At 35.5% G+C, this 71,631-nt stretch overlaps 6 protein-coding genes across 6 annotated transcripts; 1 reads left to right on the forward strand and 5 right to left on the reverse strand.

The window, feature by feature from the left end:
• Nucleotides 1–15,326: 15,326 nt before the first annotated feature.
• Nucleotides 15,327–18,611, reverse strand: LOC137726598 (receptor-like protein EIX2). Its single transcript, XM_068465535.1, has one exon. The coding sequence runs from the start codon at nucleotides 18,550–18,552 to the stop codon at nucleotides 15,640–15,642; it is 2,913 nt and encodes a 970-aa protein (XP_068321636.1). The 5' UTR covers nucleotides 18,553–18,611; the 3' UTR covers nucleotides 15,327–15,639.
• A 1,424-nt stretch (nucleotides 18,612–20,035) lies between these two features.
• On the reverse strand, nucleotides 20,036–24,729 carry LOC137725263 (proteasome subunit alpha type-2-A-like). Its single transcript, XM_068463891.1, has 12 exons — nucleotides 24,598–24,729; nucleotides 24,375–24,442; nucleotides 24,196–24,272; nucleotides 23,123–23,187; nucleotides 22,790–22,836; nucleotides 22,289–22,364; nucleotides 21,799–21,866; nucleotides 21,406–21,475; nucleotides 21,102–21,187; nucleotides 20,675–20,737; nucleotides 20,442–20,507; nucleotides 20,036–20,336 (listed from the first exon to the last, which is right to left on the reverse strand). Exons 2-12 carry the CDS (start codon nucleotides 24,413–24,415, stop codon nucleotides 20,288–20,290), a joined length of 708 nt encoding a protein of 235 aa, XP_068319992.1. The 5' UTR covers nucleotides 24,416–24,442; nucleotides 24,598–24,729; the 3' UTR covers nucleotides 20,036–20,287.
• Nucleotides 24,730–25,915: 1,186 nt separating this feature from the next.
• Nucleotides 25,916–28,297, reverse strand: LOC137726230 (style cell-cycle inhibitor 1-A-like). The gene is made up of 4 exons (XM_068465123.1): nucleotides 28,176–28,297; nucleotides 27,806–27,934; nucleotides 27,276–27,331; nucleotides 25,916–26,301 (listed from the first exon to the last, which is right to left on the reverse strand). The coding sequence occupies exons 1-4, from the start codon at nucleotides 28,240–28,242 to the stop codon at nucleotides 26,068–26,070; spliced, it is 486 nt and encodes a 161-aa protein (XP_068321224.1). The 5' UTR covers nucleotides 28,243–28,297; the 3' UTR covers nucleotides 25,916–26,067.
• A 1,241-nt stretch (nucleotides 28,298–29,538) lies between these two features.
• Nucleotides 29,539–32,082, forward strand: LOC137724473 (putative Peroxidase 48). The gene is made up of 4 exons (XM_068463213.1): nucleotides 29,539–29,892; nucleotides 30,589–30,786; nucleotides 31,316–31,481; nucleotides 31,583–32,082. Exons 1-4 carry the CDS (start codon nucleotides 29,539–29,541, stop codon nucleotides 32,080–32,082), a joined length of 1,218 nt encoding a protein of 405 aa, XP_068319314.1.
• Nucleotides 32,083–32,963: 881 nt separating this feature from the next.
• On the reverse strand, nucleotides 32,964–42,259 carry LOC137726517 (uncharacterized). Its single transcript, XM_068465450.1, has 17 exons — nucleotides 42,011–42,259; nucleotides 41,147–41,345; nucleotides 40,323–40,631; nucleotides 40,143–40,232; nucleotides 38,814–39,281; nucleotides 38,583–38,690; nucleotides 37,818–37,948; nucleotides 37,578–37,710; nucleotides 36,719–37,088; nucleotides 36,095–36,615; nucleotides 35,804–35,986; nucleotides 35,565–35,723; nucleotides 35,277–35,351; nucleotides 34,747–34,894; nucleotides 34,265–34,416; nucleotides 33,881–34,096; nucleotides 32,964–33,679 (listed from the first exon to the last, which is right to left on the reverse strand). The coding sequence occupies exons 1-17, from the start codon at nucleotides 42,196–42,198 to the stop codon at nucleotides 33,029–33,031; spliced, it is 4,101 nt and encodes a 1,366-aa protein (XP_068321551.1). The 5' UTR covers nucleotides 42,199–42,259; the 3' UTR covers nucleotides 32,964–33,028.
• Nucleotides 42,260–49,442: 7,183 nt separating this feature from the next.
• On the reverse strand, nucleotides 49,443–52,995 carry LOC137722277 (transcription factor MYB58-like). Its single transcript, XM_068461246.1, has 3 exons — nucleotides 52,779–52,995; nucleotides 50,625–50,754; nucleotides 49,443–50,388 (listed from the first exon to the last, which is right to left on the reverse strand). The coding sequence occupies exons 1-3, from the start codon at nucleotides 52,918–52,920 to the stop codon at nucleotides 49,566–49,568; spliced, it is 1,095 nt and encodes a 364-aa protein (XP_068317347.1). The 5' UTR covers nucleotides 52,921–52,995; the 3' UTR covers nucleotides 49,443–49,565.
• Nucleotides 52,996–71,631: the final 18,636 nt, after the last annotated feature.

Raw genomic sequence — 71,631 nt, forward strand, 5'->3', positions numbered from 1 at the left:
ATAAAGTAGTCATGTTCAACTTATTGTATCTAGGATTCAAACCGTTCCCTCACACCTCAGTGTATAATAGAGTAATAATATTGATTTTCAAGTTGGTCTTTCTGTGTGGATTTTCCTATGTGCTTGCATTCAATGAACTTGCATTTCTTTCCTCCAACTTTTTCCTCTTATTTCAGCATTTCACTTTCTCTATAGCTTCTTGCTCACTAAAGTCTAACATAATTTCTCACTTCTCAAATATTACCAAATGTCTAGTGTTTTTATATTTGATATATGATTAGTCAATATTATATTATATATTTCATACTATTCTTAGTATAAATTGGTAATTATATTGGTAGAATTTTGATACTTTGTTTTATATTTTCAATATAAGACATTCGACTTCCTCTGGAGCAAAACGATGGATGGATTTTGGAGTGATTCAAATTGGAGGACGTTCGTGTGTCTCTTAGCTTATTTGTGTCAAAATTTGGGATTTGTCTACCGAGCAGTTATTTTCTGGAAATTAAATAAAGGAGCAGTGCGTGTTGTTGGAAGGTGACGTTTCTGGGTTTGAATTGTGTTTTTGGAGCCCAAGATGACCTCAGATGGGTTCGTGACCTTCTAGATAAGTGTTCAGAATAGTCCAAGCTTTGAATCCAACTATTTTGGACCAGTTTTGGAGCTGTTATGGGTCCAAAACGTGGCTGTACAGATTTTTGGACGAATTTACCAAGTTAATTTAGAATTATGTTTCCTATTTTATTTCAATTTATTTAGTTTCTTAGTCTTATTCTAAGACCTTATACTAGGAGGATTTTATTTAGAGTAGTATGAATAAGCCTCTTGGCATACCTAGGATTTGGGGAGAATGTACGCAACATTGGAGAGAAGAATTTGGCTAAAGCTTAGAAATTTTCAGACTTTATTCTACAAGGTGTTTTCATTCTTTTTCTAGTTTAATATAATTCTTTTGATTTTAATTATGAATATGTGTAACTAACTTCCTTTTTGCTAGGGTGAGGTCATGATCCTTAGCAAGAATATGTAGTCTCTTTTTAACTTTCTTATGAATTTATGCAGGCAAGTTTTGGATTGTTAATCAACGTTTTAAACTATCTATATGTCTTAGTGATTCGCGACCATTAGGATTTTAGAAAAGTAATTTGGTGCAATTTTGGTGGAGGGTTGTCCCTAAAATTGACTGAGGCTTCTTGTGGTTAACATGTGTAGCTACTTAGGATGGATGACACGTCTTAAGAGTTGTATGATTTTTCAAAAGGTTTTCACAAAACTTAATGAGTGTTGCATGTTCACATTCTATTTGGACGCGACGGACGGGTTGCTTGTTAGATATACATTCTATGTTGGAGGTTCCAAGTATGATATATTTTAGGAAAACCTAACCTTCAAAATATGCATGTGTAATTCATAAGAAATTAGAAGAACTACGTTGGATTGTTAGGGTGACGGTGGAACCCTAGTACTTTCTCACTTTGAATTCTAAAAATTGTTTCCAATTTAGGTCATTAAATCACCCTTTTCCAATCTTTTGTTTTAAACAATTAACTAAGATTTTGGTTGTGCATAAATTGTTTTAAATAATCCCTGCGAAAAACGACATTGTTTGAGCCGTTTATACTACAACAACCTTATTCTCTTGCAAGTATTTTGTGTGATTTTAACCCCTTTGCGCAGATACCTAAAAATCCTATCAATATATTCCTATTTTACCAAAGTTGGATTCTAGAAAAGTCCTAGCTAGTGAGGCTACTCGTTACACTCAATCAAATGAAAGCTTAGGTACAATCATTAATATTGTCTCTTTGTATGTTGATGACATTGTTTATGTTGGTAGCATTATAACATGACTGATTTGGAATTATTACAGCTTTTTGGGTATTGGAGTTATTCAAACTGAAAAGACCATCTTCATTTACCAAAAGATGTATCCAATAAAGTTACTTAACAAATTTGGGTTGAAAGGCTACAAGTCAGTGGCAACTCCACTTGCAGTAAATGAGAAATACTGCAAGGTGGATGGAAGTGCGGGTGCCGATGAGTATATACAAAACTAGTGGGAAGTCTAGTATATTTGGTAGTTACAAGGTCATACATCATGTTTGCTGCTAGTCTTCTCTCTAGGTTCATGCATAATCCTACTAATAACATACTCAAACAACTCAAAGGGTTGTTAGGCACATTTAGGGTACCTTCGAATATGGCATTGAATACATAAAATGGAAATTTGCTCTTCTCATAGAGTATTGTGATAATGATTGGTTAGAAAGTGAAGCTAATATGAGGAGCACTTCAGAATATGCGTTCAATCCTGGCTCGAGAGTGTTTTCTTGGGCTTATTGACTTTAAGTCTGGGTAAATGGCATATCACTAATAGTTAATCACAACAGAAGCTTTGTAATACAAAATAATTATTCTGTTTGGAAATTAAGGAATTTTAGTCTTACTAATGGTGGATTGCCCTAGTGAATAACGTAATCATTTTTAACTAGCTGTATCTCATATTTAGACATTCCGTGACTCTTTAGTATACATTAAAGTAAAAATATCACTTTTCCAGTTGATCTTTTTGTGTGCATCTCATTCAATGAACTTGCATCTCTTTCCTCATCCTTTTTACTCTTATTTTAGCATTCCACTTTGTCAACAAATTTTTGTTGACTATAGCCTGACGTAATTCTCAATTTCCAAATATGTGAACACTTGTATTCTTGCTGGAAAATTTGAGCAAATTATCTAAAAGAGAAAAAATGTTCAAGTTGGCTTGTAATTCTCACTGCCCATATTTTTATAGAACTCCTAGATTACCCCTGCTTTAAAAAAAAAAAAAAAAAGAAAAAAAAAAGGGAAGTGAAAACGAATGAAAACACCCAAAAAAGTTTCCTTTTAACCATCACCCAAATTGGGCATGGGAAAGAAGACAAGGGAGACAAACCATTTCAGAAAGATCGCATGCATGTTCAAAACAAAAACAAAAAATGGGCTTCAGGAGACAGCCGTGCAGCAAGCTCACATGCATTTATCAAGACAAAGCAACAGAAGACAAGCAAGTTCACATGCATTTATTAAAACAAAGCAAAAGAAGACAACTTCGTTAGACCACGTTTCAGAAACAGTGCTGACAATTTCAACAACAGTAGAAGATGACAAGTACCAAGGAGATGACCATATCATTTTGTAAAGATTTTAATTTTTTTATCGAAGTATCCTCATTCAGTCTATATAAGATAAGTTTCATTCATTGTATACACACAACAGACACACACTATACTTCAATCCTCATACACTCAAGCATCCAAAAACTTCATAGTATCCTTTGTAAACACTTTTTTGTAAACACTTCTCTTTGTAAACATTCTATATATCAATAAAAGTTCAAGTGTACAGATTCTAGTAATCTCCAAATCTTAAGTAAGTTTTCTTTTTTTTCTTTAATGTGTTTGTTTAATTAGACTTCTAGTCCAAAACAGGGAAACACTATTGTAGTTATAATATTAACCTGCTAAACTGACGATCATACTTTGTTCGAGCAATTTGTTATAGTTGAATGTTTGCCATACAAATAACTGGACATTAACCAGAGTACCTCTGAGTTCTTCGTACCTCTGGGTTCAGCCATTAAGGCCTTATACCTGCATTGTGAGTGGCCGTCATGCTGAAATATGTCGAGTTCCATGTGCAAAGTTTTATGTCTATTTAACTGAGCTTGCTTTACAAATTTGGTATCAGAGCCAAGTTTAGCATTTTAATAGTATAATTATAATAGTAAAGTACCTTAAGGACAAAAGTCATTAACACAACTGATATCACACTTGTTTATTTTGTATGAACAACATATATTATTGTCCTTGTAGACTTTGTTAACCACAGCCACCATGTATTTATTGTCCTAGACACCCAACTATAACTAGCATAAAGAGAAGATTAGCATACATATCCAAAAGAATTAGCAGGACTTTGAAGAAGCAGAAGTTTTTTCTTGGTTATCTTGAACATCCTTCATTTATTTGTAAATATAATAACACAGAAGTGCAACATAAAGTTTTAGAAGCAAAAAAGAGTAACAAATCAAACTTTAGAGACCCTGAGAGAAGAAAGAGAGTTTCTAAGAAACCAGTTAGCCGTAACTTTGGAGAAAGGTATACTGTAGTTGATGATAGATTACCATAATTTAGAAATTAGCGAACCTCAAAAAAAAAACCTTAGACCAAAAATAGTTTAGTTTGTTATTTTCCATTGAGAAAACATAATCATATTTTGCATAGTGAAGAAATCCACAAGCCAATAGTATTGTAGATCTTATTATTAGTCAAGCAGAAAATATAAAATTAGAAAATAATAAGTATAATCATTTGTTAAACCAGTTGTTAAAGCATTTTCAAAAAAAATCCATAAAAACAATTAGACAAAATTTAGATTATATTACATCTCTATTAGAAGATAATAATAAAAATATTCAAAGGTTTCCTAGCAAAAGAGAGATAAAAGAGTTTATTGACCTCATAGATAGTAAGCATAAGTAAGTAGAACTCAGATCATTAGAAATAGTTGAGCAGTTAAAATTAGAAGTTCAAAAAATTCAATTAGTACAAAAAGAGTTGAGTGAACAAGTAGATAAATTGCATAATAAAATAGATAGATTATTAGTTTAATGACTGATTCTAGAACAAGCAAAAAATATTTCCAAGTCTTAAAAGAAATTAGTAAGTTAGATAAAGAACCAGTAGGTTTAACAAATTTTTCAACACAAGTAGCTAGTAGTAATATTCTCATGGCAAAATAATTTAATTATTGAATTAGTTTTAAGTTTGACTGAAAATTAGATCAAGTTGAAGAACAAATAGTATAAATAAATCAAGTTTTACATAGCATATCTTCATCACTTCCACCATCTTTACTAGAAAAATTAGAAAATTTAACTTTAAGTGCAAATAATCATATTAGAAGGCCTAAGATGAATCATTTTGATAACAGAAAATGGAACTCTTTAGTAGAAAAGGAAAAGAAGTAGTTAGAGATGAAGATATTTACCCAAATGAAGAGGAAGCACAAGAATTTATCATAAGAGTATTTGAGAAAACACAAAAAAAAGATATATAATTTGTACCAATTAGGTTTATTTGAAAATAAAAGTAGAATTGTAAGTAGCATCAGTAAATATGAAGTTAGCTATATTGATATAAAAGTTACACTTAATTTACTTAGTGAGGAAGCAGTTATGCATTTGAGAAAATTACATTTCAGTCAAATTCACATAGGAACAATATTAATTGGAATATCAGGATTAACCAGAGCACAAGTAGGCACAAAAGTTTTAGTATACATATATGATGATAGATGGGATAATCACCAACAAGCAGCAATATCAACAGCTGAAGTAGACTTAAGTTCAAACTTAGCAATCATAGGATGTATTCCAAATTATGTTATGACAATAAACGAATTTAGTAAATATATTATAGTAAGCATAAGAACAAAAAATTATAATATGAAAGGAGAGTATAAAAATTTGTGTATTAGTTTAATGTATATTGGAAGAGTGTCTAATAAATATAATCATAAGTTTAACTTAGAATTTCAAAATTTAGTTCAAACATTTGGTAGTAAGTATGTAAATATGATAGAAGCAAAACTCGTAGATAATAGCTTTTTAGAAGGAACTCAGTGGACATTACCTAATTTACAAGTAGCAAAAAATAGACAACCATATAGTGTACAAATATATGAAACTAGTACAAGTAAAGCAACAATTAGGTTTAGTAATTACAAGCAACTAGAAAATATAGAAGAAGATGCGAGTGAGATCGAAAATGAGAGTATTCATATGGCTTTTGATAATTTAGATATTAATTTAGTTGAGCAAAATTTTGATCATATTGTAGATAAGCTTATAGAAAATATTGATCATTTAGATGAAGAACAATATTTAGAAAAATATAAGACATATGATTTAGGACTACATAGAATTTCAAATGAAGAGATGAAACAATTAATCTTAGAAATAGAAGTAGAACATATTTTAGGATCAAAATAATATAATAATTTATTAGAATTGAAAGTAGAATGTAATCCAACAAAAGAAAGTAGTACATCAAGAGTAGAAAATCCAGGATACACATATAGAACTGATCAACAATTTTTTAGACCAACAAATGAATAATATAAAGAACAAGCTGGAGTAGATTACATAGAAGAAAGTATGATAAAACCACCTAAAAAAATAGGATTCCATATTTGAGAGGATTAGAACAAATTAATATAGCAGGAAATATATTAAATTTAGATAATATAGATCCACAAGATTGGGAAAGAATGATTGAGAGAAGGGAGAAAGGTTGCGTACATACAGTATTAATGTTAGATTTTAGTAATTTACAAAATATGTTAGATTATTTTGAGCATACTTTAGATGGTTTAGTTTTTTATTATTTCCAGTCATGGAAAGTTCAAAATCGATAACAGCATTAGGTAGCTAAAACACATTTTAATATTGATGGTTTTGTTACTTTGATTAAATAAGAATTTTTAGATCATAATAGGTTAGATGGCAGAAGCGAACAAGAACAAATAAGAGCAATTAGAAATTTAGAACAATTACAAATTTTTGATTTACAGTATATAACTAAGTATACTACAAATTTCTTTAAATATTTAGGAAGAACAAGTAGAATTAGTGATATTAATTTATTAGATTCTTATATGACAAAAATAAAAGGACCAATAAGTGAAAAGATTTGGAATGAATGGCAAAAGCATCCAAAGAAAAGTGATATTGCAATAGAACCTAGAATTCAACATGTATATGATATACTTAGACAAGAGCGTAGTCAAATAAAAGCTAAGAAAAAAATTAGGAAGCAATTTTATATGAGTTGTAAAAATATAGATTTACCACAACAGTATAGTTGTCGTAAGAAAAATAAGCATAATAAAATATACAAAAAGAAATATAGGTCATATAAACCCTACAAACAGCATAAGAATTTTGGTATAAGACCTTCAAGAACATATAGGAAGAGAAAATACATTCCAAAACAATTTAGGAAAAGAAGTGGTAGACCTTGGATTAGAAAATATAAAGCACCAAAAGATATATAAGAGTAGCTGTAAATGTTATTTACGTGGAGAAGTTGGACACGTTAGACCTAAATGTCTAAAATTAGGTAAACAGCCAAGAGAAAAAATACATTTAATGGAGTTGTTTAAGTCAGACGAAGATGAAGATATACAATCAATATATAGTTTAGACGATTTAAGTAATAATGATAGTATTTATAGTATAGAAAGTATAAATATGATAGATTCAGACTCGGAAGATTCAAGTAATTCCAATACTGATTTAGAAGAGTATATGTGTGCATTCATAGAAGAACAACATGAAGAATAGTATAAATATATAAATTTAGGTTGGTTAGAAAAATGTCATAAGTGTAGCAAGTTAGTTGCAAATAAATATTATAATACATATTCAATATTGTGTGAAAAGTGCTATAGTAATAGGTTATTAGATATTAATTTAGCAGAATCACAAGAAAGTACAGAAATATTAGGAAATACTGCTTATAGTATAGAAAAGCCAAAAAAATAGTTCTTTAATTACCATAAATTGTGAAATAGAAATAGCAAAAGAACACAAAATACAAACAACATCTATAATAAATACAGGAAGCACAAAGAGTATCATAAGAGAAGAGTTAGTACTAGAAAAATATAAAAAAAAAAATCAGCAAAACCAGTGAGAATAACACAGTTTGATGAGAGACCAGTTTATTTAACACATTGTTTTAATAATGAGTCTATTAAAGTAGAAAAACAACAATTTAATTTACCATTAACATTGATCTCACTAGTAGGATCATACCCATTCATTTTAGGTTTAAATTTTTTAAAAAGTTTGCAAAGTTTTTTATTTATGAATCATAACATAACATTTTTCAAAAAAGGCGTTACAATAATTGATCAAACTAATATTGTAGAAACATACAAAAACATAAGTATAGAAGAGTCTAGTGGCCAAGATAGTTATTTAGAAAACTCAAAAGAAAATGATGAGCATAATAATATAGAAGAGTTTGATGAAGAAATATTTAAACATGAATATCCGATTTTAGAAGAAGGAAACCGTATATAAATATTATAGTTAGATAGACCAAAGAGTTTAGAAGAATTATTACAATTAGCTGAACAAACTAGGATTATAGGAGAAGACTCACAGTTACATTGGAGTAAAAATAAAATACTAGCAAAATTAGATATAATTAATCCAGATTTAACCATAAAGACAGCTGATATGCCTTATAGTTTAATAGATAAATAAGAGTTTGAGCAACAAATAGTTGTTAAATTTAAAAGTAATTAGACCTTCTAAGTCTAGACATAGATCAGCAGCATTTATTGTGAGAAAACATTCAGAACTAAAGAGAGGTAAGGCTAGAATAGTTTATAATTACAAGAGATTAAATGATAATACATATGAAGATAGTTATAAGTTACCAAATAAGGATAAGCTTATAAATAAAATTCAAGAGAGTAAATATTTTAGCAAATTTGATTGTAAATCAGGATTTTGGCAAATACGATTAGCAGAAGAATCAATTGAGTGGACATCTTTTATTTGTCCAAAATGACATTTTGAGTGGCTTGTTATGCCATTTGGACTTAAAAATGCTCCATCGATCTTTCAAAGAAGATGGACCAAATTTTCTAGAAATATGATAAATTTTGTAGTGTTTATGTAGATAATATTTTAGTACATAGTAAAAATAGAAATGAACATAGAAAGCACTTAGAGATAGTTTTACAAGAATTTATCAATAATGGAATTATGATTAGCAAAAATAAAATAGCATTAGAAAAGCAAGATATCGAATTTTTAGGAATGTATATCAAGTCAGGTACAATACAATTACAATGTGCTTTGTATCAATTCATCTTTGATCCAAAACCAGGGATGGATATTATTACAAAGATGTATCCACCCTATCTTTATGGTAGTACCGAAAGTTGTATTTGTAAATCAGAATTTAGCATGGTTGTGACCAGGATTAACATGAGATATTTTAGACTATGGCATTTTAGATATGAGTATCAGAAAAAGCATAATGTAGTAGAACTTAACCCGGCCTTACTATTAGAGTTTGGCTATCTTGATAAAATCTTTATTAACCATATTTCCCAACTAGAATCATATCCTAAAAAGCTTATAAAAGTAGCAGAAGATTATCTAGAAAAGTGGAAAGAAAAGTACATAAGTTTTATTAGTAGTCCTCCAAATTGGTATGTACATATGAATAAGCAGAAGACTAGGCATATGGCCATTATTAATAAAGAGTCATTTAGACTATCATCTATCTCCCCACACAGGTGGACTTCTTCATACAAAAATATTTTAAGATTTTTTAATTTGGGATTTTTGTTTTTACTATGAGAAATTAGGGTTCTTGACGCAATATTTGGAGGGAATCTTACACGACAGTTTTAGAGCAAATCTTTTAGGGGTGTGGTGAGTATTTTGTCTACATTTTAGGAAATCAAGTTTTGGGAAATGTTAAAGAACTCGATGTTGGTCACGACGGCATCATGGCCATCAAGGTCAAAAATGAAGTTGAGGATGATACGTGCAACGATGTCGGTTTTTTGTGTACGTGCATCGTGCAATTAACGGCGTTGGGAGATATGTGAGGGCCTAGATTCTAGAAATCCCTTAAAAGATAGAACGCAGACTACCCTTGAGAATCAATGACTATAGTTCCAGAATTTCATTAAGCCTCCAACATTGATTCATAATTAAGTGTACAATGCAATTATGAGATGTCAAGCACCTCCAATGGTTATTGCTTTAATTTAGAAATTTAGACAAAAGGAAAATAAACCAGAAAATAGTTTCTATAATTGTTGATCACAACCTGCCTTCTCTCAACAAATGTTTCTGCTTTGATGAAATTGTAGTAATGGTCTTTCAACTTTAACTCAATTGGAGTAGTGGTCCATTAACTAAAAATCCATGATCATTGGTCATTTAGTTCATCAAAACGTGCAGCTATGATTATTTTTATCAACTCTTTTAGAACTTCCGCAAAAACGAGTCATGAGCCACACACACACGTATGGCTGAATCAAGGGGCAAATATAGAAACCAAATGAGAAAAATTATAGCATGGGTCCATCAACTTTAACCCAAATGGAGAAATAGTCCCTTAACTTTAATCAACTGGAGCAATGGTTGAAGACTTTAACCCAATTGGAGAAATAGTTCGTCAACTTTAACCAATTGGAGCAATGGTCCTTTAACTTTCACTCAATTGGAGAAATGATCCTTCCAACATAACTCATTTTGACAGAATTCTACAGAAGTTGATGAAAATGACCATAACTGCACATTTTGATGAGTTAGGGGACAATGATCATGGATTTTTAGTTGAGGGACCATTGGTCCAATTGAGTTAAAATTGAGGAACTACAATTTCTCTTTTGCTTTAGAAACATTTTTCCCCATTGCAAGAGCTTTGCAAGAAAAGTAAGAACTTGAGGGTCCACCTACAGCATAACAAAAATTAGAATCGTGCAGAAATCCAATGAAAAATAGATATTCGAAAAGGATAATGTTAGAGAAATCAAATTTAAAATCAAATGATCTGTCACCAATAGGAAATATACATGTTAATCAATACTTAAGTAATAATTCAATTATCTACATCCACATCATTTGGTTTACAAAATGACACGCCCGACCCTGATATCCACCGAACACCAAGGTAGGCACGTGCTGGTCGACACCCGAAGGTGACGAAGCAATACTAACATGCATGAGAAATAACAACATAAATAAAAGTTATGAATTAAAATACAATGAATGTGCAACTTAGGAACTTGTTCAGAGTATACAACTAATTAAAACACTAAAAAGAAATAATATAAAATTGAATGGCAAAGGAATGGGTCCTACACCAAGAAGACTCGAAGATGCTGATGCGGAAGTGCCTTGATGCTGGAATTGTACGCCTCGATTCTAAGTCCTAATGGGGCGCAAAACAAACATGAGTGGACCAAGTTGATATATATATATAATATTGAAACAGTTATTCAACGTACTAATCCCCAAAGTTTAATGAAAACTAATAGTGTAATATGTGATAGGTTTTCCGGAAACCCTAGCATGCCATAAAACCTTTCATAAAACATATATCATATATAGTGTGCTAACTAGTGGTATCATAATCACCCGTTGGCAGGATTGCCACGCACCCGTATGTAGAACATACGCTCGGAGGCAGGACAAGCACCCGTAGGCAAGACATACGCACGTAGGCAGAACAATCGCCCGTAGGCAGGACAGTGACCACTAATACGCACAAAACATTGAATATAATATTTCCAACATAAGTACATATATCTCAAAACATCTTCATAGCATATAGTCATCCATCATATATACTACAAAGAAGTGTAAAAAACATGTTCATAAATAGTATATAGTCATCCATCATATATACTACAAAGAACATAAGTTTGATAAAGTATGGTATTCTAAAATATTCTTACTAAAGCATGATAATAATAATAAAGTGTAAATCTAATTTACTCATAAAACGTTTCATAAAATGTAACCATGAAATTATGCATTTCTACTATTAAAACATGCATTTTAGAAGGATCCACTCACAAATACTTCTTCGCCGAGAGCCACACAAACTAGCGAAGACAGAAACGCCATAATAAATGCACCTAAGCACATAAAGGGTCCAATTAATAAAACTCTATTAAAACGATTGAATTTGGGAAAACGGACGTCATAAACGGATTCAAGACGTCGAATTACCCTAAGAAGGGTCCCGAGTAAATTTCGAAAAAAGTCAACAAAAAATCAACATAGGAATATTCTAGGAATATTACTTGGAACATTCCAATCGGGTCATGCCAAATGGATCAAGGTTGGGCTCCTGGTTAATGGGCCTGTGGTTTAGAGTTACCGGGCTTAAAGCCCAAGTTCAAACGGCCTAAGGCCTGGGTTCATAAGGGTTTAATGGGTTATTAGGTTTAAAGATTAGGACCGGGTTAGGGCCGAGTTATAAGGCCCATGGGTTTAGGCCAACTTTGAATTGGGTTTGGGTAGCTTAGGACTGGGCTGGGTTACTTAGGCCGGCTTTTGGCCCGTTTGTTATGTGGGTCTCCGAAACCAAAGAGAGAAAAGGCCGATTTTCGGCCAGGAAATTCTCGAGCTCTGACGGAGCTCAAAGCTTAACTAAAACATGCAAACCAAAATACCAAAATGAAGCCTGTGAAGCAAGGAAGAGATTCGTACCATTGGGAGGTCGAGAGGTGGCCGGAGTTGGCCGAAAAATGCCTGCAAAGGCTAGGTTCCTTGCCGGAAAAATTGGAAAACGTCCCTGAGTCATTTTCTTTGTAGTTTGACGTCCAAAACGTGTACGAAAGGTTAGTTAACAACTAGAGATGAGGGAAGGACGATTTTAAGAGTTTAGAACCTTACTCTCGTGTCATAGTAACAATATACTGTGTCGAATAAGACTGCTAAGTCGCGTGATGAAGTTGTAGGTTTAAGAGGTTGATGTGGGAAAGTACGAGAGGGATAAGGGACGTCCCATGGTGAGGGTGGATGTAGGCGGTCGTCTCCAAAGCACCATCTTGGTGCTAGCCATGGAAGAAGGGGAAAGAGCACCGGTGGAGGGAAAGGAAGAGTGATCTGCTAAAGAGAGACCAAGAGAGAGAGAAAGAAAGAATAGGGTCGGGGGACAAACCCAAAAGCAATGGGCCCCTTGGGCACACAAAATAAGGTCCAAAAGTAACCTTTTCAAAAATAAATATCTCAACTTAGTGAAATTACAAAAATACCCCTCTGTTCTATAAAACGTATGATTATTTCGGGACAGGTTGTTACACAAAATTTGGTTTAAAATTTTAATCTCTCTAACATTACACAAAGAAAAATTAAATAATTACAAAAGCTATGTGTGTATATGTTTTGTGTCCAGGGAACAATCTAAATTATGAAAAAGTTAAAAATAAGGAAAACTAATGAAAAAGCTTGAAAACTTTAAGTTTTAATCAAAATGACAAAAAGTTGTTGTAAGTGAATAGTAGTAGGAGTGGCTTTTTAGAGTAAAAATATCATTTTTGTTAAAAGTGAACAGTACCGGAAATGTTTTGTTAAAACTCCCTTAAAAATATGGGTTCCGAAAGGGCTCTTCTAATAGCATTCCCAGTGAAGGGCTTTATATAGCGTTGGAAAAGTGGTGGATATAACCCATTTAAGAGTTCCGATGAATCTTTAGGACCTTATAAAAGAATCTCTCCCAATGAGAGGCTATTTCTTTCGGGCTCTATATGGGGTTATATATATTTATTTATGTAGTAATTTGATTATGCGATACTTTTTTATGTGTTAACTTTCCTCAAGTTAATTTTTGGAGTGCTATCTTGAATTTTTTTATTTTTTATTTTATTTTTTTTATGAACCTTTCAACCTAAATTGTGACAAAGTTAGATTTCATCACTTATGAACCGTTTGTTGAATTAGATTTTCTTGTCTCAATCTCATCCATTGAAAGATACAAACCCCCACTTCGTCCTCTAAAATAATTTGATTTTCACATATAACACAACAATTTACCTAGCACCAATTGCTAAATTAGTATCATACAATTTTGAAAAAAATTATTTAAAAATTTCACCCACTGATGCCCATGAACTTTAAATCAATTTGAAATTTTAATTTTTATGAAATTTAAAATAATCATTAATTAGCCAAAGTGAATTGTTCTACACTCCAAATTTTTTATATTAGGAAAGAAAAATATACTTGTGAGGAGTATAGAATGAGATTTTTGAAGTGTCAATAACATTTCCCTTAGCCAAATTGAAAGAAAAAAAAAAGAATTAAAAAAAGAATAAAAGAGAGTATAAGTGTATTTGCAAATGGAGGTAGAGTGATAGAATTTTGCTCACATAGATGTTACTTTTTTGTGGGACCCACTGTTTTTGGGGGCTAGATGTAGCCCAATTTTATGTTATTCAAGAAAGGAAGTTACTAGCCCAGTGGTGAATCTAGCCACATTTTTCAACTCATTGAGGATGAAATTTCTCGCTAAGCTTGAAATGTACTAGTCTCAATAAAGCCCCCATTCGGATGCTCTAAGACTAACTGAAGTACGAATCTTTTTATTTAGTAAATTCTGTAGAAGTTAACAACAAGGACTTGCAATGAAAATTCCATGGGGTGGGCCTCATCAGTATTCTCAACAAATGATATCAGGTCTCGGTCAATGTCATAGTTACCGAAAACTGGAAGGCACAAACTTGTCTGATTCTGTTAGACCTTCCAATCGAAGATCAGGAGAAGTTCAGTAGAGCATGGTGAGATGCGTAACTTCATTTCTGAGCAGTACTCCCACCTTTTTCAATGGCTGCACCCATGAATCCAAATCCGAGGTTTGACCTGAACATACCCCCGTCAATGGGTTGGAATTTTATGATCAGGAAAGCAATCACTATTCTTACACTGACAAGTCTTTGCTGGAAATGGAGAAGTTTGGAGTTCTACCACATGAAAATATTCCAGGCTTGATTGGAGGCCTTGATGATGAACAATTTCCAGAATATACGGACATTGGGTAAGCTCTGATGGCTGGAACCACAAGTTTTGGTATTGAAAGACGTTAAGGTTGATGGAAAACTGACCACCAAATTTGGGATTATCGATTTCTTTTGCTCTCATCAGACGCGGTGGACTATGAATCAGATGGCATTTGGGGAGATTGGACTTTCACCCTTTTGAGATGCAGAGGGAGAGTTTTGGCGTGTCTTCCTGTTATATGCAGAAATCGATTTTATGCTTGGCAAATCTGTGACTGCAGGACGGTAGAGAAGCCAGGATTAGAGGAAACAAATGGTAACAATTTTTGTAGTTCAAATTTTCGCTGGCAGATGTTTAAATTTGTTTTAGGGCTTTCATTGAGACGTCTGTATGGCGACATTTACTCCATGAGAAGTAGTGAATGAAATTAGTGTTAATTATTACTAGGCATTTCTCAACTCTCTAGTAGGCACTCAGTGAACTCGTACATTTCCTTGTTCAAAGTGTTCAATGCATTGGATTGTAGAGCCTGAAGGAAGCGACCCATTTCAAACTAAACAAAGGGCACGGTAACCCGAAGAAAGAGTGTCGGCACAGGAGTTGCTCGAAGATGCATAAAGAACCGTTGTTTGATCGATCGATGAGTACAAGTGAATTCTTTTGTACGAGTGTTATGTACTTTATGAACAAGTGTTCTTTTGTTCATTGCAACATTGAATGGATGCATGGCTGTCACGTATATATTTTGTATTATACGATTGATAAGTAGAAATTAGAAACACTAGCTTTTATTAATTCCAGGTTTTTACACCTGAGAAAATCAGAATACATAAGTTGCTTGTGGAAACATCTATTGAAAGATAGAATTCCTTTGTTTCTTACATAAGTTGCAAGTACCGAAAACACAAAGTAGATACGAAAAAACATCACATATATAGAGTACTAACAAACTCAAGAAAAATCCTTTTGAAACGAGCCACTATCAATGCAATTGCTAGTGCTACCTTATCATTGATGTTGTCAAAGAACGGAAAATAGGCATACCTTCACGATGTCTTTAGGATCAATGTGCCGCAAACTCCCCAAAAACCTACGATGAATCCAAGTACCACGCTGACATAAAACCACAACTTATCATTGTCTCTATCTTCATTCCTGTCATTTGCACCCTCAATAGTAAAAGTTTTGTCTCCAGGGCACTTAATTGAAAGAGGAACTCCACACAGTGATGGATTGTCCATATAAATTGACGAATCATTGAGCGTTTGAAGCTGGTTTCCAGAAGGAATTCTTCCAGACAAGTTGTTATAAGACAAGTTCAAGTGGGACAAAGAGGTTAAAGATGACAAGCTTTGAGGAATTTGTCCCGTGAGGTGGTTGTGTGAGAGATCAAGAGTTTCAAGCCAACGCAAGTTTCCGATCTTGGAGGGGATCCTTCCAAACAATTGATTCATGGACAAATTCAAGGTGCCCAATAGAATGAGACTGCTTATTTCTTCAGGAATTTCACCTTGTAAATTATTTGATGAAAGATCAATGCTATTTACAAGATCTAGAGTCGTGTTGTACACAAGTTCTTCTCCTTTTAGTGTCAATGTGGCTTGCTCACTATTTGAATATTTGACCCTTTTTGAATCTTTCACCAACGAAGTCAAATTATTCAAACACTTGGGAATAGTACCAGAAAAGTTGTTGCGACTAAGGTCAAGGATGTGAAGGTACTGAAGATTGCACAGTTGTTGGGAGATATGTCCACTAAAATAGTTGGACCGTAATCGTAGCATATACAACATGGATACACTGGATCCTTCTATCCATAGTGGTATTTCCCCATATAACCTGTTGTTTCCAAGATCAATGCTCGCCAAACTAGAACAATTTTGTAAGGAATCAGGAACTTCACCTCCAAACTTGTTGTTGTTGAGCTTTAATACTGCCAGTGAACTTAATACCCCCAATGAAGTGGGAATATTACCAGAGAGATTGTTTTGACCAACATCTAAAAACACCATATTGCTCCCCACGCTCCATGCATGAGGGAATTCTCCAGAAAATTGATTGCTCCTTAGAGACAAGATTCTCAAGTTAAGCATGCTGCAAACAGATTGAGGAATTGTGCCGTTCAAATTATTCTCAGAAAGAAACAATACTTGCAAATTCGGCATCAACTGGTCAATATTGGAGGGAATTGGCCCGGAGAATAGATTGCTTTCAATAATAAGGGAAGTGGCAAAAGTGGACCAAAGCGGGAGTGAGCCCTCCAATTGATTATGACTCAAATCAATAGAATTTAAATTTGGGAATTTCAAATGCAATGGAAGGCTTCCACGAAATTCGTTGTTAGACAAGTCTAGTTGGATGAGTTGGGAAGATATCTTCAACAACCATTCCCTTGGTATGGAATCCGAGATTCCATTGCCACTAAGAGTGATGTCGATTAGTTCAGTTTGAGATTGAAGCCACACCCCAAAACCAGGTCCTACCCAACAATTTAGGATCCTAAGTGTGTGGAGCTTGAAAGGAGGAACCCAATCATAAGCCACGTCAAAAATGAGGGACTTGGATTGGGCTGGGTTTCCTACTTGATAATCTTGTAATCTCGTAAGGTTTCTAAAATGGGCTTCTGTTAGAATACTTTCCCATGAATTGCCAAACAGATTTAGGGAAACTAGTTGAGATAGTTGGCCAAGACTTTCCGGAATGGAGCCGTTCATATTATTATCAAAGAGGTCCAATGTTTTCAAGGAGGACAAGTTTCCGATTGAATCTGGGATTGAGCCCCAAAAATTATTGTACCTAAGGTTGAGATTCTGCAAACTTTTAAACATTCCTAAGGAGGCCGGCAGTTGGCTTTGCGTCCCACAGTAAGACAAATCTAATGACTCTAATGTATTATTTGGACAATTTGAGAAACTCCTCCAAAATTCTTCAATCCCCCCATTAAATTTGTTTCCAGAAAGACTTAAGAACTTCAGCTTGCAAAAATTTCCAATGACCTTGGGAATTTGACCTTTTAAGCCTGTTTCAGATAAATCAAGGTCCTGAAGAGATTTGAGACTTGCAAATTCATTTGGAAAAGAACCACTGAAATTATTCTTGGATAGATGAAGTGTTATGAGGTTGGTAAGATTGAAAAACCAACTGGGAAGTGCAGAACTGAACATATAATTATTTGACAAATCAAGTACGAAAAGTGATGTCAAATTAAAGTGTTGCAAGGAGATGAGTGGAATGCTTTCAATTTGGCACGAAGATAAGTGTAACTCTGACAGTGAAGGAAGCATATTAACAGCATACACCCAATTGACTCTTGTTGTGCTAAGATCGGCCTCTCCAAGATCAAGGTATTTTAGAGAAGAGAGGCGAGACAGCCAATTCAAATTTCTGGAAGACAAGTCAAAATTCAACCCGAGATCAAGAAAACTCAGGCTTGATAGGTTACCAAGAGAAGGGGGAATTTCTCCCCCAAATGATGCAAGGGACAGATTGAGATATTGCAAACTTTTAAGCTCCCCAAAGAACTTTGGAATGGGAATGCCTTGAAAATCATTATAGCTTAGGTCCAGGAATTTTAAATGTTTCAAGCTAAGCAAAGAATGATTTATCTTACCTCCCAAGCAAGACTTTTCATAAGACGAAGAATTTGAATTTGGATATGGATTGCGGAGGTTCATCTTGACAACACGACCAGTGCCGTTGTCGCAAGAAATTCCTTCCCATCGACAGCACTCACGCCCCACCCAAGAAGAAAGCCTACCAGAAGGATCAACAAGATGTTGTTTAAAGTTGACAAGTGCTCGCCTTTCTTCCTCAATGCATAATGATTTCACAGTAGTAGTGCTCCGAACTCCGATATCACCCAAGCAGATCATAGCAGTGGGTAGATACGTAGATGCCAAAAACAAAATGAGAAAACGGTGAGAAAATTTGAGGGGATTGATGAGATGCAAGGTATCCATTGGAGAAATCAGTGTGTATATTCCCCAGTTGGTTGCAGATGAACACAACAAGTGAACTCAACTCATATATAACAAGCAATGAGAGCGTAAAAGCAAATAGTGCTACTCAACTCTCTGTTGAGTTTCACGGGTTTACATTTGTATTCACACCATGAAATTGCAAAGAACGTGGGAGTGGGGAGGGGGACGACTAGTCTCCATAAAGAGAGAGAAGATGACAAGGACACAAATGCTCCTGCGTACATCACCAAAGACCTTGACTTTTAGGCTTGTTTGCCGACATTGAGTTTCACATTGACCAAAGCGTGCTCTCAGTTATTGTATGATGGAAACTACATTTTCTTATGGTTAAATTATATTTTCGACCATATTTAGCTCGATTTCTTCTTCCTAATCAATCAACTAGTGTAGTCGATGAGATGTGATAAATCATAAAATAAGATGTCAACCACAGAGTTGTTGTGGTTGTAGCTCCCAAGCGATATAGGAACCCAAAAATTATTGTTTCAATAACTTTCTTTCATAATATTTAAAAAAGTCACAAGTTCGAATCATTTTATCCATTATCAAAACAAGAACTTAGAACTTCACTATATTGTTTTCAATAATACGTCGTATTCCCCAAACTTCCAAAAAGAGGGTGGTATGGTAAAAATGTTCAACATCTTCCCTCAGTCAAGAACATGTTGACCATGATATATTAAATAAATTACAATTTCATTGCTGATCCTCTCGTTGAATCAACGCATCATAATTACTAAAAAGCAAAAATTCTCTTGACTCTTGAGAACAAAACTTGGCAGAGTGAAATCAATCTCTTGAATTTTTTAACTTCTTCGACTTTCTTCCGGACTTTCCTCCCCCTTTGTGACCGAAGTACTTGTCACTTCCAGAAGCAACCTATGCTTTTGGGCCTGTACCTAAAAGCCCCATCCTTCTTTCTACTTTGGTGATTAAAATCCTAAAGTTCACTCAAATTTAGAAAGGCTACACTGCTAGTTTGTCCCCAGAATTTTATAGGCATTTTCAACTTACCCATGAGCTAAATTTTTGGAAAATTATATTACTTTCTCAAATCAGAAATTTTAAGTTTTTAAATTAATAGGATAGAAGTTTTGAAATTAGAACTCTTTCTACGGTGAGAAGAATAATATCACTAGACGAGTAACTACTAGTTGGTAAAAGATTCACAATTTACTTCATTATAAAATCTATTACTAAAACGACAAATTCATGGATAATTACATGTTGAAGTGTTACAATTCTATGTAAAATATTAGGTAAAAGATTTTGTTCTCATAAATATTTGAATTCTAAATGTCTAATTATTTGGTCTATCAAACATTCAATTTAGTAGAAATTATAGTGAATTCATAACAAGATTAGCGAATGCAATTCTCTCATTTAGTCATTCTCTATTTATGATAAACATGAATCTACCTAATGTTTTCTTTAACATTCTCGTTAGTGAGGCTGCCATGGAAGCATACGGGAAGCTTGCAGTTATTGACGAAAATCAAGAGCCACAAGCAAAGCTATTGTCATTAGAAGTGAGTGACCATTAGGTTTAACGGCATTTTACAAAATAAACACGGTAGTTGAAACTAAGAATATCCGAAAGCATGTTTTGCTAGCACAACGAAGCGGGGGGCTACAAACCACCCGCCCCCCGAGCCGTAGGCATGACAACTCTATAGTTTATGGTTGCTCAACTTTCTAATTTCTTGGTCTCAATCTACTCCACCTCGGCCAAGTAATCTTCAATTTCAGCTGGTGTAAGTACTCTGCAACAACACAATCACAACATAAATTCACAAGCTAATGCATGCCAACCAAAGGGTGAATCGACGGATAAAAATTAAAACAAAGGGTTGTGAGGGGAAACTTGCCTGAATTTTTTGTCAGCGCCAATTATCCCAATCTCAATGTTTTTACCAGAAATTTGTCCTTCAAACCTAGAACCGCATGCAGAAAGAAAGGTCACAAAAGAGCTAACTTATATTTGTATGATAGAACAACGGTGTACAGCTATACTTAATATATGTGTATAAATTCAGAACTGAATTTGTTTCCTTTAGGAAGACTAAAAGTAAAATAAAAAACTGAAGGATAAGGTGCCTACCCTTCTTTCAGGGTCAATATTGCCGTGTGGACAGCATCATCAAGTTCCATGTCCTCGGTGTACCTACAAGAAATAGTCACATGAATCCTCAGCTAAATTCAAAGCAAACATAAAACTGAAGGCCAGGATAAAGAAATAAAATGCAATTCAAGGGTTAAAAGATTGACGAGTCATGCTGCTGATTAGACATGCCAATATAGATGTCAATAATTACTAAGATAAATAAAATAGAACTAAGACTACCCTTGAGAATCAATGACTATTGAGTTCCCGAATTTCATTACGCCTCCAACATTGATTCATAATTAAGTGTACAATGCAATTATGAGATGTTAAGCACCTCCAATGGTTATTGCTTTGGTTAGAAATTTAGACAAAAGGAACATAAACCAGAAAACAGTTTGTATTATTGTTGATCGTAACTTGCCTTTTCTCAAGAAATGTTTTTGCGTTAGAAACATTTTTCCCCATGGCAGAAGCTTTCCAAGAAAAGTAAGAACCTGATGGGTCCACCTACAGCATAACAAAAATCAGTCACACAGAAATCCAATGGAAAATAGATATCAGAAAAATAAATAACTACAAAAGCTTTAAAAGGTTGTGGTATGTGTGTGTATTGCTAACTAGAAAGAAAAAGGATTGCGCTCCCTGGACCTCTATAGTTTGTTCTCAAAGACTTGAGCACAATGTGCACCATAAGTTTACACTAGGTGAGGACAGAATATACATACCTGAAATAGTTGTGGACCTTTGTCATCAAAGCCGGCAACCAGCAGTGAAACTCCAAAAGGCCTTACACCCCTAGAAGGATACCAGTCAAATCAGAGTCTAAAGTGGAAAAGGACCTGAAAGTTAATTGCAGCCTGAAGTTGAATACACAAAACATGCATTTGCCTGTATACGAAGTCTAAGCAAATAATTACAACACTCAAGCTTAAGTTATCAAGATTAAAAATTTTCAAATGATACTAATCTTCCCTTCCCCATATTTTTCTATATAAACAACTTAAGCATTAAAACCTTTTAATTTATTAAAAGTTCGGACCAAGAAGGATAATTTAGGATCAAGATCGTTAAAAATCTTAAGGTAGGTAAACCAGGTTGTGAGAAAAAATGATAATTACCCCGACTGTGTGAACTCCTGCATAACAGCAGCAACTTCCCTCACTAGTTGTGTAACAGGGATAGGTTCCTGTAAATACCCACGAAATCAAATTATAAGTTACGTTACAAAAAACAAAAATTACAGTAACTAACTGGGTGATATAAAGTAATAAATCAACTTGTTTCAAGTTGAGACTCGTTATAACATATTGGGGTAGGAATGCGGATAGCCAAAGGGAGGTATCACTTAAGACTCTATGCCCGATCACAAGACCAAAAAATATTCATTCACTGTATTTAAAAGCTAAAAACCAATATATAAACAATGATATTACCAAAAAAATGCTTAAATGCTGCGGTGCACATCAAGGAGAATAAAGATTCAATAGGATTCTTCTAAGGAACGTAAACTGAAATTCCAATACTTAGCATATGCTCAAAGAACAATATCAATACTACAGCTAAAAATAAAAAGAATAAAAGATGAAAGACACAAAATTTGAGTTATACTTTATACAATTGATGATATTGCTCCGCCTGTTTCCTACTTTTCCGAACCAGAACTCTGAAATCTGGACCCATGCCACTGCATGAGAGAACAGTAAATTTCAGATATTTTTTCTCTGAGGAAAGAAAGCCCGCCAATTAAAACCCCTTAAACATCATGAGGAATTCTTAGATACAACAAAATCAATAATAAAATGGCATGCATTCATTGTTGGTGGAACTCTTATAATTTTTCAATGGAACTACATCATTCATGTGATATGGGTCCTCTAAAGGTGAATTCATATTTTATGGATGATGGATCCCGCCAACAATAAACTACTGTTCATTTCATTATTGGTTTGTTTTACCACGATAATATGATAACATGGTAAAGCCACCGGAGCTAAGACTTTTCGTGGATCAGATATTATTGAAGCATTATAGCAGCAACAACATGATAGGAATATCAAAATAGTATTGTGAAAACCCTCAACTTAACACAAACATGTAGTACAGACACACCTGTAAACAACTCCAATGTTTGGCGTCAATAACTGAATTTTCTGAACCTGCAATCCAAAAACTTAAAGGGTCACAAGAAGTCCCTGGTATACTACTTGATTATTGGAGAGAACATGCCTTAGAGGTGTAAAGAAAACAAATTCAGTTTGTCAAATAAGAATGGATGATGAGATACGCAAGCTATACATCAGTGTACAAATAAATTTAGAAATCCAGCACCGGCATAGAACTTGTACATAACTTATGAATTGCAGTCTATCAAAAAGAGTAGCATAGAACTAGTAAATAACTTATGAATTGCAGTCTATCAAAAAGAGTAGCATATTCACTCACAGATGTTTCATCAACTAAGATAGATGGCAGTTTCTTCTCTGTTGCTATGACAACTCCATTAGCAGCTGCAACAAGAAGACAGATTTTTCTAAATAACAAAACCAATGACACTAACTTTATGATAGATTTCAAATCTTATCTGACGTAAGAGCCAAATAATGAGCTGAATCAAAACGAAGAAAAGTTAAAGATGTAAATATTTCAGCAATAGAAGACATTCATGTTTAGCAATACAAAGTAAGAACAGTGATTTTTATATAACTAATGACTCCAATGGTGTCATAAGATATCTCAGTTTATGTCCATTAAAATTACCCAAGGATGCATGAGGCCCAATCTTGCAAACAATCCAGATAATTTATAATTATAGAAAATCAACTCGAACCAATATAATAAGATATAGCTATGAAATATAAAATTACTGGTGATCAAGCATATGATGGGTCTTACTTCTCCTAAGGAAAGAATGTCTACGATTAGTAGTTATCTCCCTTTTATAGTTAATAGGCACTTTCTTGCCAATAGTTCTGTATAAGATTGTCCGCAATTCATACATCAAATTACAAAACAAAAAATGACCAAAATGCGTTTCATTTTAACTAAACATAAGCACTAAACTCTACCACGTCGGAATTCTTAGCTTCTTTTATTTCTCTATCCTGAGTGCACTGGTTCAACTTCACCCATTTTCTTACCCCTACCGACCATAAATACCACACTCAGCTTCCATCCAATTTCATTTATCGTGGATCACTAAAAACTCAGTTCCAAATGAGGTGTTGGACCCTCGTTCCTTACCGGGAAATAAATACAAAAAAAATTAATTTGCTCATTCTTAACAACAAGGATAACAATTCTAAATATTTGCTGCAACCACAAAACCGATATAGTTAACATGTAATACCCTTTAACTCTTTCACACCAGTTTCTAGCAACAATGAACAGATTGTTCATCTCTTTTTCTGACCAATTTAATCCGTCTCCTTTCTTATTCGAGACGAATACTTAGAAAGTGTCAATTCAAATTCAAATGTATCCGAAACAACTTGAGAATGCATAAGATTTTTGCACACCTTTAATCCCTAAAGACGTCTGGCCAGACCCAACTGCCGTTAGCGCATGTTCAATCTGAACAAGCTTCCCAGAAGGACTGAATTCAAAATAAACATAAAAATTATGATCGAAAAAAAAACCCCAATATTCCAATCAAATTTTCAGTACAAAATTCAAATTAAATTCGCAGGTCAAACACCTGAAAGTGGTAAGAGAAAATGAGTACTGGCTATCACTCATTATGCCTTCCAACCCAAAAAAGAAAAACTGCGGAAACAGAAATCAGAACGAACTCATCAATTTTCAATTGAAAAAAAAAAAAAAAAAAAACAATTAATTGTTAATTGAGTAGTGAAAATTAGGAAATTGGGTTTCTTTGGAACCCTAACGGCGAGCTAAAGTTGGGGTCTTTTGAGACGTACCTGACTCAGAGGATCAAACTCGGAAGTTCAGAAGAGCCCGCGAGAGAGAAGGTTTCTTGAAGTGAGCGTTCTTCTGTGTTTCAAAGAAGAAGATGGATGCAACGACGCCGTACTGACTGGCATAGCTTGTTTATTTATGACTTAAGTTTCACTAATAAACCTTGAAGTTTACTCGGCTTTTTGCTTTCAACCTTGTAGTGTTTTACTTTACATTTGATCCTCGTAGTTTCGTTCCATTAGCACCGTTAGTCCAAACTTTCAAACGAGGGGAAATTCATTCCAACGTGGGTTTTTTTTTTTTTTTTTTTTTTTGAGTACATCAATATTTTTAGAGAGAAAGAGTTCGGTTAAGCTATACAATGGGCAGTCTAGTTTGGTATCGAATTCGCCACTAATATTGTGATCCTCGTAGTTTCATTTCGTTAGCACCGTTAGTCCAAACTTTCAAACGAGGGGAAATTCATTCCAACGTGGGTTTTTTTTTTTTTTAAGTACATCGATATTTTTAGAGAGAATGAGTTCGGTTAAGCTATACAATAGGCAGTCTAGTTTGGTATCGAATTCGCCATTAACGAGATTCGAACTTAAACCTCTCACACCCAAGTGAAGAGGAATACTACCAAACCGTAGTTCTTAAATGAGAAGATGTGCACACAAATGGATGGAAAATTCAACTTAATTTGACAAATTTTTTTGTTCAAAATGAAAGTAGGACATAAATGTAACAAAATAAACTATATGGACGCAAGTGAAAATCAGAGTAAACTATAAGGACTGTAAGGCCATCTCCAACCAACTCGGCCAAAGGGCCGTAGGGCTAAAAATGGCTCAGAATGACATGAAAACCGTCTCCAACTGAGGGCTAGGTCAAAGGGTTTATGCGCCTTACAGGGCCAAAACCCCCAAATCAGGCCAACGGATGGGCCATTTCCAACCAACTAGCCCAACCCTCCAGAGTCAAAATGTCTAGTATGACTTTGTGGCAGGTGCAAAAATACCATGATTTCTTCGTTATTATGGCAAATGGCATTCAAAATATGTCCAAAAACCTTATTTTAATATGATAATTTAATTTAATCAGTCATATTAATTCAATTAAAATAATAAATTATTAAGGACGTTATGTTTGACCTATGACCTTTTGGCTCTCTCGGTTGGAAATGGTATAAAATATAACCTGCCATTGTTCGTTAAAAATATAACGTCTTGCAGTGCTATAGGCTAAACATGACCCATTGACCCTCTTTCACGGTGGTAAAGGACTCGGCTCATTTGTGCATTGAGCTCGAGCTTGATATAATGGATAACAAATGCCATGTAGAAAAACCATGGTAAGAAATGAAGATTAAAACTACATACGCGACTTCATCTTGATCTTTAGTCACACCAAACCATCCCTGAGTAGACAGAAAACCTAACTGATAAACAACACAGAACAGGTAAAGCCAGATCATCTACTGCTCTTGCAATTCACCCTTTAATTTTCCACGCATGGGCACACCGGGGGCCACTCGCGATCCCCTCGTAGTACTTGGATTCAAGTTTTTGTTTGTTCCAAACTTTCACGAAGTCTGCAAATAGTTGGCGTGCAGACTCTGATGAAAGATCGGAGAAGAACACATCTTTCTCTTCTTTCAGCCACGTAGAGAACTCATTGTTCTTGAGGAAATAGTCATCGTTCGACAGCTCTTGGAAGTCAATTTTCTGCAAGAAAAATGATTTCTTAACTCCTAACCATCAGAAAATCAATGCTCAAGAAACGGATACACTGAACACGATAATAAGGTGGACCATCAAGTAATAAATATCAAAATGCAAAGAATTCCTTGTGCCAACTGGTCAAGCTTCCAAAACGTAATTTTACTTTCTACACAACAACAGATTGTAGACTTAAAGAAAGGTTGATCTAAAATGTGAGTTCACAGATTTTTATTAAATTCTTTATACAAGAGCTTTTCGTCCAAAAAATACTAAAGACACTGCTCTGAGCATTGACTGGCAACCTTGCCATAGGTTGAGCACCACGAACTCTTAAGTGCAATCTAAAAATATTTCCAAACAATACCAAAGACACTACTTCGTAAGAAATATAACTTGCAAAAAAAACAAGTGATACCAAAAACTGCATACTGAAACTAGATCTCGCAACTTGTAAGTAGATTGTTTTCTGGTTTCTATATTTGAGCATCACAAGTAGCTATCCATGGAAACTAATGTTGCAGCTCTCCCTGTTCCCAGATTTTCTGTATATTCAATTAAACAATCTAAATTTTTGATGACTTTCATATGAAGCTAATACAGATTACCAACAACAACAAAGACGTCTAAACAATGAAATCAAATATTTGCCGACTTCAGAAAATCTATGCAAATTGAAAACTTTAGCCTAACGTTATGTGGTTACCTCACTTCTTCAATAATTCAGATCAGGTGAATTGCTCAAAGTATGAAGGACTTCTGCTAACATTTTCTAGAACTTTGGATTACAAAAATAAATGTAATGACGGGTTTCCATTGTTTGTATACACTACGTTGCAACTTGCAAGAAGTTTGACCTTTTTCTTTTTGTTTCACTAAGGATTTATAGGTACATGTAAAATCCATATTATATATAGTTCACAGATTGAGAGTACTTCAAACATCAAACATTTATCACGATGGGAGATAAGGAAGCTTACCGAGAGGCGATCCCCTTTGTGGTGTTTACTTTTGTGCTTGTCTTTTGTCTTCTTTTCTGAGGCACAATACAATGTCAATGTGATAAGTACAAGAACCTCATCCTCAATAGGCTTAAAAATTACCATATGGTAAGTCAAATAATGCACTTTCATGTAGTTAATCTCCTCGGTTTATGTTTACTTCTCCAATGTCAAAAAAACTCGATCAAACACAGGATGTGCCCGAATCCGCTAACAATGCCATTACACTAATACGAATGCAACTTGTAGTAACTAGTAAGCCTGTGCGTGTATGGTAAAACCATACCAATTCTGATATACCATTACACTAATTGGACTGCAGTACCATAATTTCTATCACAATTTAACCAGTAGGCCTGTATACAATAGCAGCTTGATTTCAAAAGAAACTGAACTCACAGCCATATGTGTATCCCCAAAAATTCGATTTAACAAGTATTGCAAAGTTCGATTAAACGAAGTAAAATCCATCTTAAACTAGTGTGAGACTCAGACTCGTATCGATATACCTTTATCGGAACGGTGTTTTGAGTGCTTATGAGATTTTTTCTTGTCCTTTGACTTGTCCCTCTTATCACTCCTCCTGCTCTTCTTGTCCTCATCTTCTACTGGTCTCTGCCTCTTGCCTCTTCCCTCATCTGTGAAAAACAAAAACCGATTTCAATAAAACCCACATCATATATATGAGGAAAAAATTACACACAATTTCAAGCAAACCCAGGAAAAATAAAAATTGTTTGGTTGCTGAGAAAATGTTGGAGAAAGATAGAAAAATCAAAAGTTTGATGCTTTCCCAACTGGAAAAGACGAAGTCTGCCATGAACCGAGAATCACAAAAGCTATGAAATTGAACAAATCGGAAAGAGGAGATTAGGGGACCTTCGGAAGATGAAGAGCGGCTCCTTTTCCTACTCTTCTTCTCCTCGGATTTCCGGTCGCTTCCCATTTGAATTGCAGAGAGAATTACAGAGAGAAACGCGACCTAGGGAGGGGAAAGCCTGCCTTACGCGGGTCGGGAAATCGTTGACCTGGATCCACAGAACACTGAACCTTGGGCCCAAGATTAGACCGGCCCATCATATCCAGAAAAAGCCTAGCCTGCTCATTAAGGTCTAGTTTGGTATTGTTGTGCTTTGAAAAAAAAGCTACTTTTGCTGTGCTGTGAGAATAAGCAGCTGTGAAATAAAGCAGCAGAGTGTTTGGTAAACTTTTTTGTAAAAGTGCTTTTGAAAAAAAAAAAAAAGCAGTATTAGAGTGTTTGGTAAACTTTTATGTAAAACAGATGTGAAAAAAGCCGGTTTTTCAAAGCTGAGTTTTGCAGCTTCTTGTTTTTGGCTTTTTTTCATCCAAAACTGTGAAAAAAAGCTGAAGCTGAGTGTTTACCAAACACAAAAATAGCTCCCAGCTTTTTTTGATAGCAGCTTTTTTCAGAATCACCTCAGTACCAAACCAGGTCTAAAGCATTTTTTTTACACATCAATTGTTTAATTTGAGAGGTAAATTTATTAAATAACTAGTATATGGGCACACTTATTTTTGTTTTTGAAATAGAAGGAGAGAGGAAGAGAGTGATAAAGAATATAGGAGTGGGGATTTTTTTTTTTTTTTATTATAGATATGTTAGAATTACATGTAGGTGAGGCTTTGAAAAAAAAATAGCAAAATTTGGTTATGTGAAATTACATTGATGCCCCATGTTTCTTATTCATGTTATGTTTTAATAGAGGGTTAAATTGGTAATTTTATAGGGTTTTGATTGACAATAAGTGTTTTATTAATTAGTGGAGATAAGAAAACTTCTCCCCCTATGGGCCAAAGCATTAAAAAAGCGTAACAAGGAAAACTATATATCTCACTAACTATATATTGAGAATGAAATTTATTACAATTCTACAAGCATCACTCACAAATTATATGCTTACCCGAAACAAGAAAAAAATTGGTGTAGAGTTGTACACAAATTATATGCTCAAAATTAGTAAATTATTAAACCCTAAACTCCTATTTATTTGTCCTTGAAAAAAAAAAAAGCAAATGTGGCTTTAAAAGAACTATCCCTGCAATTCCCGTAAGTACGAGGGCTAAATTGAAAATGTGCTAAACCCCCAACTAGATTAACCACCCTTGTCTTTAAAAGGGGCCCACCCCAAACGGAAACCTCATTCAGTTAGGCATTTCCCGCTTCTATTCTCTCACTACGTACAGATTTCAGAGTCGCTAGAGAGAGAGAGCAAGAAAGAAGATGGCGATGAGCACAATGAAAGGGTTCGTCGTCGCTATGGTGGTGATCTTCTCTGTGCTGCTGTCCCTGAACAACCCGAGAGGCGAATCGGAGAGAGCCTTTCTCTCCGCCTCCTCCTCCGCCCAAGAGCGACTGGTCAATCTGGTTTCTCTGACTTCTTCCGATGGAGGGCAAGATTTCGTCATGGAGGATATGAATGATGGAGGTCAATCGGATCTTGAATACGATTTCTACCGCGAGACTTGCCCAGAAGCTGAGACCATTGTGAGGTCGACGATGGCGCAGATTTACTCCCAGCAGAAGAATGTCTCTGCTCAGCTGCTGCGCCTCTTCTTCCATGACTGCTTCATTCAGGTATATCCCCAACCCCAAGATTCTTTTTTTATTCATCTTTGTGGCTATTTCTCGTATGGGTTTTGTTCCAAATTCTAATCTTGCTCTAGATTCTCTGAATTTCTTCTTTTTTGTGGGTTTCTCTCGACGGTTTTTGTTTTGATTGTCCTGGGTTTTCTGGTTTTTCACAAATGTGTTTTGATTGCTGTGCTGTAGGATTTCTTCCTTAAATCGTGACAATTCATATCTTCATCTGGGTTGATTGGAACCTGTGAATCTTGAACTATGGCACTTTCAATTTGGACAAGTAGTTTTGTATTATAAGGTGTATGATTTATCTTACGTGATATTTATGAGTGTTTCTTAGTCTTATTTGGTTATTGGATTCTACGTATTGAATTTTGAAAGGTTTTGTTTCTTTGAGTCTTTTAGTTTTAACCTTAGTGCTTTATACGATCAATGCTGGTTTAAATCGGTGAAATGGGATGTCTTCTGCTTGAAAATTGTGAACTTAAAACTGTTATTCATGCTTGACTCTTTCCGATTGGGTGGACATAAACATTTTTTTTTGTATTATGCTCCGAAACCATGCCTGTGAACATGAACCTTTTGTTGTATTATGGTTCCAAAACCATTCCTGTGACTTTTATTCTGAATCTTGTGGATTTTCTAATTCCATATGTGATTCTTACTGTTGTTGTGGGGTTTTTGAATCAGGGCTGTGATGCTTCAGTCCTCTTGGACGACAGCAATGGGAATAAAAACCATTCCATAGAGAAGCTGGCTGTTCCAAATAAGACCTTGAAGGGATTCGATAAAGTGGACCTGATCAAGGAGGTGCTCGAAAATGTTTGTCCAGGAGTGGTATCTTGTGCTGACACACTTGCTCTTGCCACCAGAGATGGCATTGTTCTGGTATGTTTTACTGCTCCATCTTCTCAGTCGTCTTGACATATTTTACTGCTCTATCACCACAGTAGTCTTGACATGTTTTACTGCTCCATTTTCTCAGTCATCTTGACATGTTTTACTGCTGGACTGTCACAGCACTTGCCTGCGTTTTTAGTTGTTTTGATTTGCATTGTTTGATCGATACTTGTCAAGTATATGCGTATCTGAAACTGTTTCAGTTGTGCATACTGCTGTGTATAAGGTAAAACTTTCCAATTAGAGCACCCAACTACAAGAGAAAAATCATAAACCAAAATTATCACACCATCAGTTATTGATTTGATATTTGGTGCTTTCAGTTGTGCATACTGCTGTGTATAAGGTTTTAAACTGTCTCTACATTTTGCCGGTGTTCCTCAGTATTAAGTGTAAAATTTACGTAGCACGTCCATAATAATTTGATTGCTTGCTTGCTTGTTTCAGAATTCCACAACTGCACTTTTAGCTGTCTTCTTCTTTGATGCTGATGTGTTTCTCATATCTGAAATGGTAGGCTGATGGCCCCTTTTATCCGGTGTTCACTGGTAGAAGAGATAGCACCAGGTCCTACCATGATGAAGCATTGGCTGAGATTCCTAAACCTGATGATAACATCACTCAGACACTTCATCTGTTCTCGGTGAGAGGATTTAGTGACCGAGAAACTGTCAGTCTTCTAGGTACGTACTCACAAAGCTGGCCTGTTCTTCAGTTCTTGTTCTATGGAATTGAAATAGATGAAAAGTCTAATCTTTGATTTGTTTTTGTTTCACATCCATAGGAGCGCACAACATTGGAAAGATTGGATGTGAGTTCATTCAGGCCCGTCTTAACAACTTTAAGGGGACGGGCAAACCAGACCCCACTGTTTCTCCTAGTTTCCTGAAAGAGATGAGATTTGTCTGCGATGACAATGGAACAAGGAGCAGCCAGAAGTCCCCTGCACCGGGGCCAACAAGGGGATTGATGAGGGAGAGGTCGTCGGGACTGAGGGGGATGCCATACTTCCAGCAGTTGTCTTCCTCCATACCATCTGGGAGAGGCTTTGACACTCACTATTACCAGAGCTTATTGAAGGGCAGAGGACTCCTCTTTGCTGATCAGCAACTGATGGCAAATGAGAGGACTGCAAGGTTGGTCAGAGCTTATGCATCCGATGACGGATCAACCTTCCGGATGGACTTTGCCAGGGCTATGATGAAGATGTCAAAGCTAAAGGCGGCCAACGGATCTCCAGGTCAGGTCAGGGTGGACTGCTCTTTGCCACTGCAGGCTTCTTAAACTGCATGCGCTGTGGCATGGAATCTGCCATGTTTTGAAGAGTAATTTTTACCCCATCTGGTTCTGGTTGTACAGTTCTGATTAGCCTTCCATATTAGACTTAGATCATTCCTTCATTCATTCCCGTCGATCTCCTTGCTAATTAGATCGTTGGATGCACTCGATCAGTACTCCGACAAACTTTATAGAAAATCAAATTCGAACAAGTTGATTGGTATCTTGTGGTTCTGTTTCGCATTCACCAGAACATAGCCCTCGTATGGATATATGTCGATTTAGGCTAGACAAAACCTAGCTAAAAAGATATCAAACCTTTTCGAACGAGGAAACCAAACGTAGCCCTCGCGTCCATGCACCAGTACGTTCGTCTACTTCTTTTCGTCAGAGAAACTAATTGTATATAACCATCAGAGACGCCGGAGCAGCAACATTCGAGATTTCTTGGAGCTTCTCCTTTGATTAAGTTCATAAATTGAGAAGCTCCACAAAACCTCGAGTGCAGCTGCTCCATAAGGTGGCACTGACGCAAAAGGACGGATCAAAGATTACAAGCCACACATTTGCAGGCTTCCAGATAAAGTACTTTGCTTCTTGTAATATTTTTCGTTGAGATGTTTCATATTCGGATTCACGAGATGCGTTCATGCTCCTTTGCAACTAGACTGGAGCACGAGAGACCAACAGATTTACAGTCTGTCGCTTTCCCAGGCGGAGGCCCCCCCAACGGGTTCCAAGAAGGGGGACGGCGCCCTGAATCATCGAATAATCAAGGTACGTAGAGGAGCGAAAGAACGACGTATATGTGCATAAAAAGGTTTTTACTTTGTTAATTGGGACTAATTCCGGCAAGGAATGTGATTGCTTTCCTGCATGCCGTAGAATGTAAATAAAAACCAGTAACCTGCGAATGTTAATTTGTACATGAACTATGATAACGTGAATTTTCCTAACTGTACATTTGGTTAATAAAAACCAGAGAGTGCAGTTTCTTGAAAACTATTTCCACAGAACCGAAGTCAATATCGAAACCGTAACTCTGCCCTCCATACTGCACGTAAAGATACTCTTTTGCAGACGAGGGTGGGGGCAGAATTTGGGAGATTACCGGTATATCGGACGTGGGGGGTGAAGGCATATCTTTTTTCTTCATAGAGTAGTAAACGTCAGCTAGAAGAAGCCAAATGAGATCAGCGTCGACGGATGCAAGGCCTTGAAGGGCATTTATGGATGCATCACGAAGACCAACCACGCCACTACAAGCTATCCCTACCACAAGACCGCTGACCTTCTTGAGGACAACTTCCAATGCTGAAGCACTCCTTTCGTTTCGAGACAATTCAGCAACCATGTTGAGAACTGCAACCTGTACTTTCAGATTAGAAGTTTCTGCCAGGGACTCCTCTGAAGAACTGGAAGTGCTTCTGTAAGGAAGTAGCAGAGGGGTTCTTTCTTCTTTCATGTTGGGCTTTCTATGGAATGGGGAGGTCGATAAAAGTTTCCAGAAGTGCAAGCCATCAGTTTGGAAGCGTCTTGAAAAGAAATCTCCTCCACAAATTTGCACTACATTGCTCACCACAGATAAACATCTTCTAACAGCCTGCAAACAGACGTGCAATAAATGAAGGCAGAAAATCAGTATACGCTCATGCGTTAGCAAATTCTTGGTGAAGAGCTTAAACACACATAAAGCGGCAACGACAGAGTCATCCAAGTCACGAAGGGACTAGAGCAAGTAAAAATGACAATAAGCCTATGCAGGACTGAGGCAAATAGGTAAGGGGAAAGAATGGCCACGCACCAGTGGGTTCTTATTTTGAATGCAAACAACCAGAAAAGGCCAGATTTTATTCACTGCTGGAAGCAACCGGTTCTCATCAGCCCCTTCATCGGCAGCATCCAAGGCATCTTGGAGATGATATAACGAATATGACTGAATCACTACTTCAATTGCTTCCTTAGTAGCTTTCTCATGGTGATAAGCCTCTTCTACTTTTGCCAATGATGTAACCCCATCCTTCATATACAGAGCAGAAAAAGTGGACAAGAAAAGTTTCATTCATCAGTCGACCAACAAGAAAAATGTACTAATTACAAGACATCAGCCATATCACAATTTATAATCTAACTTCAGGCTGCTTGCGAGAAGAAAAAGTCAGAAAAAAGGTTGGGAGCAGAAAGTTACCTGAATTATATCCAAGGCCACCAGACAGGCTTCTTGCCTTGCTGAAGCAAGTAGAGGGGTTGCAGCCATAATACATGAACCGGCAATAGCTCCAACTGTGCGCCTATATCTCTTTGAATCATTCAGCTTAAACATAATGCTATCCCATTGCTCTACATGCATATATAATTAAACAAGATACAGGTTCAGCACTATTGTTGACTTATATTCTGAAAGAAAATGCCTCCAGTGCCAAGAAAGATATATGACAGGGGATTACAAATTTACAAAAAGCTTGCAAACCGGTTGAGTGAATTGAACACTAACTTAAGTTGACCCTAGCTGCCAATTACTGGCTGAGTTCTTACAACTCTAAATTCTCACAGCTAGATCAGAAAATAATTTAGACTAGAAACCTCAAAAGTAATAGCATTAAAAAGGAATAAAGAACACAATTCCAACACCAATTAAAATAAACAGCATTGGTACAGAAAACTGTTCACCTGATTCCACTTGGGACATAATAATGTCGTCGTCGTCTTTCTTTTCGATATCAGATATTCTAGCCTTGACATCCAACAAATAAGACTCTGCCTGGGTTGGTAATGAACAAGCCTCACGCTTTGAAGCCTTGGAAATTTCTGCAACAGCCTAAAGAGAAAAAAGAATCAATATAATGGCAAATCCCCATGGACAATAACAGCTGAATATACAGATATAATTCTTAATAATCCTAATCCTTTTTCTTTCATCACTTTGCAGGAATACAGTGCAAAATAATTTAATTAAACTAATGCAGCTCTTGGCGATTTTTTTCATCTCAGGAAAACCTACCAACCCACCAGGTATGCAATGAGAGGATTTTACTTGCTGAATGAGAAGGGATTCTGATGAAATCTTTAAGTAAAAGAAAACTAGACTATAGCATTCTTTACTACAGCTGTAATAGCTCCTGGTAAAACAGAAACCAAAAAGCCAAATAAATGGACTCACGATACAGTAACAGGAAACTCAGTATGGTACAAAAGATGACCTTTAAAAAGGAAATTGTCAATTCAGGGTGCTGATGCCTGCCAAGAATCTCGAGCTCCAAAGAAACAGAACGCATCTGCATTACAGGACCACAGAATTAGCATTACAATTTAAAAACAAAACCCAACTCTCCATGTGAAGCCATAGAGGAGTTGACAGTACCTTGAAATTAATAAAACATCTAAACTGAGCATGCCAACAAGGATTATATTTTTCAGATAATCAGAAGGGAAATATGATTTTTAAGATGTCCTAAGGATCTAGCAACATTGAGATCTAGTAGGCGTACCGGCTCCTCAAATAGAGGCAATATTTTATACGCGACTCCTATATAGGAAAGCATGGCAGCGAGCACATTTGGCACATGAGGGTTAATCTCCAAATGGCGTAATTGACGACATATAGAATCAATCACATAGTCTGCATTCGCTAGTACTAGGTGCCCAACCTACAGGACAGTTAAAACAGAAAACTCATAAGACAAACTCCAAAAGTGGAACAGATTGAGATTCTGTATGCTGCACTCACTGTTGGAAAGCCAGATACAGCAGCCAGGATATGTAATACACCATCAGAAGCACTTCTAACACGATAGTTTGAAGAAGTGAGATTTTCAAGCAACATATAAAGGGATTGATGAAGAAATCCACTAGAAGCAAAATCTCCTCCAAGGCAGATACTGATTATGCCGATTCCTTCAATGATAACCTGTAGAGGGAGACCAAGCTACCGTCAATATAATGTCCATCTGCTGAAACAAACTGATGCGAGATAAACTAAATTATAACACAAAAGGTGGAGGAAAATGTATATTTCCTGGTGTAGCATAGCCGTGTCCTGAAAGAAGTTTAGATTAATATCTTCAGCTTCATAGTCAGGATGCATGGATGAAAATTTATGTTCTGTTGGAAGATCCCATACTTCATGAGATAAATACTCAAGTAATATTCTACCAACACAATCAATCAAGTGACTCCTTAATTCCTCATCCTTTAAAACATTCCAACTAGATTCACAAAGCATGGAAGATTCAACTTTGAAAGGTTGACCATCAGCAAATCCTGCATCAGAGTCCTGAACCTCTTTACTTCTTTTTCTCGCTTTTTGAAACATCCTTGCGAAAATATCTGTCGCTTGATCTGACATACCGAATATCATCTCATTAAGAATACACACAGCAGTGCTCGCCTGGCGCAGTAACTGTCCCGAACCAGTTCTATTATACCATGAGTGCCAACTCACTTTATTATAATCCTTCATACGAACATCAGAAACTAATTTACGCAAGTAACCCACTGGTATGTCAGTGATGTGTGACAAATGCTGCCCATGTTTTTTATCTAGCAGAAAGGAAAAATAAAATAACCTGACATCAGTAACGAACAATAAGGACATAAGTTAAAATTTGAAACCAAACAATTAAATCTGAAGAGTTGAAATAACCTGTCATCAAGGATAAACCTACAAGTCTAAGAATTCCTGAAAGAGTTTGGTATAGTTTCTGACTGCCAATGTATACAAACCAAGGAGGCATGCACGGAAGCTTATAATTCTCATAATTTTTCTGAACATTATCTGATGTGTATGGTATATCCTTCTCCTGGATGCCTGCAATCTTTGAATTTCGGGGAGCAGCAGCCACTATTGTTAGGCACTCGCTCGTAATACTGGCTCCAGCATTCAACTCAGAAACAGAGTCAAGATATCCAACTGAGGATGGCCTAGTGGTAAGAAGCTTATCAAGAGAACCAGCAAACACCGAGTTCTGACTCATACAAACAGAAAAATGGTCCAGGAAACGAGTAGCTGTTACCTAGACAGTGCCATATAAATAATGTCATAGGCAAGAATAAAGAACTTGAAACTGAAAAGGTAAGGACTCTAAGAACCCAAAGCATTTTAGGTTCAACTATGCAATGATAACAGACATAATGCCTGCAGCCTGCTCTAGAACTTTCTATTTCTATATTCCCAACTCTTGAAATGCTGTATTACTATTATCTGGAAACAATGTTGTTTGATATACCAGATAATAATTTACGCAGGCATGCAGTATTCATAAGTTAACAAAGAAGAAAGCCGTGCATATTCATAACTTTAATTTATCTTGTTTCTCCAGATTATATGACATTTATTCATCAAGTATGGTTGAAAGATTTTGTTTTGCTGAACAACTGGAAATAAGCAATCCCAGTCTTATCTTGTGTGTGTGTGTGTGTGTATGTATATGTAATAAGACTAGATGAAGCCACTGACAACTCAAAACATACATGATAAATTTACTGAGAAAATAACCACATACCGGAGACTGAAGGATGTGATCAACCACAAACTGAGGACCAGAATAGTACATTATTACAAGTAGCTGCTGAGCTTGTGAGACTGCAAGTGATTCCTCACTCCCAAGGACAACTTTTGGAAGATTATCAATGAGCCTGGTAACATAATCAAGTTCTTATAAGAAGAAAAAAAAAAAATCCCTTGCAAAAGGGCAGGACCAACCACCACCACTATTTTGTCTACTATCAAATGAAGACCTAACCTGCTAAACATCTGAGCAACATCATGTTCCAATTGATTATCTTCAATCGATGAGAATAAATTTTCAAGGAATTCTTGTGCACCTGCAGATACCTCTACAGAGTCATCAACAACCAAAGCACACAAGCACTCCTGCATGAGTGGTAGCCAGAGCATGCGTTAGCTCGAAGTGGCAGTTCAAGTTTAGCACTTGCAAATCAACCAGATATGATTTAATTTAGGACAACCAAGTAACAAAGAAAATGCCAAAACAAGATATGGAAAATCTTTGCTTCTGCTGCAGGAGAGGTTTTTTGACCGGCACCTGGCAAAGCTTAATAGAGAGGGGTGGGACCAAAATTCGGGAAATTGTGGGCCAACAGCCATACTACAGAAGTGCTGAAAGACACTAAAATTAAAGGCACATATCCAACCAGGGTGTTTGGTAAAAAGAAAGGGAAACTTGAGTCATTAGAAGCTCCAAAATCCAAACCGAGATAATCAAGAGCAGATGGCACTACCAATGGAAGATGTCACAACTGAAAATCAGCTGAGTCTCAGAAATTGCGGATCAAGAACTCTAACCCAAAATATGTGCAGGCTGACTTGGGTAAAAAGAAGACCACGTTCAAGGGTTTTCTTTAAAGATAAAACCATAACGTTATTACACAAGTCAATCAAATATACACTCATAGTTTTAAAATTATGCAACGAAAATACATCAACTTGAGAAAATATGTAATGAGAGCCCAAGGGAATCAATAACACATATAAATTCTGAACTAACCAGAAGCGTTTGTCTACTCTGCCTCAGCGTGTAACTGCACTTTGACAACAGTCCTCGTATGGAAGCCAGGAGACCTTGTCTCACTTTTTTTGCTGGATGAATGCAAATCTAACCAATAATTGAAGAATTTACCCATTGAATAAAAGCGCTAACATTTCAGGAGGTAAAGCATTGTATGATTGCATATAATGGATAATAATCAACTAGTAGCAAATGAAACGAAGAACGTACATGTCGAAAAGTTGCACCTAAGAGTTTATCCGCATGCATTGAAGTTTTCTCAATCCAATCACTTGTACGATCCACGTGCAAAGATCCATCTCCTTTGCCAGAATCAGTTTTCTTCTCAGAGTTGGAAGTAGTTGTAATCACTTTACTACTCGAATCTTCCAATATCATTTTACTTTGACCATGCGCCTTAACAGGCAACTTACGAAGCTCATCCAAGAACGATTGTGTAGATTCATTCTTTTTTAAAGTTAAGTCAGAACTAACAGTTATAGACATATCAAGTGTAGTTAAGTTAGCATCATCCCGCAGAACTATCATCAGATACTCAGCCAAAGCTCTAATTGCCTGATCAATTGCATCCCCACTTCCAGCAGCCCCACTGGTCATTGTTTTTGAGGCATGCAAAACTTTGGCAAATTGACTAACAACACCAGGTAAAAAGAAGGCTAACGCATCAGCAGTACCAACCTGTTGGAAAGAAAAATGTCGTGAATTATACTAACCAGAGGTACTGATTTGTATGCTTCCAATTTGCACTGAAGAAACTTCAGTATACCTAAAAACCTCAGATGGTGTATTTTGATTCTTACTATGTACACCAAATTGATTCATAAAGAGTAAAATAGTATTTAAGCTTTTCTCTGTTGGGTTTTTTTCCAGCCCATGATAAGTTGTCCTAAGTCTATTGGGAATTAATAGTCTTAGAGGATTAAATTATTTTCCCAATTGGAGTTGTTTTCCCAATTGGAGTTGTTTACCCAATTGGACTTAGTTTCTCAATTGGAGGAGTCATAACTAGATTCCAATTAGGATTAGTATTCCTTATTGAAGAAGACCTTTATCATGTCCATATAAAGGGGCTATTGTACTAGTTTTGAATGAAGAGAGTAAAACAATAAATTGTATACCACTCAAGGGATTAGAGTGAGAGAATATTGTAAAGTGTGTGCGAGAGAAAAGAAAAGAGAGAGTGTATTTCTTGTTCTTGTTCTTTTAGGTTTTTCGTCAAGTCCTAGTTCTAGAGATTTGGCAAGATTATTGGTTGTACTCATTATTGATATAGTGAAAGATTGTTGTTGTTGTCCTATGGACATAGGCACATATTGCCAAACCGCGTAAATTCTTGGTGTTATTTATCTTGGTTATTTGTTTTCGATTTCCAGAGTTTGTTCCATTTTTCCCATTCTTAAACGCAATATTCTCAACATTATCATGGTCAGAACATCATGAAATGAAGAAGGGGGGGAAGAAACACAGGCACCCAAATTCAAGTTTTATTAATGAATCAATGCCACAAAAGTTAGAACCTACGGTAATTCACAAGATTACCTTAGCAACAAGCACACGTAGGGTCATAAAGGCTTCAATCCGAAGCTTTGCACTACCTAGATGTCCTCGTGCAGCCTCATTATCTGCAGCCTTTTCATAAAACCACTTGGGAAATAAGTACCATAGGAAAATTTTATTTCTACAGAATGATCAACTGCCACTCAAGACAACTTAGCATACTTTGAGAAGAAGTGATAGCCAGTGTCCAACAGCTGCAGAAGCAGTTTGTGACTGTAGAAATGCAAGCAAACATTCATCTGGTTCTGAATCATACTTTGATGTTCTACTGAGTGGAGCTTTCAAGTCTCTGTTTTCTAAAAGCATAGGCACACCAAAGATTCGTTTACATGCACAAGACTCATCAGAGCATGGAAGTAAATTCAGTAGCAATTCCCTGAAACACTTAATAATTCCTTCACGAAACTCTTCTGACGCGTCAGATGGAGAAAGCAAAGCCCCATAAGTCAACTTTTTCAGTACTACAACCAACTGCAAAAGGATATTATTGCACTTCAAATAAGAAGACTGCCTCCTAGGAATAAACTCATATGAACAAACTAACTAATGCAACATACAAGCCAATTTTGAACTCATGGAAAAACCATGCCATTTCTTTGGTAGGATGTATAATGTTTGATTATGCATGAAGAGGCAGAATGAGAGAGAAAAGATTTGCATACATCAAAGTAATAACATAAGAGAATTGCAGGAGAAATAAACATTTATAACTAATTCACTCCCACCCAATTAATGAATTAAATCAGCAAGAATGTTTAGACAATGATGACAAAGATGCCAAAAGAACTTCTCCCTCATAGAAAACCACTACCTTCAGATTTTCTGCATCCCCAATTTGAATGGGCATGTACATAGATTAAGTTTGGTTGAAGAGCAAAACCAATTATCAAATTAAATTTTGTCTAATAAAACAGTAATTACTTTAGTAACTCTACACGTACGAATTTTGGAAGAGGTCCAAGCAATTGTCAATCAAATAAGATTACCTGATCTACAGATCCTAAAAGACACTTCTTGAGCAGTTCTTCCAGGCACTGAAGCACACCTTCAGCCACACTATCACTCACTTTTTGGGGCATTTTTGGGACATTATGACTCCCAAGTTTTTCTTCAGAACCAAGCTTCTTTGAGGTTCTACAGTCAACAGCTGCATCCAATAGAAGCAGCAGCGGAAACAACGTGTAGCTGAAAGATGCACAACTTTGTCAAGAAAATAATGCTTAATGACAGATACATAATATATATGATCCACACACATTTTGGATTCTTTACAAGTTTGTACGACAAGTATAAGTGATGAAACCATGCCCGGGTGTGGATCACTAGAAACTTTAAAATTGAACCTACTATTCACCGTGGCGTTGAGCAATGGGACACAGAGTCTACTGATGGAAAAGTGATAGTTTTGCTCCCCCGCCACCTCAGGTCATATCATATCAATATAGTACTTAACCAATTTCAAAAACAATCTGAATAAGAATGATATCTTTTGTACACTCTAACCATTAAATACACTTCAAAGACACCGAGACGAAATTATGTGCAATTGGGGTGGGGAATTTTGTTTCATTTAATATAAATCAACCCAATACCCTTCCCCTCCACCAATCACCAAAACTTAAACACAGAGGCAATCACTCTATAATTCAAAATTATTAAGCCAACAAACTTGATTACGAATACTTCACCCAATCCAACCCTCAAAGCTGACCACAAGTGTTACGCATACAAGCATGCATAACTACATCTATATACATACATGTTCATATATGCAAGGATATATATACATATATAAGTTATGCAAATTCAAGGAAAAGAAGCAAAATTTACAGAGAGGTTGAAGTGCTTACTCGAAGAAGGGCTGGAGAGCATGCGGCGGAGACTGGCGAAGGAAATGGAGCAGAGAAGAGAGAGCAGAGGAGTGCTTCTTAGGGTTTTGGAGAAGCTCCAGAAGCTCAAAGCAGTATGCTTTTAGCTGCGTAAACACTCTGCTTCTTTCTTCGTCCTCTGGGAACGCGAGCTCGTCAATTTCCACCATTGCAGACCGCGGAGAGAGCGGAGGAGGAGTGGGAGTTGAGAACACCCAAATTGATAGACGATTCCAGCAGGATGCGGAGTTGAACTGAAAACGGGTTGCCGACCGGTTTGAATATAATTGACCCGTTTGTGTTGGGCCTTAAATTGGGCTGACTCTTGGGTAACAATAGCTCTTTTATTTCTATTTATTTTGGGTCTTGAGGAAAACAATGCCTAGTGGAGGGTTATTTTAGGTACCGTTTGGTACGTGGAACGGGACGGAACAGAGTGGGACAAGACGTTCCGTCCCACGTTTGGTGAGCCTAAAACCGGTGGAACGAGTTGTTCCACGGGACAAGTTTGGGTGAATTTTCATTCGACCTCACCCCCCTGGAACGACTCATTCCACATCCGTGGAACACAAAATTATAACCTCTCCGTCTCCTTCTTCTTCCTCCTTGTTTCCATCCGAGGGCATCTTTGCTCCCGCTCCGTTCCGTTCCGTCCTGTCTCGTCCCGTCCCGTCTCATTCCGTTCCATCCCGTCCCGTCTGCATACCAAACGATACCTTAAGAGCAGTTTTCACCATGGGAAAGGTCCTCCCAGGCTATTCATTTTTTAATCTACCCAATTAACAGTAATTGTCCTTAATGAACAGTAATTGTCTTATGCATCTTCACCCATACACTGAATAGCCCTGGCAATAGGCAATAAAATATTAGTATTTTTTTAATTATAAAATAATACAAAATAATTTTATTTGTAATTTCGGATATGATTTTTAATCGACCTCGTTGTACCACGTGTCATGTAGTTATGCAATTTTTTTAGACGTATGATTTAGTTATGCAATTTTTTTTATAGAAGAATTTGAAAGACAGATTAATGGATGGTTATGAAATTCAATAAAGGGAAACACTATAGGAGTTGAGATTGACTTTGTACCCTAAAGGTTGAGCTTATAGCACCTATCATTTTCCTTGGGTGAACTCATTGGAATATATATATATATATATGTGTGTGTGTGTGTGTGTGTGTGTGTGTGTGTCATTAGATTTCCAAGTTCCACCTATCATACATGCAAGACGGCTATACATGTGAATAAGCCACCTAACATGCATTGGTTCCAGGAGTTCCTTCACTTCCGCAAACTCTCTCTCTCTCTCTCTCTCTCTAGCACAGTGGCAAACTAGCCACCATCACCACCATTTCCTTGAGTAATTTAACCTCAAAACCTTATATCTCGAATCTATGGAGCATGTGGAACACAACTGTGGTCTTGCATGCACCATCGGTGCACTGTAAGACATAGTGTCGTTGAAGCAGACGTATGGGGGTTCCCCACCGTGTGGGTTTTTCAGTGACAGAGGAGCCAGAGAGAAAAAAGAAGAAGGCGCGCGGGAGGTGGAGTGGTTGAAAGTCAGGGATAAAGTGTGGTGGGGTGGAAGTGGAGACGAAGCTGAGGAATTAAACGCCCAAATTGTTTTTTTTTTTTTTTTTTTTAATTTTTTTAATTTTTTATTAGTTGTTTTTAATTTTTGATCTTTTTTTATTATTTTTTTACTTTTTTTACTTTTTTTTAATTATTTTTTAACATTTTTTTATTAATATTTTATATTTTTATTAATTTTATATTGTGGCTGACGTTTCCCAGACGTCAGCCTTGCGTCACGTTGCCTTCGAGCTCTTGGGCTGACAACTCGTGCCGGGCCTCTCTGTCACATCCCAGCCCAGGTGGGACCACTTCCCTGGCCCGTTCCACCACCGTAGCACAATATTGTCCGCTTTGGGCTTACCATTCCCTCACGATTTTATTTTTGGGAACTCACGAGCAACTTCCCAGTGGGTCACCCATCATGGGATTGCTCTAGCCCCCTTCTCGCTTAACTTCGGAGTTCCTACGGAACCCGAAGCCAGTGAGCTCCCAAAAGGCCTCGTGCTAGGTAAGGATGAGAATATACATATAAGGATCACTCCCCTGGGCGATGTAGGATGTCACAATCCACCCCCCTTAGGGGCCCGACGTCCTCGTCGGCACACACGCGACCAGGGTTATGCTCTGATACCAAATTGTCACATCCCGGCCCGAGTGGGACCACTTCCCGGGCCCGCTCCACCACCGTAGCACGATATTGTCCGCTTTGGGCTTACCATTCCCTCACGGTTTTGTTTTTGGGAACTCACGAGCAACTTCCCAGTGGGTCACCCATCATGGGATTGCTCTAGCCCCCTTCTCGCTTAACTTCGGAGTTCCTACAGAACCCGAAGCCAGTGAGCTCCCAAAAAGCCTCGTGCTAAGTAAGGATGAGAATATACATATAAGGATCACTCCCCTGGGCGATGTGGGATGTCACACTCTCCCTCTGGCCTGCTTGGGCTCCCTCACCAACACACGATGGGCTTGCTTGCTCGGGCTCTCTACCACTGTTCGCAGGCCTGTCCCTTGGGCTCCAGCACACATTGGAGCTGCTCTAAGGGGTGTGCTATCCACAAACCACATTTTACTTCTTACACACCCCTTGACAATTTTTGTCCGTTAATCTTCTTCAATTCATCCGATCCGACGGTCAAAAATTAATTTCTTACAAGGGTCATAGTCAATTTTGATTTTAAAGAATATTAATAGTTAAGTGACAGATTTCTAAGATCATTTCTAAAGAAAAGGTTAAATTTTAAACATAGAATTTAAATTTGAAGACTTATGAGGCACATTGATCCTTTTTAAAATTTTGTTCTTCAACGATATGTCAAATTTAAACCATTATTTATTACATTACTTACTTTTTGTAATTAGTATTTTAAAACAAAAGATAAGTATAAAAATTATGAAAAACATTTATTAATTACTAAAAATATATTTAAAAATGCTGCCAAATTTGAAACTGCTATCAAATTTGACAGCAACTTCCTCTACTGCCTTTTCATGCCATGCCACAGATGAATTGGCATTTCGTTTGGAAAACACTAGTGATGTCTTTTTTTTACCACTATTGCTGATGTGGAGTTTTGACATTTCCTTTAAAAATGCTCTAAAATTTTTAATAGAATTTAGAATTCTCTATGAATTTTGACGGATTTCTATTATAAATTTATAGGATCTGCAATTCATCCAATACCATCATGCATGAACTATTCGGAATTGTTGCAAGAATGAATAGCGAATGCATAAAAAGACTAACAAAAAAAAAAATAACAGGGAAGTGATCTTTGCAATATTTTTTAATTATAATCATTGATTGTCTTTTAATTTATTCAATTTCACGACTAAAATAAGGATGTGTACGTGATAAAAAGTGCATAAATCATTTCGTAAAGATAAACTTCGAATGTTGTTTCATTCGATGGCTTAATATTGGCTCCTGAATTTATCACTTTCATTTTTCTCAGCTTTCCCAAATTAGTAGACTTAACTTGATTATTGGCTCCTTAATTTCTCACTTTCATTCAATCGTTTAATATTGCCCTTGCTAAAACTGGCGACCCACGTTCCCCAGTTATCCCCAGCTCCTGCCATCTTTGTGCCCACATCTTCTCCGCAAGCACGTCATCAGCGTTAGCTTAGTTTTTTAGTTTATTTTTATGTTTTGTGTTTGCACCGCCTAGAGCGGGTTTGTGTTGCCTTGACAATCTGTGATGGCCTTGCTTTTTTGCGGTAGTTTTAAACTTTTATGTGACTGTCTTTGTGTCAAATTTGTTATGGAACACTCTTGATTCTAGTGGTTTTTTTTGGTGTCATGTAGGGGTTTAAATTTATTTGTGGTTTGTACGTCAAGAAATTGATCAGTGGAGGCACATGTTACTTTTTATTTTTGGTAATGAAACATTCTTTCACTTTTTTCAAAATAAAAATAAACTTGATTATTGCATGCTTTTTGTTTCATATTCAATTTGCCATAATTTGAGATTTATAGCTATATCCCAAAATTCTTACAAATTGTTTACAATCCTGCACTAATGGATTGACAATCCTGTGTGTATTTTTCTATCTATACACGACTCTCCCTCCCAAAATCAAACATTAGTTCTGCAATCTCATCCACCGGCTTCTTGCTCCGTCTTAGGGTCGGCGGCAGCCACTCCTCACCCTCCTCCTAGTCTCTCTCTCCCTCCCTCCCCTCCTTAGCCTCTGCCAACCTCTCCACCTCTATTTTTTCCCGTTTCACTCCCTCCGCTATCCTTGTGTTGCCCCCTTCTCTCGTGCCTCCCTCTACCCTCTATTAGCTTCCTCCATCCCTGTTTTCTTCTCCCCCACCTTTTTGTGCATGGTTGTCCCATGACTTCCGGTCTCCTTCCCAGATCCGGGTTATGCCATTTTTAAGGGCTTCTTTTCTATTTGGGTTCAATTTGGGTTATGGGTTTGGATTGGAGCCACTTCCATCATACTTTTCCGGTGATGTGAAACTCTCATCGTCTAGTTCTGTGGATGCACCGCCTTCTGCACCCATCTGTTGTTGCGCCACCTGGGTCGTGCTATTGTTAGGGTGCACAACCTTAGGCGGCTTATCTAGCGTTGCACCTTATGGGCCGCTTGTTTTAGCGGTCTTGCCGCTTTCGGTTTTCCAGATCCGGAATGTACGTCACTGGTGTCTCATCGTGCAGCTCCGTTGCCTTCTTTTTGACTTGTTGATAGGATTGTCCAATTCTGTGTATTGGCCTTTCTCAGAATTGTCTAACCTTCCATCGGAATGTGCTGACTTGTGGTTTCTTTCTCGGAGTAGTTTTGTTTAGTTTGGTTGAGCTTTTTTTAAGTTAGTTTAGTTTAGTTTAGTCTTGTTCTCGCTTAGTGAGTGTTGTGGCCACACTGCAACTTTGGTTGGATATGTTTTTCGAGCCATGTGTTACGCGGTCTCATTTACCAACGATGACTTTATGTGGTACGCTTTCGGGATGACTTTACGTGGTCTCGCTATACGACGGTAACCCTTTGAAATTGTTGATACAACATGTTATGTCTATCGTTATGTGACAGCTTTGTATGGTCATGGTGTGTGAAGTCTAATACTTGTGGTGGCCATCTAGGAGTTTACTATTGTTGTTTTGCTTGAGCAAATTCATCTTTAGATTATTATCTTGGTCACTAGAGTATTGTACCCAATTGACATCTATGCATTGTTTTGAGATGATTAATAAAATACTAATATATCATTGCTTGTCAAAAAAAAAAAAGTGGTTTTCCTCGAACAGTTGTATCACCCAGTCAGATTCCTAGCTTTTTGTGAATTCAATTCCCTTTTCTTTTCCCTTTTAAGGCCGATGCGTTGAAGATTATATATATTGCTCAAATCAATGAAGTGTGCCTTTCTAATGATGACACCTTTCACTTCTTAATTTTATATCACTCTTTAATTTCCTGGGCAAATGTGCATGAATTTTCAAAAGATGACATGCAGCTGGAGAAATTTTTCAGTGTGATCGGTACACGGGATAATATATTATGTTTCACTAAATAAATAGTGAAATATGTGTGCTAAAATGTTAATAACTTAAAAAAATAAAATTTCCTATCATTCCTATTAAAACGCGTTATGTACCACTTGTGTTTCCGTTACAACTAAAAATTTCTCTAAAGGGTGACGATCTTCTCAACTATAAGCTCAGAAAAAACAAATCTTCGCCAACTACAATATTGTGAAAATATAATTACATAGAAAATCAGAACGAATTTATCGAGTTAATTTGTATGTGAACAGATTTTAGTGTGGTTTTTCTATCATATTTTACTTTCTTTTTTCGTTTATTGAGTCAGTAGCGACCAATTGAATCATCGACTTTGACTATATTTCCTACTTGTATTTGCCCTAAATTCCATCGAGGAGTTGGGGAAATAAAGAAACATTGTCGAGCTAATGGGAGAGTAAGTGAAATTATCACCTACCCACTAAGATAAATTAATCATGAGTTAGAAAAATACTGGTTGATTAAAGTGTGATTACTTAAATATCTACAAGTGTGTTCTCAAGCTTACCAAATCCTCGAGGACTTTATTTGCTTGACAATATACATGAATTGACCAAAAAAGACAATATATATAAGAATTATAACAGCTGCTAATTATTAAAATTACGAAAATTTGTCTCTATACTCAACGCTTGGTGCCGTCAAAGTTGATTTCTGGGTCAATTTTAGGTTAAGTGATCACATGTAATTTGGCTCCCAGCGTGGCTGAAATACCAAGAAGAAATATAAAAGGACTGTTGGAATGTTGAGAAAAAATTTTGTACGAGACTGTCCATGTCATGTGATAATGTTGATTGGCAAAATGATTAAATGTTAATTGTGCTAGTTACGCTTTTTTTTATTGGACAAACAATAGTGTTAATGGTTTAAATTGTTAATTATTTGAGAGGAAGGGAATTGATGGGGTCGAACTCTCACCATAGTCCATAAGCATGATTGCTAGTTAATGATAATATATATTCTTTTCACGTTTTAAACACATACCAAATTCTAATAATATTGTACTTTCATACTCAACATTGTTATGTAACAAGAAAGTGCTCAAAATTATTTTCTCAAAGCATTATTGTATAAGAATGTACTTGTTCATTGAGCCAAAGTAGCTTTTAATGTAAAGTGAGGTAAAATGCAACATCTATTTCTTATGCATGTGTGTGATACTTGGCTGTCCAATAAAACGGAAAACCAAACATAATTGCACTCTAAAGTAAGTTTCTTAATTAATAGGATAATTTGTGCTGAATTTATTTAAATTATAGAGAGAAAAATTTGAACTTCGATGCAAAAAGAGACCGCACATTCTATCCAACTTGATTAAGGTTGAAGTTTCTTAATTCATATTCTCTTCTATATCTTATAGACTCAATTCGGATGATTGGTTGCATGTCTTTACCATATACCTTTCACTCCATATTTATTTTTCTTCAATATATCTAATATTACTTGCTACCTACCCATATTAGGTGGTGCTTTTTTACTCAAAACCAAAGTGGTCGAATTGCCTTGATATACCAGGACGTGTGAACTGCTACTTCAATTGTCAAACGTAGATTTCACTTTGGGATTACCATATTTTCTATATAATTTCTCTAAGTGGGGGCTATCTCACCCAACCGCTTAAACATATTTGACCATCATCACATGAAAGGAGAAAGAATTTTTGTTTGCACTATATATATATAATTTTCTTCTTAGATCATGTGCACGTGACAAATAAAAATAACATTCACGTACATATTATTGAAAAAGATTATAATAATTAGGCGAACACTTTTTTCATAAAGGACTATATTGATGATGTTTAATTGTTCAACCTACACTGTGTTTTGACATAAACTCTGAAAAATTACATCAAAGATTCCATCATAACATAAGCAAGACCCTATTTGTAAATTTAAAACTGCAGTTAGGATGACATCGATATTAATCTCACTAATTTGAATGGAGGAATTGTTGTGTGGCGAAGGCCACGTTTGAATTAAAGTAATCCATGCTCTCGTCAGCTTCTGTAGGGTTTGGCATTTTGTCAAAGGCCTCTGGGAAGACTTGTTGTTCACTTGCATACTTTGGTAAAATCTCCTGGTTATTTTTCTCACTCTCTGTTGGTGTTACATCAAGTCCAAGTTCACTTTCCAAGTAACTAAGCCACTTCCCATTTTCCACTTGTCCCAAGCCCGATCTCTGGCAATTAGCCTCATCAGCCTCATGAAGTACTTGGACTAAATTTGACTGGAGTGGCTCAAAGTCATTGAACATGTCCCAAAAACCAGAGTCAGACTCAAATGGAAAATCAAAAATTCCTGAAAAGTCGTTTGAATCATCCATTTGCTGCTCTTCTGCACCTGGCCTTGACATACCAACAACTTGGCTGGAACTACTTGAGCCATTGGATTCATTAGAAGAAACATTAGAAGAAGAAGTGGTCAACCCTGTTAACTCCTTGGGATCATTTGTTAATTCCATTGGAGAATCATGATGATTAGGGTTTTCTTGAATTGTCAAACTGCATGGTTCATGAGGTTTGTTGTTGGTGGCCATGCTAGTTTCCTCAGCAGATTGATGCTCAATTAGTTCTTCCCCTCCTCCTACACTTGGTTTTCCACCAGACAATAATGTAGTACTAGTAGTAGAAGAAGATGACGAGGAAGAGGATGGTAAATTTTGGCAACCCAATCTTTTCTTTAGATGAGTGTTCCACACATTCTTAATCTCATTGTCCGTTCTTCCAGGAAAATGTGCTGCAATTTTTGACCACCTGCACAAGATTTTGGTAATTAGGGGATTCGAACTTGAAACATCTTCAATATTAAGAAAAGAAATATATACTACTAAATCGAGAATAAGTATTGTATCAGTAATGAGTGGCTTCGAACCTAAGGCATCTTCAACATCAAAAAGAGAAATATACACCACCATGCAAGAATACGTTAGTAATAAAATATAGCTTAATAATTCACTAATTATATTAGTTGAGATTTATGTTGAAATTACTTGTTTCCCAAGGCTTCATGTAGCCTGATTATGGACTCCTCTTCCTCAATAGTGAAGTTCCCTCGCTTCACATCAGGCCTAAGGTAATTAATCCATCTCAAACGGCAACTTTTACCACATCTCAGCAAACCTTCAAAACACATTAATAATAATATTATTGGCATATATTCTGAAACAATGTTCGTGTTAATTTATTCAAACAAAATGTTGGTAGGAAATAAAAAGAGGAGAAAGGGACATTTTATCTGGTAGCCATGCAAAGACTTAAAGGAAATTTGATGTGACTGATACGGTCACATACGTGTTCTCAATTCCTAACTATGTAGACACAAAAAATAAAAAATAAAACTTGGTCTTTCTAGAGGTAATTTGGTAAGATTTCCAACCATATATATATAGTCACATAAAATTATAAAAAGTTAGGAAACCTCTCCCTGTCATGCACTCTTCAAACTTGGACCAACATTCCACACTCTAGTCTAGCAAAATATGATGAAGGCAAAGATAGACAAAAGCAAGGTTCTCGTGTGTTCATACTACAAAAATACGAGAAAATTTTGTTTGTAACTGTAACATAAACATGTTGTCTTATTGATAAAAATCAGTATTGAATTATAAAACTAAATCAATAACATTTTGCTCATTTATAGAGAGCGGATTTTCATAATATGTTCATAAGTATATAAGGTTAGGGATATGAAGTTCATGAAAATTCGACACATTCTAACAGGATTTGCATGTTTCAGAAAGCAAGCATTGGTTTGCAATGCTTGTGATAGTTTCATACAAGGATGCACACCATGATAATCACAGTTAGTTAGGCAGATAAGCAATAACAAGGATTAGGTATTAAAATGGTAGTAATCATTAGTGTTAAGCCCTCCAAAAAGTAATTTTAAGGGGTTGAATAAAATTTAAAACAAATAAAAACCGTTTCAAACTTGCTTTGCTTTTTATTGTTTATGGTAGCTAGTTGACAAAATTCTTGTCAACACACTGTCTAAAGCTATGGAAGCCAAATTTCATGCCAATACAGGAATATTAAACAGATTCCAATTGCAGTAAAGGAAAATATATATATATATATATATATATATATATTTTAATTCAACATTTGAATTCATTAAAAAAAGAAGAAGTAATGCTAGGGAGACCAAATTTTGTAAGTTATATGACATGTTTGTTGATGATTGGATTATTACTTAACTATTGATTAACATACTTATTTCTTATTAATGACACATTAGCTGGTTTAAAAAATATATATATATTTTAAACATACTTATTTCTTATTAACATACTTATTTCTTATTAAAATATATATATATTTTAATTCAACATTTGAATTCATTAAAAAAAGAAGAAGTAATGCTAGGGAGACCAAATTTTGTAAGTTATATGACATGTTTGTTGATGATTGGATTATTACTTAACTATTGATTAACATACTTATTTCTTATTAATGACACATTAGCTGGTTTGCAAATTTGATCTACTTGACATTACTCTAAAATTATTTTTAATTAAAAAAAATCAACATTTGGGAGGACTTTAACTTTTGCGTGTAAAATAGTACTCTTATCATTAAAACTTGTAATTGGCTTTATTTCACATATAACCCCGCAGAAAAAAAATTCCAACAATATTTAGAAAGACTTGAGAAGGAGAGTACCAATTTACACTTTCGTGCGTAAAGTACTCTATCATTAAAACTTGTAACGGCCTTCTTCAACGTAAAAACCCCTCCAAAAAGAAAGCAAGAATCAAGAATGCAATGCATTGAAAGAAAGTTGAAGGTATTTACCAAAAAGAGGAAATTGACGGCAATGACATCTTAAGTTGTAACCAAAAACATAATAAAGTTTGAAGGATCATTCTTCTAAAAGGGATGTTCCATGATTGATCCAAAATATTGTTGCCGAGAGAGAAAAAAACAAAAAAAACAAAACAAAACTTCATCTAATTAAACGATAGATGTCCCCTTTTTTTGGGAAATTTGATGAAGAATTTGTAAACTTATGTCCTTGAACACAATTTGAGTTTCTCATGCATGCCAAATATATGAAAATCACCATGTCACCAATCATTTGGGGTTTGGGGGGGGGGGGGGGGGGGTGGGGAGAGAGAGAGAGAGAGAGAGAGAGAGATTATTACCTGCTCGCTTAGGGAGAGCCCTCCAGTTATCATGGCCATTTTTCTGAATGAAAGTAATGAGCCTCAAGTCCTCAGCAGGGCTCCAAGGACCCCTCTTCACTTTCTCCTTATCACAACATGGTGATCTTCCCTTTCCCCCCATCTTTCGTCTCTCCTAGTCGATCCAATCAACAGTCTAACAGCAATGGAGATTGATCCTGCGTTTTTCCTACACACATGGCACAGAATCACCTCACTCTTATGATGTTCTTCTTTCTTGTATATATAAGAAATTCATTTATGCAGCACCCTCTTTATATATATAGGGAAGAGATAGTGACGGAGATGCAGGAATGTCTACAAAGCAAAGGCCCTCAAGGTTCATGCCTCAAGGTGGGGCCAGTCGATGTAATCCAGGACGATTACTCAATATCTACAATCTTTGCTAATTTATTTATTGCTTATTTCTCATCACTGCTCCTGGTTTGGTATGCTTGAGCCTAAAGTTGCGACAGTATCCTCACTCATGAGAATGTTATCTCAAACAATGATAATATAAATGTTAAATATTAATTTACTCCAATTAATCAAACCAATCCACTTCAACTAGAAGAGTGACATCATTTGCCACGAGTATTATCAAATGTCCAAGACTTTTGGGTTCTTCGTATTTGGTTATTTCAACCTTTTATTTGTTCATGCTGTTGTATATACCATGTTAAATGCTAAAAAAAATACATATCATTCTTTGTATAGGACCTACAGAGGCTAGGTATCTACTTGTGTGCGGGTGTTCTTGCCTCTATACAAGGCAAATAATATGATCAGTTGAGGTAGAACAAATTATTATCTTATTTGACCAATAAGACTTGTGCGGTTTTTTTATTTTGTGTATTTTCCGAGTGTTGGGTATCTTTCCATTTCCAGTTATTACGATTAAATATATAGCATATCTGGTGGTCGCAACGTTGCAACTTAAGCGGTAAATAACCTAATATTTCCAAAACCTTATCCCCAAGTTGTATTTCTATTTCTTTTGGATAAATTCAACTAAAATATTAGAGCAAGTGTTGAATTAATTACAGAAATGATCTGAGACCTGCACCCAATATGGAAGGATGTTCCTCTTGAGTATTGTACCCTCCTTGACAAATAATCACGTAATGTTGCAAGTAAAAATCTGAGAATACAAAACAGTAATCATAAGGTTGCAAGAATTTAAAAAAGAAAGAAGATTTATAGAAACTAATGCATGAAAGATAGGTACTCTAAAAAAATTATAGTGATTTATTAAAATAAAAAAAATAAAAAAACTATAGTTATCTGAACACTCGATAGAAGGATATTGCAGCTCCAAATCACCTAATAATCTCAAAGCACCATTTAATAGTAGATTCAGCAAACTCAACAGCGTAGCTGTGGTACTTTGGTGAGTAAACTACCAGATTGACCTCACAACGAACAAACCCATAATAATGAGTCACCATACTCACATATACTATATAGCGAGACTACAAAAATTTGCCAAAAAGAAGATTGCAAAACTTAAACCACTCTTATTTTGAGTTTCTATAATTATTACAAACGTACACTAAAACCGACAAGATCATCAGTCTTCTCCACCTTCACAGTGTAAAATTGGCCAACACCATCGACCATTCTAAAGAGATTCAGAACAACTCACGCTAATCAGGACGAACCTACCATATATCTGACAAAGCTAGATCTACCTCATATGGTTTGACTCGCTAATCCGGCCAAAAACGACATCTATCATTGAGAGTCCAACCATATCAGCTATATCTAGCAAAAACAATCAAAGAAGCCTTGCAAAATGGCAGGGAAACACAAATCTAACATAGGAATGACTAGAATAAGATTATTTGTAGAGAGCTTAGGGGATCTTTAGTTCCTCACGGCTCTCTTTGGTTTTTCCTCTTGCTATGCGGCTAGGGTTTTAAAGTTTTGGTTTGTTATTCCTTTTTTACCTTTAATTACAAAGTAGAACTAGAAATTTCGATTAAATCAATAAGCGACTAATGATGTATTGATTAATCTAAACAAAGATATCTAGAAGAATATCAAGATATTATAAATGTCATAAATTGTTGGGATATTAAATATATGCGCATAACGGCTGCAAGTGCGAAATGATGTTGGAGCTAGAGTGGTCGGATGAATATAGGATGGATTTTTGGGCTGTCATGTGATTAATTTATGTGTTATGTTGGAGGTGAATGACATATTTCATGAACTTATGTATATTATTAATAATTGGATACATATCTTATAACATGAGTGGTAATACCATTTGATAACATATCATGATAAATTAGAGAAACAAGTATAAAAGACTTCTTGTATTGAGAATTTGAGATCACCTCAGTGCTTTCATTCTATGCTAAAGCTTCCTTATATCTATTACATCAGGTGCACCACAGCTCTACTGTAACAACGCTAACAGCCCAACAGTTTCTCTAACAGTTTAAGTAATCGCACAAGCTTACATGGTGACAAGTTTCACAATTTTTTTCTTCACATGTATCGTAGCAGCCCCTCAATTTATATAAGATTATCTTGACTGCAATGAAATGTGATTTTGTCGGCATTTCCATGAACTGAAACACTTGGTTACAGAAAAAGAAATATACGGCCAAGTAAAAGCAAGATATTAACTACATATAGTTTTACACTACTCAACAATACGAAGGTTACTATCATCTTTCAATATAAAATCCCTGATATGGAAGGCAGGATGTAGCGCAGGGGTTGGACATTTGGAATCCAGCATAAATCAATTTTAGCATGCATTGTGAATTGGTCCCTTTCGTGTTATTATTTGCTCGTTTCCCACAACTAATTGTTCAAAATAGTTAATTAAGAGCGTCCCCAATGGGGACTTTATCCTCCATGAGGCTACCACATTTTCAACCCTAGCGAGAAATTTCATCCCCAATGTGCCGGAAAATAGGGCTAGATCCACCACTTGGACTAACAATTTTCTTTCTTGGATAGTGTAAAATTGGGCTACATCTAGCCCAAAAAAACAGTGGGTCCCACAAAAAAGTAACAACTCATGTGAGCAAAATTCTATTACTCTCCTTCCACTTGCAAATACACTTATACTCTCCTTTTATTATTTTTTTAATTCTTTTTTCTTGCTTATTTTTCTTGCAATTTGGCTAATTAATGATTGTTTTAAATCCCATAACAATTGAAATTTTAAATTGATTTAACGTTCATGGACATTGATGGGTGAAATTTTGAATTAATTTTTTTTCAAAATTGTATGATACTAATTTACCAATTGGTGCTAGGTAATTAAACTGTTGTGTTATACGTAAAAATCAAATTATTTCAAAGGGCGAAGTGAGGATTTGTTTCTTTCAACGGATGAGATTGAGATAAGAAAATCTAGTCCAATGAACGATTCATAAGTGGTGAAATTTAACTTTGTCACAATTTGAACTTTTTAGGTTGAAGGGTTCATAAAAATAAAAAATAAAAAAAATAAAAAAAAATTAAAGATAGCATGTTCAAAAATCAACTTAAGACCATCTCCAATGGTTGGGCTAAAAGCTAAATTTTTTAGCTCGGAAAATTTAGCTTTTAGCCCAGAAACAGCTTTTATGCTCCAACCGTTATAGCCTAAAATTTTAGCCCGGGATTATTAAAGAATGAACTTAGGCTATTTTTTTGTTAAATTAAATTTTTTTTTAAATAAATATGTAGACTATCATAAATTAATTTTATGAACATTTTAATCTAAAAAAATTTAAATTCCGATAAATATTGGGTGGAATCTACTCCGATTTCTGGGCTAAATTTTGGGGGGAATTTGGCATTAGTTTAGCATTTAGCATTTAGCATTTAGCCCAAAATTTCCCCTTGGGTTGGAGTGGGTTTGGGAGGAAATTTTGGGGGGTAATTTGGCTTTTAGCCCACCATTGGAGTTGGTCTAAGAAAAGCTAACACAAAAAAAAAAAAAAAAAAAAAAAAAAAACAAAATCATCACTTAATCAAATTACTACATAAATAAATATATATAACCACATATAGAGCTCGAAAGATATAGCTCCTCATTGAGAGAGATTCTTTTATAAAACCTCAAAGATTCCTCGGAGCTCTAAATTGAACTATATCCACCATTTTTCTAGCCCCATATGGAGCCCCTTGCTGGGATGCTCTAAGAATACAAGATATATGATCGTTCCATGCGGCATGATTGGATATTCAACTTCAAGTGTAGGTATAAGACTTGCCCACTTTGCACTGGTGTTTGACTTGTTCGTTCTGTATATATACCATCCTTTTCTTTTCGTGCTTTTTTCAAATGTAGTGTGTATATATATATTAAGCAAAGAACTCATGCATGAAAGTCTACAACTTTAATTATATTGTAACTCACCAAATTTTACCCGTAACTTGAAAAATATATATAAAGTCATCCACCATCATTTAATCAATTTATAAAAGAGTACTTAATTACGTTATCTCGTAACATCTAGAGGGGTTTAAGCTTCTAAAAAGCACATTGGTGCTAGAAATCAAAAAGGTTTTGTCAAAAGCAGTTGAAGAATATATATAAAATGTAGGTTGTGCTCCACAGGAATCTTGAGCAATGTTATTAGTTTATATATATGAATGTGAATAAGAGATTGAGTACTAAAAATATTATGTAAAATAAGATATATGGTACATATTTTTTCAAGTGTTTATCTACTTGTATAATGATAGATGATGTATGTGTCTGTGTTTCGAGCACTGAAAATCTCTCCCATCAAGGCATATAATTGTGTAATTGCCTCCTGTCGATCAAATGGCGTGTTCCCATTTGTTAATCTTTTCGAGTTTTATCACACAAAATAGCAAGTGGAGCAAGTGTTCTGTGTGGATATGACAACTATAAACGCCATGGTGACAAAATGTTGTCGTATATTTATGATTAGGTCACCCGCCCTTGTTAGTGCATCTGAATATAGTATAGTAGTATACAGATATATATAAAATTGACATTTGATAATTAAATATTTTTTTTGTGCCAAAACCCTGCCCCATGCAATCTAACATTGAGGGAGAGTAGTCTAGCAAAGTCTAACCATTTGAGAACGATCCAAGAAATTAGTATTTATTATTAACTCTTTAAGTCTCTTGTTAGGGAAACTAACATTATAAGGCTTTTACGACCATCAGCTGGCACCTAATATTGACATCTTTTCTGTTTGGTTAGTAGAGTTCTACTAACCACCAAGACTTTTTTTGAATTTCAAACAGGTAGAAGTCCAAGAGAGAGAGCAAAAGACAAATCGTCCACAAAACTAAAAAGTAATTAACATGAAAATAAAGAATGTGTTCATGGGTGTACCACCTTATTCACCCCTATGACTAACTTATTCTCACTATAAATTTTGTAAAAATGTAACCGTTGATTTTTTAACCATTTTAGAGATCATTTTTATAATGAATCAAAGATTATTTAATCATCTATATGTATAAAATAAATAGACAGTTCATCATAAATATGTTAGTTGATACCAACATCAACATTATTGACTTGTTTAATATATATATATATATATATATATATATATATATATATAGATGCATAAATGATTTTCAGTTTGATTGGTATTTTATTGAAAAAATCTTTAAGAGTTGATTTTTAAAATGAATAGTTTCGATTATGAAACTAATACGATAAAAATACGTTAGTCACAAGAGACAGACAATATAATGCGCGCAACTAATTAAATGCAAGCATTCCGAAATATAATATTATCATTTGCATGACGTGTAGATGATGTGGGAAAAGTGTAGGAGCCATGTGACATGTCTACATGGGTTTTGAGTATTCATTTTCAACCGTATGTGAGCTTTTCAATTGTGAACACGACGAGGGTGATATAGACTAGGGCTTGGAAATTCTTATTTAGTTAAAGAGTTTTAGTTTGAGAAGAGTTCCATATTATAGGTAGCCACTGATTTCTTACAAAATGATTCTAATGTCACATTCACTTTGGTCGGTTCAGTTCCAAATGGGAGACTAATATATCATCCATGCCGTTTATTTGTCCAATGGAGTGACCAGAACATTTCTTGAGTTTGGTGGCATGTCCTGTTGACATATAGGTATTTTTTACTCAATGTATTGTTGACAAGGGTATCAAGTGGATTTAATCAACCTTAATTATGACATGTTTACAGGAAAAAGTCAGACATTTGAGTATATATTTTCATAAGTTCAAATGAGGCAGCATGGTGCATGGCCTAATTTAGTTCTTAACAACATTTTGTTGGTAAAAATGATATATCGACATGTTATCAACAACGTCAATAGTTCATTACATTCATAACATAACATAACTTAACTGCACTATATATTACCTTTCGCGCACAAAATCTGTTGTGATCATTTCGGGAAATTTTGAGCTTGGACGGTAGTCAGTAGGTATACTTCTTTTCTATAAGTTGTGAACCCTAAAGTAGGAGTTGACGAAAAACAACAATAAAGTAGGTACATTTGACTAAACCAAACCCATAAAGTAGGTACATTGTACTGGTTAGTACCATGTCTGAGCCTTACCCTTAGGTAATGTACAAATATTTACCAAACCATGACATATATTTAAAGTAATGGGTTATTCATCATGAGTTTTAATTAAGTACTGTAGTTTTAAATGTTTACTCGGCTACATTTTGTATAATATATAGTTGTATATCTTTCCAAATCGCTTTTTTTTTTTTTTTTTTGGCAAACAAAAGCACATCATTGAAGATTCATAGAAAAAAAAAAAGGGGGGGGGGGGTGGGCGGGGAACTAATGATATAAATAAAAAAAATTCATGTTAAAGAATATGAGAACAAGTACACCCGAAAGAATACATTATGTTGAAAAATATAAGTTCAAATGGGGCAGCATGGTCCATGGCATAAAGTAATTTCTCATAAATGATTGAGCAAATTGGAGCCTTGGTAAATTTTCATCAAATTGGAGCTTTGGCCTTTGAATTAAAAATATGTGAGTATTAGTTCATGAACCTGCTGTCACAATGTGGAGTAATGGTCCTTTTGAATTAGTTAAGGAGTCAAAACTTCAATTAGGCCAAAGTCTAAGAACCAAAGCTCTAATTTTATCTTGCTTGTGAATTGTAAATGACAACGGATAAGTTTGAAATGCATGCAAAGAAATTATCAAAAATTTGTGTGCGGAATATTACCTTTCGCACACAAACTCAAATACCAGAATACATGCCTTGATGGGAAGAACTAAAGAAGTGGTCATTTCGGGAAACTTTGAACTTGGACAGCAGGTATATGGAAATAACCATATCGGGTAAACGAGAATGAATAAGTTGGAGGAAACAAATGATATCATTTCAATGGGTTAGTATTAAAACCTTAAAAAAAGATTTGTCATTGATATCGTCAATAATGTATCGAACAACATGTTTATATGTTTCATAGCCAAACTACAGTATATATTGCCAAAAAAAAACAAATAAAGAATCGGAGACAGATGTGCACTTCTTCCTCTAAAGTGCTCCGTTCTTTTTAGGTATTTTTTCTCCTTCATTGAACTTCTTTTTTGACAAATTGTGAAATATTAATCAAACCCATAACATATGTTTAAGTCATGTGTTATGACTAATGATTTTAATTAAATACTATAATTTAATGTTTTCACCTACATCTTCACTTAATTTTGGTATTGTTATATTTTTAGGGGAGCTTTTACCGGATTTTAGTAGAATGGAACCAAAAAATTTTAATTGTCACACATTAATTACCTTATTCACGACTTTGTTGTCACACGGTGTCGGCAAACATAGTCTGACTCATAGTCTATATGGCTATTTGGGTCGGAGTGTGCCACCTCGTCTGCGCCATCGGCGAGTTGATCTCATTTTATCATTTTCTTTCTAAATCTGTGCTGCCCAACACCGTTATTTCTCACCCACTATTTTGTGGGCAACCATTTTTTTTTTAGGGACACTTTGGATACGGTCCCTAATTGTCAATAGTCTTTGACTGAAACCTTATAGGTTTTCAATTTTTGATCGAAGTCCCTGAAATTAATGTGATAATGTATTTTTATGTAGGTTACTATATTTTTTAAATTAAAAATTGAAATTTATAGTTGTTTGTATTAATGAGATTTTAAATTAAAAAAAAAACCCATAATTTTAAAATTATTAAAATATAAATTATACTCTCCATTATATTTTGTGTGTGTGTGTGTGTGTGTGTGTGTGTAAATATGGGTACATTCATCAAAATTACCAAAAAAAAATATTGTACCAAAATATGGGTACATTCTTCAAAACCACACAAAAAATATTAGATACTAGGCTAAGTAAACATTAGTAAATTTCTTTGATTAAATTTGACATGGATACATTCTCAAATTAAGAAAAAGAATGTACTGATATAAGTTTAAAAATGGATTAGAAAAAAAATTGAATAGATTTTATATAACAAATAATAATAAATAAATAAATAACATTTTACTACAACAAATTGGTATATTTAAGAATGGGTACATTTTAAGATTAAAAATTTGAAAAATTACATGAATGGGTACATATAAGATTAAAAAAATGAAAACCTTTTTATAAAAAATTAAGGGGTACAAACTTGTTCAAATTTTTATTTTTTATTTTGGAAATGTTTTGAATTGAAAATTAGTTAGGAGTTTAATAAAGGTGTGAGTATTAAAATCCTAAATCAATTATTAATTTTTATTTTAAAAATTATGAAGCTGACATGTAAATCCATTATTGTATTAATGTTAGGGACCTTGATCAAATTTTGAAAACCAATAAGGTTTCAATTAAAGAACATTAGTAACTAAGGACCGGATACTAATTTTTCCTTTTTTTTTATTATGGCTTGATAGAGTCTCCCACGAAGCGCGAATTGTCCCCCTCGTAAGGTTTTCCCTTGATTTGGAGCTAAATTTGCGGGTTGGGTTGGTTTTTTTCTTGTTGGTGACTCGGATCCACCTCCCATGGCTTCGTTTCTATGGTGGAGTTACTCTTCTTGACCAATTTGTGGTAGCGCCACCTTACCTGGATAGATTTGTGACGACTCTGCCGTGCTTGGCTTGTCGTAGCTGTGGATCTCTCTAGAATCGGTTAAGTTGCAGGTGCTTTTGACTAGGAATCCTTTTTAGATGATTTAATCACTTGCTGCGTTCTCTAATTATTGTAGGTTTAGTGTTTTCGTGCTTGTACGACGTCTAGCAGGTGATGTCTAACTAAGCGAATGATAAGGTCTCGTTTACAAGTGATGGCTTTGTGTGGTCTTGCTTATTAGCGATGACATTGCGTGTGCCCACTATAGGTCTGTTATGTATGTCGTATTTGTAGCAGATATGTGTTGGTTGTGCTTGTGCTAGCGTCGATAGTTCTTGTCCTTGTAGTAGCCATTTAGAGGATCATCCTTTAATGCTTGTTTGTGCAAATTATCTCCATTTTAACGTACTGGTCATTGGAGTAGCATTCGAATAATCGCTTGATTATATCTCGATTTCACATTTAGAACAAAACCCTAATGCTTAAAGGCACAAATACATTGATAAAAAATGCATATTTGATGAATAGAGAACATGAAATAGACTGTTTGGAGGTTTCGCATGAGCTTTTGTATTCATATTGTTTTCATTTTTCACCAGTTTCAACGACGGTTTTATGCTTGATGAAACCCTAAATTCCGACACAAGTTGTTGGTAAATCTCTACTAAAAAGGTGAGTATATTTCGACTGGTCTCTAACGAAAAGGTAAAGATGTTTTGGTGGATACATGCTGAAAATATACACCATTTCATTCAAAAGGTGTCTACTAAAAGTTTTATACAGTTTCGGTAGATACATGCTGAAACTTTATACAGGGAGTGGAGTCTACGGGTGTGAAGTAGTTTGCGCAAGTAACTAGAGTGTATAATATTTTATTTCAAAAATAAGTAGTTTGCACAATAACTCAAAGTTTTTAAACTCTTTTTATTAGTTTTATTTTTTATTTTATTTTATTGGGTAGGTTAACCTATGCACCTGTATTATTTTTTTTATGATAATGTCTTGTTGGAATTTTCTTTCATTTTAGTTGGGTTTCCAGAATCATGACCAAGCAATAGTTTTGAAAAACCACCATATCATTATATTAAAGTGCAATTAACAAAACCTCGACCAAGTCATTAAATTGCACAAATCATCACCACTAATTGCGCGTTTAATCAACCAAAGCTGCTCATAGCTCCAATTCCAAGCCTAGTTAAGAGTAATTTCACGGTAGAAATTAATATTGCCACTTAGTACTAATGTCTAGTGATATTCCTCTTCACTTGTAAGTGAAAGGTCTTAGATTCGATTCACATTAATGCAAATTTGAACCACATTATTGCTATACCATTGTGAGACTAAAACCATCCCCTCCCTTAATGTAGAAAATATCGTTTGTTATATTAGATAAATAAATAACTGTAGAAACAAATATTTGAAGATGGCCTAATCAAAGCCATAACCTATTCCAAAATTGGGGTGCAAGTACATAACCTAATCCAACAAAATATGGAGCCACCGGGTAGGCCACATTTTCCAGATGGCCCAATAAAAGCCCAAAATTGTAGGCTGGATTAGTTGTCAAACCCAAAGGCCTCCTGTTCCTAATTTCCATTCTATAAACACTCTGCAATTTGGTCATTCACTTTATTTTTTTTTTGGCTTTATTATTTTGTTTTCGTTGAGAAATTGTATTTTTCACAATTTAATTGCAGCATTGAAATTCATATTTAATACTTGTACCTTCCCTCGCCTATATACATAGACCAAGATAAATGCGCTCCTTTTTATTTATTTTTCTTTTCTTTTAGGTTATAAACATTTTTCTCAAAAATACGAAACTCAAGTATTTAATTCAATCGTCTACCTTCTATCTTTATGCACGCAATGCTCATAACTATAGTATGGTTTCTTTCTTTATTGTCACATTACATGTCCATTCAAAGTTTGACAATCTATATGAAGAGCTAAGTTTTAGTATTTGATTTTGACAAACTATACCATATTTTTGAGGACTTACAGTGTTATAACAAAATTAATCATATATAGGTATCGAACTCACTACAATATATCAAATATCAGTTAACCAACTTAACCTAGTCAGATTTAAACCTTGACGAGTAGAATGGCAAGTCCAATACGCCAAATACTTGCTTCGAATAATGCTTGACTTGTCAAATTAAAAATAAAAACGTTTCTAAAACTACCCATAACTATCGCCTATTTAAAATATATCGTAACAAAATGCAAAATTAACTCCACAAGTACCTACATAACAACTAGCTCCCAAGAGTTTTTTTATTTACCAGACCATATATATCTTAAAGTATCATAATTTTGGTACAACAATTCGTACTTCGATAGGGCAGTCACACTGCACCAATCAGTTGACCTAACTCAAACCGACAAAATTAAAGTGAAATTAACAATAACAATTTATTAAAATAGGAAATGATTATTAGCATTTCAAATTATTTATATTCAGAAATAAAAATACATTTATGCGAAGTGTACAATAAAAATTTTGAAGTGCTCAGTTTTTTTTTTAAATAAATTGAATATTAATTTTTCAAAAATTACGTTTTAATTTTAAAAATATTTATTGCAACACATGAAAAATGCCGAGGAGACTCTCTCAAAACTGAGACTCTCAATAAACTCTCCGTCACCTTATCTTTGTGGCACGATTCTTATACCAACATTATGCCAAAATGATAAAATAATAAAGAGTTCATAAAAAATTTCGCTTTAAACGAGTCTGCTCTTTATTTTATATTTTAGCTGATGCAACTCATGATAATTATTAATTAACGGCAGTCAACTTCTCATGTAAAGGGGACAAAAAAAAAAGTTATGCTCAATTAAAGAGGCCGATGTATATATCTACCTGTATTTCGTGGCATTCAATGTTATCATTACTTGCACGCCCTCCCCTGCTCTGTTCTTTGAATTTCTCCCCTAACTCATTAAATTAAAACAAAATGCATTAAATGGAACAATCAATCTGTAGCTAATCGTACTTAACTCGTAATTAAGTTACAAGCCTTGAAATTATCAACCAACTACTCTCTACAACTTAATTAACGTCGTCATTAACCACCGCGAAGCCCAAAACTTAGAAGCTTCGTGGCTCGAGCATACGTACGGCCACAAGGAATAATAAATTTTACTTTGTCTTGTGCAAGAAGAAATAAAGTTTTCTTGCGCAATCTTGTTTAGGGTTTTGGTAATTGCCGTCTTCATGTAAATCACAATTAATTATCAACGTAGTTAAGATCTATATACGTCACTCTCACATTAATAGACAGTTGAGATTTGTCCGCATGCGTGATGATTCTAATTAGACTTTCTCATTTTTTTGTTTTCTTTTGTTGATGCACTTCGTCCACCACTTCTCATGCCATGCACGGTCAAAACTGATTGTGAGGCAAGGATTGTGAGAATATCTCCGGACACGGAGGGCTAAACGTAGCCCTTGACTAGTTTTAGCCGTCAAAATAATTATTTCAAAAACTACCTTAGGGTTAATTTTTATCATCTCCAAAAACCATACAAGACTATATTTTATTTTCATTCATATTTTATTACCTTTTGAGGTCAAACTTAACCTGATTTCCTTTAGCCCCTTACAGACCCACACCCACACACGACAAATTTTGTTTTCTTTGTTCACAAATGATAGGATACTTACAAAACTATTACAATAAACCGTTAATTCATTCACAACAAACAATAATAGGCCACAATTTAGTATTAAACTCACTACAAATTTATATCGTCATATAAATGAGTTAAATCTAAGAAGATATCACCTCCAACAAACCCTTGAATGAGATATTATTTTATTGTTGTACATCAAGTGTGAATTTTTGAGCTCCTTCAGCAACGCAAAAATTAAAATTTGGAGACATTGAGCCGAATGGTCATTGGCTCCAAGTGCAATAATCTGTAAATCCACATAACATTTTAGAAAATATAGAATATGGCGGTTGTGGTACGGCAGCTCAATCCAATGAGATCAAATCTTCTACATTTAAAATAAATGTTAAAGAGATTAAATTTGCAAACCAAATGATGTGTCACCAATAGGAATAAACACATTTATCAACGTTTAAGTAATAAACCAATCATCAACTTCCATGTCCTTTAGTTTTCAAAATTTTGCCTACAAATTTAGCCCCCTAGCATTACCCTTTAAAATAAGTATGGCATTTATGTTATCTCAATTATTATTTGACACATATTAAGTTTATGACAATAAAGGGAAGAAGTGATAAGTTTAAAATCACTCGCTAGTCAATAGCAGGGGCCACAGAGAGGCTACATTCATTTTGAGTGCAAAAGCTTTGATCTTCATCCAATAACCATATCAAAAACTGTTTTTTAAAAAGTTTCAGTTTCCTCGTACCCTTTCTATACGGCAAAAATCTGATTCAAATTTTTTCCAAACAGACGGTAACCACGGACATCGAATGTCACCGATAAAATTGTCATCCCGTATCATGTTAAGATAGATCATGGATCAAACTTTCAATTGATTAAAGTGAAAATTAAAACAAAGGGGGAGAATGTTGTTTACTGATCAAACTTTCAATTAATTAGTCCTTAATTACATCTTGGATGTGAGAGTCCCTTGGGTGAGGGTTGGAGAGTTAAGGTTTCTGAGCGGACAATCGGACGAACGTGTTTTGTGGCTGTTGGGGTTGTGCCATGGAGAGATTTCTCAGGCTTTTTCGTTCTAAGTTCCAACTTACCGAGCAAGAGGGGTTCGAGGTGGTGATTAGTGATACGGCTACGGAACGGCAGGCCTGGCCCAGGTCCAATGCGGGCAGGAAGACCGTTTGGGGTTCAAAAAAATTGGGGGCACCAAAATTATTAGGACGGTATATTTATATATGTTTTTATAAAAGTATAAATTTATAAAATTTGGTTTAGTGACAAAGAAATTTAACTAGAACTGATGATTTTGTTGTTTAAAATGAATGAAGAGATCTTAGGTTCAAAATACCATGTGCGCTTATTTACATTCCAATTTTTACAGATTTCCTTTTATAACAGTATAAATTTATAAAATTTGGCTAAATGATCAAAAAGTTTAATTAGAAGTAATGATTTTTGTTGTTTAAAATTAACAAGAGGTCATAAGTTCGAAATGCTATGTGCATGTTTATTTTTTTCAATTTTTACAAATTTTGTTTGGTTGTTAATTTATTTACTAGCTAGTAGCTATGTGGGTTGCTATTTTTAAATATCCATTCCAATTCAAGTCTAATCTTCAGCAAAGAGTAATGCGTAGACTAAATTTTTAGACCAAATTTGCAAATAATATTATATGTCATCAAAAGGTTTAATTTAGTGTTCATTCATTACTTACATATCCTTAAAGACTCAAAAAAATTAATATTTTTTAGTCTTATATTGACGAGGTTAGTAAATAAGAAAAAATAACTCACGATTTATACAAAAACATTTTAAAAGTTTAGATGGAAAACAAAATTCATATTATATCTACTTGAAAGCACGAAGTTTTTTAGTTTTCTTCTCTTGATACAAAGTAAATTAATTATTCCGTGTTTCTAAATTATTGAGTTTGAAGTGTTTTTCTAAATATAATTTTATCGATGTCTTATGTATGAAAACAAACATTTTTTTATATGAAATGAGGGCACATTTTTTTACGTTGCCCTGGGCCTCAAAAATCTCTAGACCAGCCCTGTGGAAGGCTATGGTGTTCCAAGTTTTTCCTGGTGGGAAAGGTATTATCGAGGAAGACGATCAATCCCAATGTAGTGATGGGGGTGTTCAAGGATTTGTGGATGCCGAAGGCAGATGTGGAGGTTATGGCTAACTGTATCATGTTCTGTTTTGGTAAGAATGATGAACTGAAGTGTGTGTTAAGCAGTAACCCGTGGTACTTTGGCAAAACCCTTCTAGTTTTGGCTGAGGTTAAAGGTTTGGAGGTGCCTATGGATGTTTCGCTACTAGAGCAAGAGTTTTGGGTACGTGTGCATGGGCTTCCACCGTCCCTTATGTCCAGGCGAATGAGGGAGGGGGGAACTTGGAGCGGCGTTGCGGAGAGGGTGATTAAACGGCTCAGGGGTTGAAAAGGGAAGATCTTAAGCAGTGCGGGTAGAGAACTCCTCATTAAGGTAGTTGCTCAAACTTTTCCGACTTATGCAATGAATTGTTTCTTGCTTCCGAAAACTTTTTGGGATGATCTACATCAGTTGATGGCTCGATTTTGGTGAGGGTGTGATCCGAATGCCTGAAAAATACATTGGTGGTCTTGGGAGAAGTTATGTCAACCTAAAGAGGAGGGTGGTACGGGTTTCAGGGATTTATTTGCGTTTAATTTGGCAGTTTTAGCGAAGCAAGGGTGGCGTTTGGTCCATTAACCTGATTCTTTGGTTGCACAACTCTTTAAAGCTCGGTATTATCCTTGGTCATCTTTCTTGGAGGCGTTCACCCCATCATATAGCTCATTGTGTTAGAGTAATATTATGAAGGCACGCGAGGTGGTGGTGGGAGGGTCCAGGTGGGTAGTTGGCAATGGCGAGTCGATTAACGTCTGGAAGGATAGGTGGACCCGAATACTGAATACTTTTAAGGTCCTATCAGTTGCTCTAAGCTCCCAAGAACGTATGAAGGTGAAGGAGTTAATTGATCTAGTAACGTTGTCTTGGAGGTTCGATGTGTTGTCAGCTTTATTTTTAGAGGAAGATGTGAGTATGATACGGTCCATGCCTATTAGCTTTCGTTTGCTGGCGAACAGTCTGATTTGGCATTTTCACAATCTGGGTCTCTACACGGTTAAAAGTGGTTATAACGTTGCTCGGAAGCTCGTGCAATCTCCCACTCTTAGTGCTTCTACCTCAAATTCTGGTGGAAATTCATATACGAAGCTTTGGAAATTTGTTTGGAAGGCAAAAATACCTCCGAAGGTGAAAGTCATTGTTTGGAAGGCTAGTCAAAGTATTATCCCTACTAAAATCAATCTTGCTAAGAAAGGTGTGTCATTGGAGGTAGAGTGTGCGCTGTGTAACGGAGTTCCTGAAATAGAGGGTCATGTGCTCCAAAAGTGTAGCTTTGCACGGGCAGTTTGCTTTACATCTCCTCTTAGGCTGCATTTGGTGAGCGTGCGGGACAATTCAATAAAGGAATGATTGGCCTCGTTGGTGGACCAAGGCGAAGTTGACTTTGACATTTTTTTGTATGCTTTCGGTGTGGCAGGAGAAAAATGCTAAGGTTTGGGAAGGAAAGTAGGGGCAGTCAATGGAGGTGGTTCAACGTGTTCTTAGTTGGCACCAGGCCTTCCAGATGGCCAACTCCAAGCCAAGGCTCCCTAAAAAGCCGTTGCAAACTAAATGGTTGTTGCCTCAGGAGCGATGGGTGAAGATTAATGTGGATGGTGCTACACGGTTGGCAAATGATGTGGGTGGTGTGGGCGTGGTAATTCGGGACTCGAATGGGCGGTTTGTTGCGGTAGGGGCTTCGAGGAGAGAGGGGATTGGCTCAGTGCTACATATCGAATTATTAGCTGTGACGGAGGGACTTCGGCTTGCACAACGCTTGGGGGTACATCAGGTTGTAGTAGAGAACGATTCTACTAAGGCTATGGCTGTGTTCAATCTGTACTCTAGTGATGTTTCGGTGTTGCGGATGCTTGCAGAGGACGTTGGGCAGGTTGCGGCTGCACTCCATCCCGCTCTGTTTGTGCATGTCCCTCGAACCTGTAATGGGATGGCCCATAGATTAGCTCAGTTTGATATTTCAATTGGCAATGAGGTAGTTTGGTTTGAGGATCCTCCTGACCTTATTCAGGGATCTCCTTATCCAAGATTTGATGTAACATCTATTGGAATATTAATATATCTTCGTTTTTTCAAAAAAGAGAAAAGAATATAGCAATATATTCTCAGGGGAGGCACCGAATTTGACCATTGAATGTTGCCCTAAAGCAATTATAAAAGCCATTAAGGTTGGACGTTTACCCACACACCAAAAAGATGTTTATTATTTTTCGTTCTCTTATTTTGAGAATATCTTATACGGCACGAATACATTGTCATGTGGTATTTTATATCAATAAAAAAAAGACATATGACAAAAACTTGCCCATATTTTTATTTTATTAATACAAAACGTCATTCTAATGGTGTTGCTGTGCCATAGAAGTCATTCCCCTCTTCTTATCTTTGTTTGAGTTTATTTTTCCTTTTTTGTGTAGGCATATAAATATTGTCATGGTTTGGTCATGTCAAGGGGCTTCCCATATTAATGTTGGCATCGAAAACTGTATACTTCATCTTTAATACTTGTGCGACTTCTCCATCCAGAAGAATAGTAGTAATATAATAACAATATATATAATATGATATAAAAGTTATGAACTGTTATTAGCACTTGAGCGCCCATCAGATTTAATCCAGTATGCCATCTTTGAAGATTTTACCTTTTGTTAACGTTCTAATAAACCGCTATAGTTTCACTGTCGAAAAAAAAAAATTCAACAATACGTCAAATACATGCACAAACACAAATCTTAACATGAATTCAAAACACAAACTAATTTTTTATTTTTTTTTGTCAACTATAAATTTTATTAGATTATCAGTTAGATTAACCACCGATGGAATTTGAACCCACGCTGTCATGTAATGGCTCAACACCTTTCCACTATTGTGGTAAATGACCACTTGCAAACACAAACTAACCTTTGATCTAGTTGTATATTTATTTCAAAATAATGGATTTAAAAGAAATGACATCATTCTCATTCATGTCATATCATTCGTTACTAACAACAAATGCTGAAAAATCAAATGGGTCTCACATTGGTTTTGGGTATAGCATGCCTAAAAATTCAGGTATGGGTAACCACATGGACTTGTTTATCTCATGCTCGTTTCTTCTCATCCTCATTTCTTTCAATATCAATTCGTGGTTTCTTTGATTGGAAGTAAGCAAAGGCTCTATTAGATTAAGGCGGTCTTAGGCTTGCGTCACATGAATGATGAGGATGACATATAGTTGCAATGAGATCGATATCTTACTGTGCCTAGCCAAATTGTGATCATTCAATTCAATCTTGTACTGTGAGTGCATTCTGAAAGTCTTACAAATATCGTACCATTTACTTTGATCTACATAATTTCAACCGTTGTGAATTAATTCAAGTGGTCAGAGTCAAACGAAAAGGAAGAATGAGGATCATTTTCGGATTTTCTTTGTGAGGATTCCGGATATCATTCAATCACATCCGTTCATCATACATTGTGCGATCAGTTTTCATCAAACGAAAAGAAAGAAATGATTTCTGACTACACTATGTACGATAATATAATCTGATTGAAAGATTTCCGAGATCCTCATAAAGAGGATCAGGAGAGGATCCTCATTCGAAAAGAAAGCTAAACACAAGGCAAAATGTAGACTTGTCTCGCAAATCACAGTTAAGTGACAAAGGTTTTGATCGGATCTCTGTCACCCTATGAATGTCCTGGAAATTGCAAATAGCGTTGGCAAGAGTTCTTTATTGTATGCTCCTAAATTCAGCGCTCTCAGTATCAATTGTGATGTCTCGGTTGTCAATGACCATCAGTTGGTGTTTGGCATAAAAAGTTAGGAGTTCGGAATTATATCCTTCCCTCCCGTTTGCTTAGCAACTTTAGGTCATAGAAACGCTTATGGAAGAAGCACCTATCAGATGCTTCATCATGCATCTTCAAGTGCTTTTTCAGAAAGCACGTCCAAGTACTTTTTTTTCAAGAACTTCCAAGGCCTTTTTCTTAATGCATTAGAATTTCCTATAAAATTTT

This window comes from Pyrus communis, chromosome 2 (assembly GCF_963583255.1).
Source record: "Pyrus communis chromosome 2, drPyrComm1.1, whole genome shotgun sequence".
Lineage (NCBI taxonomy): Eukaryota > Viridiplantae > Streptophyta > Magnoliopsida > Rosales > Rosaceae > Pyrus > Pyrus communis.

Coding starts and splice junctions, on each gene's coding strand:
- LOC137725263 (XM_068463891.1), bottom strand. CDS start 24,415: ATGAGTGATAGCCAGTACTCATTTTCTCTTACCACTTTCAG. Junction 21,867..22,288: donor AATATCATCAATTGTATAAA/GTATAACTCAAA, acceptor GGGTATTTACAG/GAACCTATCCCTGTTACACA. Junction 20,508..20,674: donor ATATTGACCCTGAAAGAAGG/GTAGGCACCTTA, acceptor ATGCGGTTCTAG/GTTTGAAGGACAAATTTCTG.
- LOC137722277 (XM_068461246.1), bottom strand. CDS start 52,920: ATGGGGGGAAAGGGAAGATCACCATGTTGTGATAAGGAGAAAGTGAAG. Junction 50,755..52,778: donor GGCTCTCCCTAAGCGAGCAG/GTAATAATCTCT, acceptor TGTGTTTTGAAG/GTTTGCTGAGATGTGGTAAA. Junction 50,389..50,624: donor CATGAAGCCTTGGGAAACAA/GTAATTTCAACA, acceptor AATCTTGTGCAG/GTGGTCAAAAATTGCAGCAC.
- LOC137726517 (XM_068465450.1), bottom strand. CDS start 42,198: ATGGTGGAAATTGACGAGCTCGCGTTCCCAGAGGACGAAGAAAGAAGC. Junction 35,724..35,803: donor CTGTATCTGGCTTTCCAACA/GTGAGTGCAGCA, acceptor ACTGTCCTGTAG/GTTGGGCACCTAGTACTAGC. Junction 34,097..34,264: donor TGGCCTTGGATATAATTCAG/GTAACTTTCTGC, acceptor CTGTATATGAAG/GATGGGGTTACATCATTGGC.
- LOC137726230 (XM_068465123.1), bottom strand. CDS start 28,242: ATGGGAAGCGACCGGAAATCCGAGGAGAAGAAGAGTAGGAAAAGGAGC. Junction 27,935..28,175: donor CCGCTCTTCATCTTCCGAAG/GTCCCCTAATCT, acceptor TGTTTTTCACAG/ATGAGGGAAGAGGCAAGAGG. Junction 26,302..27,275: donor ACAAAGGGGATCGCCTCTCG/GTAAGCTTCCTT, acceptor TTTTTCTTGCAG/AAAATTGACTTCCAAGAGCT.
- LOC137724473 (XM_068463213.1), top strand. CDS start 29,539: ATGGCGATGAGCACAATGAAAGGGTTCGTCGTCGCTATGGTGGTGATC. Junction 29,893..30,588: donor TCCATGACTGCTTCATTCAG/GTATATCCCCAA, acceptor TTTTTGAATCAG/GGCTGTGATGCTTCAGTCCT. Junction 30,787..31,315: donor CCAGAGATGGCATTGTTCTG/GTATGTTTTACT, acceptor CTGAAATGGTAG/GCTGATGGCCCCTTTTATCC.
- LOC137726598 (XM_068465535.1), bottom strand. CDS start 18,552: ATGGATACCTTGCATCTCATCAATCCCCTCAAATTTTCTCACCGTTTT.